Below are 72,089 nucleotides of genomic sequence, written 5' to 3'. Positions count from 1 at the left end.
TTCATGTGTCTCAAGGACATTTTTAGTCATTTCTTCATGAATGCAGGTATACAATTGATTTATATGCTGTGTTTAAAAACGAATTTTGAAATCAATTAAATTTCAGGATATGTACTGTTAGAGCTTCATAGGTTGTTTGGGGTCATATTTAGAAGGCATTTTAGTGTCTTTGATGTTATTTTTCCCTTTTTAAATGGAAAGCGTTCCTCATGGGGCCCTGAGCAGTTCTTAGCCATGTTATTTAATAGGAAGTGGATAACATGGCTAAGAGCATTTGCTGGAAAATGCATGAATATCGCTGACTTTTCAGCGATATTCATGCATTGCAGCCGTTTTTTTTCACATTTGCAAGCACTTCTTAGCCATGTTATCCAATGGGAGGTGGATAACATGGCTAAGAGCATTTGCTTCAAAGGTTGTTTGGGGTTATACACCATTTTTGGGAAATTATTAACATGCCTATCTAACTCCCATAATCAAAATCTAAATTTGCCAACCGCAGGTGGGAGCGTATTTACAATAAATTTGCACCATGAAGAACGTAAAATAGCATACTAGACACTCAAATGCCTTATAAATATGACCCAAAACATCTTATGAAGCACTAGTAGTGCATATTTCCAGAAATGTATTGGTTTTCATTTAATGATTTACTTCATTGGTAGGCCTTCACATGTTTTTTTACCTTGGTTTTTTTCAGTGAAAATGTTATCTGCAACCATGTGTTGGCCTCACCTCAAATAAACAAAACAGGTGATGGACTGAATGTGGATCAATGACACACATTCACCCCAGTCTAAAGATCTGGGCCTAAACAAATCTTTCGATAGGCTACATCTTATCGTCATCCTGAATTAATGATTTAAAATATTAGGGAGTGATTTATGAGTGTTGTATGCCTGTTTTGTACCATTGAGTGTCATTTTTGTGATGCAGTGCTGGTGGAAAACATTTGCTATGTTAAATAATTAGTACGGCATTAAGTTTTAGATGACTGTTATTTATTTACTGTTTGGTAATAGTGGTTAATAACATTTTATATTATATTTTTCCACAGATTCAACTGCAGATTCTTTCATAGTTTGGAAAATGCCTACAAAAAGTAGAATAAGAAAGGCTAGAAAACGTCAAAGACAGCAGGATGATGTTTTATTGCAGCAGTCCTCTTCTCCAAATACTTGTCAAAACAGCAAGAAAGGTCCGGGTAAGAGCACGAAATCATTCTTAAGAAATATTTGTAGTAAAAAAAGTTTTGCTCAAAAAAATGTTTCAGTTCACAAAAAGAAAAGTAATTTAAATGGAAAGGAGAGACCCATCACAAATGTTACTGGTAGAGGAAGAGATAACTCTGTGCATGATAGTAGAAGGAAACAACAGTTTAGGGACATTCGAAATCGAATGTTCCGTAATAGGATATTAGTTAATTTATTGAAAAATATTAAAAAGAAAGGCCAACAGAAAGCGGCATTTTATAAGAAGAAGAAAAATGTAGAGAAAATTATTGATCATGCTTTTGAAATTAAGCGAAAGTTGTTTATTTTGGTAATCAATAGAATTAGGAAACTAAGCAAGGTAATTTCTGATTTCAAAACAAAAAGTAGATGGAAGAGAGTAGTAAATCGTACTAACTTTTGTGAAGTTTTTTCCGGAGAATGGATGCATAGTTCAAGTTCTGAGGCATTTTTTAATGAGGAGACTTATTTTCAGGATAATGATTTGGTGCATGCAGTTGACATCAGTGGTCGAGCTTATGAAGTGAAGGATGGTTGTCCAGTTGAAAAAGAACAACTTGTGACAACAGAGACAGAAGAGGCGCTAAGTGATGAGGTTTTAGGAAGACGTCCTAAGGGTCCTGTGTACATTTGGAAGTGTAGTTCTATTTGCAGTGTGCGACAGGTTTCCATCAATTTGCTTTGTGATTTTATACGGACATTTAATAAGAAAAGTTTGAAGCAGAAAATGAAGTTGTTGCAAGATTTAGATCCTTGCAGAGTGAGACAAATGACAGGTTTGCGTGGTCATTCACTGGCTTGTCTTTCCAGGAGAGTATGCCAGAGTGTTTTTCATCATTTCAGGATGCTAGCAGTGCATCATAATAAAGTGAGAAAATTAGTGAGAATGTTGTATTATGCTAAGAGTCCAGCAATTATGCTTAAACAATTATGTGCTGCTCTTTTGCATGGTTCTGAAATAGATGTGAAGAATATTTGTGAAGAAATTGAGTTTTGTTACTTTGGTAGTAAAGATGAGAATGTTCAAATTGACCCTGAAGTAGAGGGTAATGTGGAAGATAATGTACAGGTTTCCAGTACAGATAATTTTCAGAAGGAAATTGCCACGTTTCAGATGAAATCAAGTGAGAGGCCTAATTTCACTTGTGTATGTTGTTGACGCACTTATTATAAGAATCAGACTAAGGTAGTGGATTTATATGCAAAAAGTGAAAGGGAAAATAATAGTGAATGGAAGGATTTTGCCACATACTTGATGGTAGAAAATTATTTTGATTTGGGATCGGATCAACGTGTGTGTACTTATTGTTGTAATAAATTAAACCAAAACCAGATGCCTGCTAGGGCAGTTCATAATAATCTGGAATTGGTTGAGATTCCTTCTGAATTGAAGGATTTAAATACTTATGAATCTATTTTGATTCAAAGTATCCATCCCTTTCAGGCTATTGTAAGAATGGAGCCAAAGACAGGGAAGTTGCCTCCAGCAGATTTACAGAGAGGATTAAAGGGAAGAGTTGTTTATTTGCCTCTAGATTTGAACAAAAACATTAACACAATTGGAATAGAAAAAGTGGAAGAGGAACCTCTGGTTATCTTGGTTAATGGGGTTCCGACAAAGAATAAGAAAATATGGCAAGATTTAGTGGATGTTAGGAAAGTCAAAAAGGCAACAGTGTATTTGAAGAAAAATAATAAGTACTATAAGAATGTATATGTTGCAGAAGAGGAAGTAAGTGATGAAGACGATAGCGATTTGTGTGCTGGCCAAATTGAGAAAGTAGAGGCCTCTAAAAGTGAAGAAATATATGAACATTATAGTGTTCATCCTTTGCATTCCAAGGAAGTCATGGGGAATGCTATTGAGTTGTTTCAAATGAAACAAGCCAAAGGGAGTCCCATTAGTGTTTGGGAGGAAAGTTTGGAAGCTCGGTGTTTCCCACAGCTATTTCCCACAGGTCAAGGAGGAAGATATGATGAGCGACCTCATCAAATTCCTGCGTCTGAATACCGGACTTTACGATTGTATGCAGAAGATCCTAGGTTTCGGTAATGCATTCCCTATTTGTTTCATCTCCTGTTTGAAAGCGATCTGTCTGGACTGTCATATGCAGTGAACCACATCTTAAAAAGTGGTATACAGATGCGAAACATCTCGGCAAGTGACTTTATGCATAAAGTCAATGTCCAAGACAGTATTTTGGATTCTCACTTAATTAATCTCATGGCGTGTCAGCGTGGTACTAATGAGTACTGGTACCGTCGTCATGGTGATTTAAAATGTATGCTGAGGAACTTAGGAACTCCAACATGGTTCCTCACTCTGAGCTGTGCCGAGTATGGCTGGGAAGACTTACTTGAATTTCTACGAGAGGCAAATGGAAATATTGAAAACATTGAATTCAAGACACCTGGAGAACTGTGTTCTTTGGATCCAGTGAATGTATGCAGGTACTTCAATCATAGATTTGAAGCTATGATGTCTTTCATCACAAATAAAAAGAATCCACCTCTTGGAGAGGTGTTGGATTTCTTCTGGAGAAAGGAGTACCAAGCAAGAGGTGCCCCTCATATACATATGTTGTTGTGGATCAAGGATGCACCTAAATTTGGAACAGATCCGGATGACTAAGTGATGAATTTCATCGAACAGTATTCTACGTGTGCTGTTCCAAACGCAACGGAGAAGAAAAGTCTAAGAGAACAAGTTCTACGTTTCCAAAGCCATCGTTGTGGAAAGTACTGTCGTCGTAAATTCAGAAACAAGGACAAGTTCTACACCAAATGTCGTTTCAACTTTCCACGACCGGTGATTTCTAAAGGAAGAGTGAACAGTTTGATGTCTTCGCTGCGACATAATGTGACGAGGAAATCACCCAAGAATACATACAATTTGAAAAGGAACGAAGAGTCCAAGTACATCAATGACTACAACCCAGTGATTTTGTCCATGTGGAATGCTAACATGGATATACAGTTTGTGGCTGACAACTGTATGGCTGTGGCTCGGTATGTGACATCTTACATCACCAAAAAAGAAAAGACCGAACTGAAGGATATGTGGGAGGACATTTCCCATGAAAAGAGCCTCAGCAAGAAGTTGTACAGTTTCAGTCTGAAGATGTTGTCGCATCGAGAAATCGGAGCTTACGAATGTTCTGATCGATTGTCTTCAGCAAGTCTCTATGCCAAATCCAGGAGTCTCGTTTGGGCGAGTCTTGGTCTTGCTGCAACGCGAAATCGAGTTCTAAAACCTGTCCGGGAAATTGAGTATTTGGCAGAAAAGGAACCAAACAGTACCGACATTTTGAAGACCAACATGTTGGATACATATTATCCAAATCGAAGCAGTCACCTTGAGAATGTTTGTCTATATGAGGTTCTCCAAAATTATATATTCAAGAGGAACATCAAAGAAGATATTGAGAAAGGAGTGTATGCTGTAATTGGAAGTGAGGGATGCCTGGTCAAGCAAAGAAAATGCCAATTAGTAAACCATCGAAAATTGAGTGGTGAATCTCCAGAAAAAAAGGAGTTTTTTTATTTAGCACTTTTGCAACTTTTCAAGCCTTGGCGTGCAGAAGAGGAACTGCTTGGAGATTTCCTCTGTTACGAAGACTCTTTCAATGCAGCCAAGGAGTCCATAGAATGTCCTGCTTTTTCTAAATATCAAGAAATGCTAACTTTGGAAATTGAGCAGGAAGCAACGATTGCAGCCGAGATTGCCAGAGACAGTTCTCAGGACAGTCAGAGTTCTGTTTCATTGAGTCAAGATCCACTTGGAGGACCTATTATCGAAAATGAAGCTGCCACTGCTATGAATGAAGTAGAAAGAGCCATGGCACATGCTCAGGAGGATTCAGTTAACTTAGAAGACTTGGAAAAACAACTCAACGTTGAGCAGAGGAAAATATATGATGAAGTTACCAAGGAAATTGAGCACGGTTAAAGTCATGAGAAGAACAAGTGCTCATGTACATCGTTGAAGCCTGTCCGACTGTATGTGAGTGGAGAAGCGGGAACTGGAAAAAGTTTCCTCATTAAAGCAATCTCTTGTTATTTGCAGGAAAGGAGTGAGTCATCGCTGTCTTGTGTTGTCACCGCTCCTACTGGACTGGCAGCACATAACATTAAAGGTATTACTTTGCATCGTCTACTGATGCTGCCGGTGGAGCATGACAACAAATTACAATACAACAAGTTATCTGGAGATGCTTGCTGTGAAGTTTCAAGAGTCTTGAGGAAAATGAAACTACTTATCATTGACGAAGTAAGCATGGTTTCCAATGTCATGCTTGCCTTTGTGCATTTGAGAATGCAAGAAGTACTTAAAACTGAATATGATGTGTTATTTGGTGGGAAACACATCATTGTTTTCGGAGATCTTCTGCAGCTGACACCAGTAAAAGGTCAACCTGTGTTCAAAATACTCACGCATGAAGATACCAGGAAGTGCCTAGGGAGCATTGGCAACGTCAATATATGGTTAAACTTCAATTATGCAGAACTGCATCAAAATATGCGTCAGGCAAAGGATGAAGATTACAAGAATATTCTACAAGATATTAGAATTGGAAAAGTGACTGAGCATGGGAAAGAAGCTTTAAATGCACGATTACTGTCAAATTTATATCCCAAACAAGAGATTGTGCCTGAGAATATTTTTCAGAAAATTACTGAGAAGAAATCCGGGATATGTCTCATGCCAACTCTTGCAGAATGTGCCATCTTCAACAACAAAATGTTGAATTTAGAAAAGCAAGAGATTGTGAAACTTGAAGCTATCGACAAATTAGAGCATATGGGATCAACAATTATTTTGTCAGACAATTTGAAATCAAAATTGGATTCATTAGAGAAGACTATATCTAAAACAGCGGGTTTTGAAAAGACTTTGAATGTGTGTTTAAATTGCCGAATCATTTTGAGAAGGAATTTACATGTAGAAAGAGGTCTGGTAAATGGATCAATGGGTAATGTTGTTGATTTTGAGAAATACAGAAATAGAGATGGAATAGAATTTTTAAGAATTAAATTTGATGGCATTGAGGAAGTACAGCAAATTGGTCGTTGTTCTGCTAGGTTTTTGCTTGTTAAAGACTTATATGTTCGCCATAAACAGTTTCCTGTTTGCTTGGCATATGCGGTGACAATCCATAAATCGCAAGGTTTAAGTGTAGACTGTGCATTGGTGAATATTGGCAGTTCTGTGTTCAAGGAGGGTATGGCATATGTGGCATTGTCACGAGTTAGAACTTTATCGGGATTGTACTTAATTGACTGTGATGTCACAAACATTTGTGCGGATCTAGATTGTGTTAAGGAATACAATAGGTTAAGAAGAGAGTATGCGCCACATTTGCCTCAATATCCTTTGTTTGAGAAACGTGTGGTAGGCCGCAAACGTAGAAATAGCAGTAATAGTAGGGAGGTTGTTGCAAAAAGACTAAAAGTCAATGAACCGAAAATTGTTAGCAGAAAGAAAGTGGATTCTGTTGAAGATGTTGTCGGTTTTCAATTTGAAAACAGTTCTGGTGTCAACTGCTATGCAAATGTAGTGGTTAATGTTCTCTTTTCACTAGAGAGTTTAAAAGAACAGATTCTGTTGAATTCAGAACAAATTTTATGCTGTTTGTTGAATTCTGTTTTCGAGAAATGTAGCACTTATCGAACAAAAGTAGAAAGTGTGTCTGAAGTTCGTTATCTGTTAGATGAATGTTCAGGTCAAACAGACTTCTCTGAAAATAATCAGCAAGATTGTCAGGAGTTTTTAATGTATATGCTTGATATATTGCAAGATGAGGGTGTAGATGTAGATCAACTGTTTGGGCTTTCTTATCAATGGCAGCATGACTGCGAGAATTGTAGGGTATCAAGTAGTACTAGTGTAGACTCAGAAAGATTTATATATTTAACTTTGCCAGACAGTAAATCAGTCTCCTTTAATAAGCTAGTAAATGCAGCGGATCACAACATGGAGTGTAGCCAATGTAAATCTGAAATGATGTCAACATTACTTATACGTAGATATGGACAGTATGTCATTTTAATGATGCAACGATGTAGGCCTGATGGATCAAAATTGTCAACTTTAAAAAAAAATTTTGTGGCTTCTCAGCTTTCAATATCAGGAAGGACGTTTGTAACTGTAGCAATTATCTATCATGATGGTCCTTCAACAACTTCAGGACATTATACAGCTTATTTAAAGTCTCGAAACGGCTGGTCATTCTGCAATGATTCCGTTGTAAGTTTCAAAAAAAAATTGCCGTTTGACCTTAAAAATTCTTACCTGGTGTTTTTAAAACCAAAATTTTAAAGAAAGAATCTCGAGATTTCCTGTGAAGAATTGGAAAAGGTTCATCAAGTTGAGGGAATGTAAGTCTGCAATGCTGTCTAGATTATTGGTCCAAAACTTTTAATTATAATGTTATTTTGTCAAATCCGACTATATAAACCTGATGCAAGTAAGTCTGCTTCATAGTAAGCAGTATCAGTGTCATAGGAAAAGGAGAACATGAGTGACAAAGAAGGGTAAGATATTAGTAGTCCAGGATTGTGAAAATTATCTTAAATGTTTTCTTTTTGAAAGTTGCGAATATAGAAAATGACGGGATTTGATTGGAAGAATTACAAGACTTGTGAATAGCTGCAACATGATTTGGCCAAGTGGAAACATGTGGTAGAATGTGAGAAGTCTTTTCTTGTATGTAGCATATTTTTCGAATCGTTGGAGGTTTTCTTTCAGAAAGTGGCGGGCTGACAATATTTATAGCACAACACAGTGGACGCTGTTCATAGGACATCCTTCGACGTCATTGAAAGTAAGTTAATTTTAAGGAGTTTTGAATTCAGATTTCTTATGTTGAATGGGTTTTTTAAACACAATCATTTTGATTGTGTTTTTTTTTCCCCGCTGTTACATGATGAATACCTTCAAGTCACTGATTTAAGTGAAATTTGATACATTCTGAGAACAGCAAAAATAAACCATTTAACATGTATAATTAATGTTTTGCTTTTTGTACTTATGATATACATTTAGAAATGTGAAGTAGATATGGAGAAACTGAGTCTTCTGTAAGTGTCAATTTTAATGCTTACAGTGCTGTACTTCTGGGTACTGTTTTTTTAAAAAAAAAAATGAATAGGCCTCACCTCAAAGAAAGCTCTTGAAAGCACACATCTTATTTGCATCCTGAAACAATCATTTAAAATGTTAGACACAATTTTATGATGGCTTTACATCTTTTTTGCGCTGCAATTGCATCACTATTGTGAGACATTAGCAGTGCAAAAAAAGCACCATGTTCCAAAATAGGCCTCAGTTCATCAACATCAAGATACAGTTTCTTTAAAATATATATCTTTAGGATTGTGTAGGGGACGTAGAGCAGCAGAGACTTCTGTAAATGTCAAAGTTGTTGAAAAACTGTTTGTTCTTGAACCTTTTCCCTTGTCTTTTCTAATTTTTAAATACATGTTATAATATTTTTGGAAATGTTTGTTCTCTGTTTTACAGATTGAAAGTATGAAAAAATATTTTAAAAAGGTAACAAGAATTATAAGGTAAATGTTTTCTACTCTTTTTACCCGCAATGCACTGCTGATGATGTCACTGGCACTATCTCTCATTTACTCTCTATAGCTGTCTTTCTTTTTACATTATTCTCTGTTTACTTCCCTTATACTAACTCTTCTTTTTTTAAAAAAAATATTTTTTTGGTTCGCTTCCAGTTCGCGAACCGGTCAGCGAACTTGAAGCGAACCAAAAGAAATAGAGCTTGCCAGAGTGATAAACATTCTAGCAATTTTATTTGAAAGGGGAGGTAGTTCTGAAAAGAACTTTTTTTTGTTGTGTTTGTTGTTTTATTATTATTTTTTTTTTTTTCTGAACATTTTTTGATTTTTTTGTATTTTTAGAACAGTTTTATGTTTTTTTTGTGTTTTTTATGGAGGGGAAACAACAAAAAAACAGGCATTGAAAAGGGCTCAACAGGAGCAAAAAAAAAATTACTGCTTGGGTGCATTAGGGCACTTATGGTTTTCGAACACCATATTAATCAAGTTGACGCTCATGTTCCCATACGACAGCATAGCACCACAATATATACATGTAAACCTCATATGTTTAAAATTTGGCTGAATGTTTGGCACAGTTTCCTGTGCCTCTCTTCCTGTCAAAGACATTGTTGAGGTAGATCTGGCCACAGGAATTGTCGGGGGATTGTCTTGTAGGTCCCTTAACTCAGCCCGGCTGTAGTTTAAGGGATGCCACCTGGTCATATGTCGATGCATAGTATAGTTGCCCATACTATATTTTTTCTCTGTGCCTCTAGACAATCTGTAATCACAGATGAGGCAGGTGGCATATTTAGCATTCACCTTCTTCTCCCCTGGAGGGATGGAAAAAAACTGCCAGATGAAACTTGTTTTTCTCTTAGAAACACGGGGCAACTCCGGGATAAATTCTGGTTGATCTCTATCCTCTTCTTCTTCTTCCTCCTCTTCCTCCTCTCTGTTGGAGGTAAATTGACTTGGTGGTCCTCTCTTCTTATGAGGAGGTGGAGGTGGTGGTGGGGGTGCACCAGCTGCAGCAAGTATGGAAGCCATTGCTGAACTCCAGGAAAATGGTCTTTCTCTCACCAAGATGAAAGTCAGAGTGAGGAAAGAAGGAGGGGTTTACATGATTTGGGAAAAGCAAAAGTTCTGAACCAATGAAAAGTGTTATTTTTAGGTCACATGACCTAGTCATACATCATTTGGAAACCAAAAGTGAAATGAACCAATGAAAAGTTTGATAAACAAGTCACATGACCTGTTCCGCTTACGTTACGCGGTGCGCGCCGCGTCCCGGATCGTTTCCGGTTCGCGGTCCGGAGCACTTCCGGGAGCGCTAACGCAGCGCGTCATTAGACGCATTACGCGACAACGTGATACGTCGCGCTTCCGCGACGCGTCACAGTTCCGCTAACGTAACGTTGACCGGTTCGCGGACTAGGTCGCGGCATCAAGATGAGCTAACGGAAAGCTTCCCGGTTCGCGAACTAGAAGCGAAGAAAAAAAATATAAAAAAAAAATTATTAATAAACATCTAAAATATATTTTAAGATTTAAAGAAGAATACATTTTACAGCTACAGATGTTAGCTTTTAAAAAACCAATGAAATTCACAGAAAAAACCATAGGTTATAGACCATATATAGTTAGGAATTTGCATTTACAAAACCTTGAAAATTCACTGAAAAAACCATAGGTTATAGACCATATATAGTTAGGGATTTGCATTTACAAAACCTTATTTTACTCGCATAAAACCATTGAAATTCCATATATAGTTAGTTGCGCTAACTATATATCGCGCACCCGCAATCCACTGCTGATGATGTCACATATTACATCATTCATGACATGGTCAGTGACATCACTGATGACATCACTGATGACAACATCCAGTGACTGTATGTTTCTGTAAAGTTAAAATATGTCTTACATATTGAAGAATGAGTGGATGTATAAGTGTCTGGATGAAGGATTTAGTAGGTGCATGACTGACTGTATGAGTGAGTGCATGGGTTAGTGACTAAACTGTCTTAATTTGTGCATCATTATGTTTGTTGTTCTGTAAACTGCTGCATGTGTTGATCAGTAGCTATATGAATAACAATATGGGTTATTGATTGGTTGTATGGGAGACTGAGTGTGTGTGTGGGTGGCCGGGAGGTGTATGACTCTATGCATAGATGTGTGAGCAGTTGATTCACTAGATGTATGGTTTCAAAAGTGCATGTGGAAACAGCTGTATGGGCGGTTGACTGTGTGCATGAGTGTATTGGTGAGTGAATGGATATCTCAGAGCAACATGTCAAAGTAAGTACATATGTAAAACACAGTACATGTGAGAGTTGACATATATAAATAACTGTGCATAAGAGCCAGTGAATGTGTGAGTGGCTGTATGGATCATTGTGAACTTGTATCAGGGATTGTATAAGAGAGTAAATATGTGTTAGTATATGTTTGAATAAGTAAAGTTTGTATAACTGTATAGTTGAGGAAATGGAGGTGTGATTGATTCTTTGCATGACTGACTAGGTGTGTGAGTAACTGCATGGATGAGTGACAGTCTGTGAGTGTCTGTTTACACTGATTGTATCTAAGGTTATATTAGAGTCTGAAGAGGTTCATCGTATTATCACATGAATGATATCATCAGTGATGTGATCAGTAATGTCAAATGAGATGTCATCAGTGATGTCATCAGTGATGTCATTTGAGATGTCATCAGTGATGTCATCAGTGATGTCACTGACCATGTCATGAATGATGTAATATGTGACATCATCAGCAGTGGATTGCGGGTGCGCGATATATAGTTAGCGCAACTAACTATATATGGAATTTCAATGGTTTTATGCGAGTAAAATAAGGTTTTGTAAATGCAAATCCCTAACTATATATGGTCTATAACCTATGGTTTTTTCAGTGAATTTTCAAGGTTTTGTAAATGCAAATTCCTAACTATATATGGTCTATAACCTATGTTTTTTTCTGTGAATATATATATATATATATATATATATCCAACGTAAAAGGTCATCCCCTGCAGAAGAGCCCACAAGCAGGTAGGTTTGGATAACGTTTTTATTCAGCAGGTTTTCATCACAGACTGTGATAAGGCAAAGTCCTGTTAAAAATGATGCCTGACGCGTTTCATGCTCTTGCCGAGCATTTCTTCAGAGGCTGCTTTAACCCTGTGTGGAGCCAGAGTCATTTAACCACTAGCACCTGCCCCGATGGGCGTTGACTCCCCCAGAGCCTGCTGGTGCTTTGAGTCCTTTGTTTTGCGCAAGTGCGCTGCTCCCAGAGTTGCGATAATTAAAAGAATGACACCCCAGTGGGCCAGGAAATCTTCTCATTTCAAACTGCGATGCAAATAGCCACCTGCACAAACACCCATCTGCCAAATCTCGCTGCATTCCATTGTGTCTGCAGCTCGAACCACCATCTCCGTGGCAGGGCTCCTCCCCGACCGGGACCGGCCGGAAAAAACATCCAACGTAAAAGGTCATCCCCTGCAGAAGAGCCCACAAGCAGGTAGGTTTGGATAACGTTTTTATTCAGCAGGTTTTCATCACAGACTGTGATAAGGCAAAGTCCTGTTAAAAATGATGCCTGACGCGTTTCATGCTCTTGCCGAGCATTTCTTCAGAGGCTGCTTTAACCCTGTGTGGAGCCAGAGTCATTTAACCACTAGCACCTGCCCCGATGGGCGTTGACTCCCCCAGAGCCTGCTGGTGCTTTGAGTCCTTTGTTTTGCGCAAGTGCGCTGCTCCCAGAGTTGCGATAATTAAAAGAATGACACCCCAGTGGGCCAGGAAATCTTCTCATTTCAAACTGCGATGCAAATAGCCACCTGCACAAACACCCATCTGCCAAATCTCGCTGCATTCCATTGTGTCTGCAGCTCGAACCACCATCTCCGTGGCAGGGCTCCTCCCCGACCGGGACCGGCCGGAAAAAACATCCAACGTAAAAGGTCATCCCCTGCAGAAGAGCCCACAAGCAGGTAGGTTTGGATAACGTTTTTATTCAGCAGGTTTTCATCACAGACTGTGATAAGGCAAAGTCCTGTTAAAAATGATGCCTGACGCGTTTCATGCTCTTGCCGAGCATTTCTTCAGAGGCTGCTTTAACCCTGTGTGGAGCCAGAGTCATTTAACCACTAGCACCTGCCCCGATGGGCGTTGACTCCCCCAGAGCCTGCTGGTGCTTTGAGTCCTTTGTTTTGCGCAAGTGCGCTGCTCCCAGAGTTGCGATAATTAAAAGAATGACACCCCAGTGGGCCAGGAAATCTTCTCATTTCAAACTGCGATGCAAATAGCCACCTGCACAAACACCCATCTGCCAAATCTCGCTGCATTCCATTGTGTCTGCAGCTCGAACCACCATCTCCGTGGCAGGGCTCCTCCCCGACCGGGACCGGCCGGAAAAAACATCCAACGTAAAAGGTCATCCCCTGCAGAAGAGCCCACAAGCAGGTAGGTTTGGATAACGTTTTTATTCAGCAGGTTTTCATCACAGACTGTGATAAGGCAAAGTCCTGTTAAAAATGATGCCTGACGCGTTTCATGCTCTTGCCGAGCATTTCTTCAGAGGCTGCTTTAACCCTGTGTGGAGCCAGAGTCATTTAACCACTAGCACCTGCCCCGATGGGCGTTGACTCCCCCAGAGCCTGCTGGTGCTTTGAGTCCTTTGTTTTGCGCAAGTGCGCTGCTCCCAGAGTTGCGATAATTAAAAGAATGACACCCCAGTGGGCCAGGAAATCTTCTCATTTCAAACTGCGATGCAAATAGCCACCTGCACAAACACCCATCTGCCAAATCTCGCTGCATTCCATTGTGTCTGCAGCTCGAACCACCATCTCCGTGGCAGGGCTCCTCCCCGACCGGGACCGGCCGGAAAAAACATCCAACGTAAAAGGTCATCCCCTGCAGAAGAGCCCACAAGCAGGTAGGTTTGGATAACGTTTTTATTCAGCAGGTTTTCATCACAGACTGTGATAAGGCAAAGTCCTGTTAAAAATGATGCCTGACGCGTTTCATGCTCTTGCCGAGCATTTCTTCAGAGGCTGCTTTAACCCTGTGTGGAGCCAGAGTCATTTAACCACTAGCACCTGCCCCGATGGGCGTTGACTCCCCCAGAGCCTGCTGGTGCTTTGAGTCCTTTGTTTTGCGCAAGTGCGCTGCTCCCAGAGTTGCGATAATTAAAAGAATGACACCCCAGTGGGCCAGGAAATCTTCTCATTTCAAACTGCGATGCAAATAGCCACCTGCACAAACACCCATCTGCCAAATCTCGCTGCATTCCATTGTGTCTGCAGCTCGAACCACCATCTCCGTGGCAGGGCTCCTCCCCGACCGGGACCGGCCGGAAAAAACATCCAACGTAAAAGGTCATCCCCTGCAGAAGAGCCCACAAGCAGGTAGGTTTGGATAACGTTTTTATTCAGCAGGTTTTCATCACAGACTGTGATAAGGCAAAGTCCTGTTAAAAATGATGCCTGACGCGTTTCATGCTCTTGCCGAGCATTTCTTCAGAGGCTGCTTTAACCCTGTGTGGAGCCAGAGTCATTTAACCACTAGCACCTGCCCCGATGGGCGTTGACTCCCCCAGAGCCTGCTGGTGCTTTGAGTCCTTTGTTTTGCGCAAGTGCGCTGCTCCCAGAGTTGCGATAATTAAAAGAATGACACCCCAGTGGGCCAGGAAATCTTCTCATTTCAAACTGCGATGCAAATAGCCACCTGCACAAACACCCATCTGCCAAATCTCGCTGCATTCCATTGTGTCTGCAGCTCGAACCACCATCTCCGTGGCAGGGCTCCTCCCCGACCGGGACCGGCCGGAAAAAACATCCAACGTAAAAGGTCATCCCCTGCAGAAGAGCCCACAAGCAGGTAGGTTTGGATAACGTTTTTATTCAGCAGGTTTTCATCACAGACTGTGATAAGGCAAAGTCCTGTTAAAAATGATGCCGGACGCGTTTCATGCTCTTGCCGAGCATTTCTTCAGAGGCTGCTTTAACCCTGTGTGGAGCCAGAGTCATTTAACCACTAGCACCTGCCCCGATGGGCGTTGACTCCCCCAGAGCCTGCTGGTGCTTTGAGTCCTTTGTTTTGCGCAAGTGAGCTGCTCCCAGAGTTGCGATAATTAAAAGAATGACACCCCAGTGGGCCAGGAAATCTTCTCATTTCAAACTGCGATGCAAATAGCCACCTGCACAAACACCCATCTGCCAAATCTCGCTGCATTCCATTGTGTCTGCAGCTCGAACCACCATCTCCGTGGCAGGGCTCCTCCCCGACCGGGACCGGCCGGAAAAAACATCCAACGTAAAAGGTCATCCCCTGCAGAAGAGCCCACAAGCAGGTAGGTTTGGATAACGTTTTTATTCAGCAGGTTTTCATCACAGACTGTGATAAGGCAAAGTCCTGTTAAAAATGATGCCTGACGCGTTTCATGCTCTTGCCGAGCATTTCTTCAGAGGCTGCTTTAACCCTGTGTGGAGCCAGAGTCATTTAACCACTAGCACCTGCCCCGATGGGCGTTGACTCCCCCAGAGCCTGCTGGTACTTTGAGTCCTTTGTTTTGCGCAAGTGCGCTGCTCCCAGAGTTGCGATAATTAAAAGAATGACACCCCAGTGGGCCAGGAAATGACTCTGGCTCCACACAGGGTTAAAGCAGCCTCTGAAGAAATGCTCGGCAAGAGCATGAAACGCGTCAGGCATCATTTTTAACAGGACTTTGCCTTATCACAGTCTGTGATGAAAACCTGCTGAATAAAAACGTTATCCAAACCTACCTGCTTGTGGGCTCTTCTGCAGGGGATGACCTTTTACGTTGGATGTTTTTTCCGGCCGGTCCCGGTCGGGGAGGAGCCCTGCCACGGAGATGGTGGTTCGAGCTGCAGACACAATGGAATGCAGCGAGATTTGGCAGATGGGTGTTTGTGCAGGTGGCTATTTGCATCGCAGTTTGAAATGAGAAGATTTCCTGGCCCACTGGGGTGTCATTCTTTTAATTATCGCAACTCTGGGAGCAGCGCACTTGCGCAAAACAAAGGACTCAAAGCACCAGCAGGCTCTGGGGGAGTCAACGCCCATCGGGGCAGGTGCTAGTGGTTAAATGACTCTGGCTCCACACAGGGTTAAAGCAGCCTCTGAAGAAATGCTCGGCAAGAGCATGAAACGCGTCAGGCATCATTTTTAACAGGACTTTGCCTTATCACAGTCTGTGATGAAAACCTGCTGAATAAAAACGTTATCCAAACCTACCTGCTTGTGGGCTCTTCTGCAGGGGATGACCTTTTACGTTGGATGTTTTTTCCGGCCGGTCCCGGTCGGGGAGGAGCCCTGCCACGGAGATGGTGGTTCGAGCTGCAGACACAATGGAATGCAGCGAGATTTGGCAGATGGGTGTTTGTGCAGGTGGCTATTTGCATCGCAGTTTGAAATGAGAAGATTTCCTGGCCCACTGGGGTGTCATTCTTTTAATTATCGCAACTCTGGGAGCAGCGCACTTGCGCAAAACAAAGGACTCAAAGCACCAGCAGGCTCTGGGGGAGTCAACGCCCATCGGGGCAGGTGCTAGTGGTTAAATGACTCTGGCTCCACACAGGGTTAAAGCAGCCTCTGAAGAAATGCTCGGCAAGAGCATGAAACGCGTCAGGCATCATTTTTAACAGGACTTTGCCTTATCACAGTCTGTGATGAAAACCTGCTGAATAAAAACGTTATCCAAACCTACCTGCTTGTGGGCTCTTCTGCAGGGGATGACCTTTTACGTTGGATGTTTTTTCCGGCCGGTCCCGGTCGGGGAGGAGCCCTGCCACGGAGATGGTGGTTCGAGCTGCAGACACAATGGAATGCAGCGAGATTTGGCAGATGGGTGTTTGTGCAGGTGGCTATTTGCATCGCAGTTTGAAATGAGAAGATTTCCTGGCCCACTGGGGTGTCATTCTTTTAATTATCGCAACTCTGGGAGCAGCGCACTTGCGCAAAACAAAGGACTCAAAGCACCAGCAGGCTCTGGGGGAGTCAACGCCCATCGGGGCAGGTGCTAGTGGTTAAATGACTCTGGCTCCACACAGGGTTAAAGCAGCCTCTGAAGAAATGCTCGGCAAGAGCATGAAACGCGTCAGGCATCATTTTTAACAGGACTTTGCCTTATCACAGTCTGTGATGAAAACCTGCTGAATAAAAACGTTATCCAAACCTACCTGCTTGTGGGCTCTTCTGCAGGGGATGACCTTTTACGTTGGATGTTTTTTCCGGCCGGTCCCGGTCGGGGAGGAGCCCTGCCACGGAGATGGTGGTTCGAGCTGCAGACACAATGGAATGCAGCGAGATTTGGCAGATGGGTGTTTGTGCAGGTGGCTATTTGCATCGCAGTTTGAAATGAGAAGATTTCCTGGCCCACTGGGGTGTCATTCTTTTAATTATCGCAACTCTGGGAGCAGCGCACTTGCGCAAAACAAAGGACTCAAAGCACCAGCAGGCTCTGGGGGAGTCAACGCCCATCGGGGCAGGTGCTAGTGGTTAAATGACTCTGGCTCCACACAGGGTTAAAGCAGCCTCTGAAGAAATGCTCGGCAAGAGCATGAAACGCGTCAGGCATCATTTTTAACAGGACTTTGCCTTATCACAGTCTGTGATGAAAACCTGCTGAATAAAAACGTTATCCAAACCTACCTGCTTGTGGGCTCTTCTGCAGGGGATGACCTTTTACGTTGGATGTTTTTTCCGGCCGGTCCCGGTCGGGGAGGAGCCCTGCCACGGAGATGGTGGTTCGAGCTGCAGACACAATGGAATGCAGCGAGATTTGGCAGATGGGTGTTTGTGCAGGTGGCTATTTGCATCGCAGTTTGAAATGAGAAGATTTCCTGGCCCACTGGGGTGTCATTCTTTTAATTATCGCAACTCTGGGAGCAGCGCACTTGCGCAAAACAAAGGACTCAAAGCACCAGCAGGCTCTGGGGGAGTCAACGCCCATCGGGGCAGGTGCTAGTGGTTAAATGACTCTGGCTCCACACAGGGTTAAAGCAGCCTCTGAAGAAATGCTCGGCAAGAGCATGAAACGCGTCAGGCATCATTTTTAACAGGACTTTGCCTTATCACAGTCTGTGATGAAAACCTGCTGAATAAAAACGTTATCCAAACCTACCTGCTTGTGGGCTCTTCTGCAGGGGATGACCTTTTACGTTGGATGTTTTTTCCGGCCGGTCCCGGTCGGGGAGGAGCCCTGCCACGGAGATGGTGGTTCGAGCTGCAGACACAATGGAATGCAGCGAGATTTGGCAGATGGGTGTTTGTGCAGGTGGCTATTTGCATCGCAGTTTGAAATGAGAAGATTTCCTGGCCCACTGGGGTGTCATTCTTTTAATTATCGCAACTCTGGGAGCAGCGCACTTGCGCAAAACAAAGGACTCAAAGCACCAGCAGGCTCTGGGGGAGTCAACGCCCATCGGGGCAGGTGCTAGTGGTTAAATGACTCTGGCTCCACACAGGGTTAAAGCAGCCTCTGAAGAAATGCTCGGCAAGAGCATGAAACGCGTCAGGCATCATTTTTAACAGGACTTTGCCTTATCACAGTCTGTGATGAAAACCTGCTGAATAAAAACGTTATCCAAACCTACCTGCTTGTGGGCTCTTCTGCAGGGGATGACCTTTTACGTTGGATATATATATATATATATATATATATATATATATATATATATATATATATATATATATATATATATATATATATATATATATATATATATATATATATATATATATATATATATATATATATATATATATATATATATATATATATATATATATATATTACCTACTGGCGGTCGCCAGTAGGTAGTTATAGTTAGGATTTTTTTCAATGTTAAATCTCAAAATTCTATTTGGAATAACTTTGGCGCCGGTTGACGAATCTGGCTCAAAATCTCCTCAAAATGGCCTCGCGGCGTTCCGGTCCTTCCCTGAAAGTTTGGGAGGGATTCGTCAAGCGGGGGCCAAGATAAAAGGGGGGTCCCAAAACGCGTTTTCCCCATGTTAATTTCCATAGGGCGGTCGATTTCACTTTTAGCCCGAACGGCTGAATGGATTTCCACCAAACTTGGCAAAATTGTAGGGACTGGTAGCCCGATGTGCCTTTGCTATGTCTCAAGATATGTGCTCCACTGGATTTTGAGTAATTAAGGTTCAAAAAAATATATATATCTATAGCCGCGCTCCGGTACGCGCACCGGTACGCGCACCGGGCGCTTACCGCGACTTGCGCGCAGAAAGCTGATTGGCTCTGGGGTGTCTGTAAACATTCTAAACAGTCCGGAGCGGCCGCCATCTTGTGTCTCGGTAGGATCGAGACACGAGAGGTGGCCAAAACAAAGAGGGAAATGACCATAAGGGGGCAGAGTAGACCCCCCTTGACCCCCTAGGTTTGATGTGGGGGCCATAAAAGGGCCCCGCGGAGCAAAAAAAAAATAAAAAAATGTTTTGATTTTCGCGGGGTGAGCGCCCGGTACGCGCACCGGTACGCGCACCGGTAAGCGTACCGGGGAGTGTACCATGGGGAAAAAGAATGACAGTTTTAAAAGTAGCTGTTTAAAAAAAAATGTTTTGTTGTTTTTTTTATACATACACATACATATATATAAATGCATATGCATATATATATATATGCATATATGTGTATATGTGTGCGTGTAGAGAGAGGTAGAGAGGTAGAGGTGTAGAGGTAGAGAGGTAGAGAGGTAGCGGTAGAGAGGTAGAGATTAGTAGAGAGAGAAGAAGAGAGAGGTAGAGAGGTAGAGAGTAGAGAGTGAGTAATAGAGAGTAGAGAGTGAGTAGTAGAGAGTAGTAGAGAGCAGTAGAGAGAGTAGCAGAGAGTGAGTAGTAGAGAGTAGTAGAGTGAATAGTAGAGTGAGTAGTAGAGAGTAGTAAAAGTAATTTACAATCATTCGGAATATCGGTGTTTGGGCAGATATGATCCAGGGACCCCCAGTATGCAAGGGGAATTAGTCCCCCCTCTACAAACGCGCCAATGGCCTGCATTGCAGAGAGGTGTAACAAGGGTGTGGCCTCATTACACTTCTCTGCAATGCAGCTCCCTCGCGCATACTGGAGGCTCCTGGTGGACCAGTTGACCCCAGGGACCCCCAGTATGCAAGGGGAATTAGTTCCCCCTCTGCAAACGCGGCAGTGGGCTGCGTTGCAGAGAGGTGTAACAAGGGGCATAGTCTCATTACACCTCTGCAATGCAGCCCCTGGCGCATACTGGAGGTTCCAGGTGGGCTAATTGGCCCCCAGGGGACCCCAGTATGCAAGGGGAATTAGTTCCCCCTCTTCAAACATGCACGGGGGCTGCGTTGCAGAGAGGTGTAAAAAGGGTTGTGGCTTCATTACACCTCTCTGCAATGCAGTCCCCTGGCGCATACTGGAGATTCCTGGTGGGCTTTCAGGTCTTATATAGTTAGGAATTAGCATTAAAAAAACCTTTGAAATTCACTGAAAAAACCATAGGTTTCACACCAGTTATAGTTAGGAATTAGCATTTAAAAAACCTTTGAAATTCACTGAAAAAAACATAGGTTTCACACCAGTTATAGTTAGGAATTAGCATTTAAAAAACCTATTAAATTCACTGACAAAACCATAGATTTCACACCATTTATAGTTAGCTGGAAATTTTACTGACATAAAACCATTGAAATTCCCACGTTATAGTTAGTTGGACTCACTATAACTTGCGCGCCTGTAATGCACTGCTGATGACGTCACATATTACATCACTCATGACATGGTCAGTGACATCACTCATGACATCACTGATGACACCATCCTTGTGACAGAGTGACAGACCTAATTTCAGTGTAATGTAACGCTTGAAACACATATTCAAAAATAGAAACAAACATTTTCAAAAAAATGGAGATACCCAAACCAGTAACAACAACCAATTCAGTAATTCCACCATCTATATACACATCCACTCATTCACCAACAGTTCTATATAGTCACTCATATATATACTCACTCATCATATGTAGTGATACACCTATACATCCTGTTACACATCAGCAGTCATCCAAAAGTTACTCACACACATACTCACACATGCAAATAAACTATTGAACATCCATTTATTTGCATATACATTTATACACACACTACCACCTTACTTCTAAGGAAACTTACCCATACTTACTCTCTTAAACAATCACTTATAGAAACACATACTTATTTAAACAGGAACTTCTACAATCTCTCACTATATATACTATACTCACTTATATACATCAATACTCACATATACTAGATTAAAACATATGTCGTTACTAATGAAGACACTAGTGAGACAGTAATTCACTCACTAACACACACATATACACACTCATCCACCCATACAGTCCTGCACATATGCTGTCTTCAAAACACATACAAACAGTGAGTCAGTCACCAACCCCTGCAGCCACTTATACACAAAGAGAAACACTGATACAAACATTTAAATATTTAAACAATACTCGCTAATATATGTATTCACTAAGATACACGTAATAAGCCAGTTACCCAACCAATTTTTTTAAAAAAAAACATCCATTTACACACTTATTTAAACATTTATTCTTCCATCGACCTTTACAAATACATATATAAAACAAATTTATTTTTCAGAAAGACACACATTCACTGGATGGTGTCATCAGTGATGTCATGAGTGATGTCACTGACCATGTCATGAGTGATGTAATATGTGACGTCATCAGCAGTGCATTACAGGCGCGCAAGTTATAGTGAGTCCAACTAACTATAACGTGGGAATTTCAATGGTTTTATGTCAGTAAAATTTCCAGCTAACTATAAATGGTGTGAAATCTATGGTTTTGTCAGTGAATTTAATAGGTTTTTTAAATGCTAATTCCTAACTATAACTGGTGTGAAACCTATGGTTATTTCAGTGAATATATATATATATATATTCACTGAAAAAAACATAGGTTTGACACATGTTATAGTTAGCTTGACATTTCACTCATATAAAACCAATGAAATTCCCCGTTATAGTTACTTCAGCTAACTATAACTTGCGCGCCCGCAATGCACTGCTGATGATGTCACACATCACATCACTCATGACATCATCTATTAAATTGGTTAGTTTTGAAAATTACATATATTTTATATATGTAGATCAGAAAGTTGGTTGAAAAAAAATTGTAGTATATAAGTGTATAATCGGTTGCTTTTTGGGTGACAAATAGATCTATAACTGACTGATTAAAAATATCTTAATGAGTACATGTGTTACTAAGTAATATTTAAATATATACCTATCTATGTCTGTCTATCAGTTTCTATTTTAGTGGCTAAATGTGTTGATAAGTAGCTTTATCACTGATACATTATATCTATATAGGTTATTGTTTCTTTATTATTACGAAAAGTATCTCAGTGTCTAAGTGTTAATATGCTACATTAGGAGATTTTACATATTCCATTCATTGAAGAGTCAGTGACATACTATTCCTATATGTTGTAGGCAGCATATGTGACATAGTAGATATTATCAGTGATATCAAGAGTAATGTCACTAACCATGTGATGAGTGATGTAATATGTAACATCATCAGCAGTGCATTGCGGGCGCGCGAGTTATAGTTAGCTGAAGTAACTATAACGGGGAATTTCATTGGTTTTATATGAGTAAAATGTCAAGCTAACTATAACATGTGTCAAACCTATGGTTTTTTCAGTGAATTTCATAGGTTTTTCAAATGCTACTTCCTAACTATAACGTGTGTAAAACCTATGGTTTTTTCAGTGAATTTCATAGGTTTTTCAAATGCTACTTCCTAACTATAACGTGTGTAAAACCTATGTTTTTTTCAGTGAATTTCATAGGTTTTTTGAATGCTAGTTCCTAAGTATGAAGGATACACCTGAAATAAATATCGACATACCAATCTTACATGCACGACCGAGTGCGCACACCCACCTATTTATTTTGTGAAAGCTTTGCAATTTAAACCTAATGAATTTCTTCATAGACCAATGAAAGAACTTATAGTACGTTAAAGATACTGAACCCAGGCTTTTTTTTTTTGTCATATAAACCTTTTACTTAAATGGAGCCGAATTTCTTTTTAATCGTTCCTGCATGACTGGTTGTACACACCTTAATATTTTTTTTAAAAAATATAAAAGGTTTTATAATTTAACAATTGTATACTTAAATCGAGCTCTAAAAATATGTAAAATCCGTATGTGTTTGAATTCACTTCTTTTCACGTTTTCAAACTTCGCTGAAGAACATCGCTACTTCCAAATCACGTTCATAACTAGATAGTGTCACCGCCTACACATCCTGAGAAGCGCATGTGAAGTCATGTGACTTGAAAACAACACTTCCAATTGGTTCTTAGTAGTTTCTATTCTGGAATTTACACGCAGCAGTCCACCCACTTTCCTCACTATCTTTTCTACTCTTAAGAGACAACAACGTTGAACATCTTCCGGAAGACTTTGCTGAAATGGCTGCCGTTCCGCATTCATCTTCCGAATCTGATGGAAATGAGCGACCACCTTTAAGAAGAAAAAAGGAATCTTTCATTTGGCAATTTTTCACTTATCCTGAAGATCAAAAGAAAGTGAATGCGCCAAAAGTAACCTGCACGATATGCAATTCGGAGCGCTCAAGGGGAAATCCAAATAGAAAATATTCCTTTTCTATACATACCATGCAGCGGCATGTTAAACAAAGGCACCCTGAGCATTATGGAAAAGCATCAACAAGAGCCCTGGCCACGCTATTACCATCAGAGGTGGCCAGCACATCTTCTGGTGGACGACCTGTATCTCCATCGAGTGCTGAGATGGACTTGAGACCATATCTTGCGAAGGTGCACATGAAATGCAACGAGTGTGGAGAAATTCTTTTGTACGGAGAGCAGAGCCTCGTACTTATTAAACTCAAAATTGAAAGTCATAAATGCCCCAAGAAAAGATAAATTTCTTCACTTCATTTTGATAGTATGACATACTAAAAAATGTCGTAGCAACTTTAAGAAATCGAAAGCATCATAACACTTGTTTCCCAAAAAAAAAAAAAAAAAAAAGTTCTTTTCAGAACTAACTCTTTTTACCAAAACGAGCTCCAAGAGCATATTATGAAATGTTTTTCGCCGCTTTCTTTTAGTGCACGACCGGGTACGCACACCCACCTATCGCGTACAGGACCTGAGATTTGCATGTGAAGTCATGTGACTTCAAAACAACACTTCCAATTGGTTCTTAGTAGTTTCTATTCTGGAATTTACACGCAGCACTCCACCCACTTCCGTCACTTTCTTTTCTACTCTCAAGAGAGAACAACGTCGAACATCTTCCCGAAGACTTTGCTGAAATGGCTGCCGTTCCGCATTCATCTTCCGAATCTGAAGGAAATGAACGACCACCTTTGACAAGAAAAAAGGAAGGCACACTATTACCATCAGAAGTGTGCAGCACATCTTCTGCAGGATGACCTGTATCTCCATCGAGTGCTGAGATGGACTTGAGACCATATCTTGCGAACGTGCACATGAAATGCAAGGACTGTGGAAAACTTCTTCTATACGGAGAGCAAAGCCTTATTCTAATTAAACTCAAAATTGAGAGTCATAAATGCTCTGAGAAAAGATAAATTTCTTCACTTTATTTTGATAGTATGACATACTAAAAAATATCGTAGCAACTTTAAGAAATCAAAAGCATCATAACACTTGTTTCCAAAAAAAAAAATAATTATTATTTTCTGAACTAACTCTTTGTACCAAAACGAGCTCCAAGAGCATATTATGAGATGTTTTATCGCCGCTTTCTTTTAGTGCGCGACCGGGTGTGCGCACCCACCTATCGCGTACGGACATCGAGACGCGCATGTGAAGTCATGTGACTTCAAAACAACACTTCCAATTGGTTCTGAGTAGTTTCTATTCTCCAATTTACACGGAACACTCCACCCACTTCCCTGGAGAAAAAGTTTATCGAAAAACTTTTAAACCCTCCTCTTATCAAACATTCGACATCGTTCACATAGCAGTGTAGTAAATAACACTAGATGCACTCCGTCCCTTAATTGCAAGGGACATATTGCTATGTGAAAACAACTTTTGTTTTCACGCGATAATATGAAATACTGAGCCTGTTACAGAATTTTCTTTCACATATATGTTACCATTCTCCTTCAAGCACTAACACCGTAGAAAATACCACCGATAGCGGTGATATTTTTTACACCGAGAACGGGCGATTTGTATCGCTTAGAGCCCTTGCTATTATAAAGTTTTATTTCCTAAGTCTCTGATCTCCAACTGTGCAACGCGGCTCCCCTGTGTGTCGTAATGAGGTGCTAAGAGCACCACGCACACTCTACTGTGACTAAGCATCCATAAATTCCACGGACATCTCTACCCTGCTATCTGCAATTGTAAACATCAAAAGGAGCTACGCTGCGCCCCTTGGAGATGCCTCACTCTCACTCCTACAACGGCTTGGCAGTCGCCAACATCCACAAGAAGACCGTCTCGGATCCATTCAACTTCTGTGACGGTCTCAATGAAAATATGCACTGTAGAATATTCAAGTATGTAGTAGTACTCCTGCTACAGCATACAGAATGCATTCTGTTAGATATAAAGAAAGGAAACACGCACGCCACAATCTTGCAACATTATATATCTACATAGAATAACAGAATAAAAACATAACACTGCAAAGGCCGACATCTCTACTAAATGCAGATTTGTAACATAAAGAACACATTTATGTTAACTACTTCATACCCAGATATCCACCAGTTAATGTACACCACAGTATGCTGTTGCTCTGTAACCCATGGTGTGCCACATTTAAAATGAGGCGCACCATGGCAGAAAGACAGCATACATGTGTAATATTACAACACTACTGAATGGGTTTGCTTAAATTGAGCCGAACATCTTAGATTGTTAAGCCAAGTATAAACGTGACATTAGGTCGTAAAGCACTTGCAACTGCGGCGAGGGTGCTGAAGGTATATGACACCTACCCACCAAGGTGTCGTTTCGTCCCAGGATCAAAAAGAACTTGGGTCATACATACAAAAATAGAATACCTCAGCACACCCTTCTCATTATTTCTAATATCAGTAGTATGAGTATTACTTAACACAGTCTTAGTAATCTCAATGCCCTATGTAATTCAGTCCAAGAAAAATTAAAGTCTCAGGAGGTAATGATAGAATGGTCCAAACAGGTCTCCGTTTATTTTCATATATCACAGGAAGAGAACAGCCGACGCGCGTTTCGCCCACAGGGCTTTTTCAAGGCTGGTAGTTATGTTCCTTCTAGTGACTAAAGTCCACAGATTTTCTTGTTGCACCCAATTAGAATGGAAGGAGAGGATATTCCCAATATTTATGTGATTGAATCCCGTCAGTCACAGATTACGTATTTAGGTCTGCTTCTATCATTCACTCTATGTTGGAGTGAGAAAAATTCCAATTTAAGGGAATGTATTTGTTTCCTTTCCAAAAGAATAATCGAGAACCCAGATTAAATATCATCCAAACCCATGGTATGGGTTTATTTCCAAGAATCTTGATAAATCCAAGGATATATCTATTTCGGAGCACCGAAGGGCAGTGTATCGCGCCCAAATGATTCCAATATTCACACGTGTGTTCTTGGAAATAAACCCATACCATGGGTTTGGATGATATTTAATCTGGGTTCTCGATTATTCTTTTGGAAAGGAAACAAATACATTCCCTTAAATTGGAATTTTTCTCACTCCAACATAGAGTGAATGATAGAAGCAGACCGAAATACGTAATCTGTGACTGACGGGATTCAATCACATAAATATTGGGAATATCCTCTCCTTCCATTCTAATTGGGTGCAACAAGAAAATCTGTGGACTTTCGTCACTAGAAGGAACATAACTACCAGCCTTGAAAAAGCCCTGTGGGCGAAACGCGCGTCAGCTGTTCTCTTCCTGTGATATATGAAAATAAACGGAGACCTGTTTGGACCATTCTATCATTACCTCCTGAGACTTTAATTTTTCTTGGACTGAATTACATAGGGCACTGAGATTACTAAGACTGTGTTAAGCAATACTCATACTACTGATATTAGAAATAATGAGAAGGGTGTGCTGAGGTATTCTATTTTTATATACATGTGTAATATATCTGTACAGAAAAAGCAATACATTAGTAGAGTTGTATGGCAAATGTAATGCAGCTACAACAAGGCTCACCAGTGCACTTTGGGGCATATTATCAAGCAATAGCGAAATTATCTCTATTGCTTGGTTATAGACTAAAAATTTACCGCACCGCTGCGGCGATTTTTACCGCAAAAAAACCTTGGTATTGACAAGGTTTAACGGAAATGCGGTAAAAATCGTTCCAAGCATGAATATCGCAGAAAAGTCAGCATTATTCATGCAATACCGACCTAATGCTATTAGCCATGTTATCCACCTCCCATTGGATAAGAAGGCTAAGAACTGCTCAGGGCAGGTGTTACCTTTTAGAGATATTCCCACTTAGCGCAAATATCTCCAAAAGCTAGTAATAGGAAATAGCAAGGTTAGAGACTATTTTCAGTTGCTGACATCTTGGCACGCCCACTTTGCATCTTATTAGATATAAATATAACTGACATGCAAAGTGGGGCCCAAAATGGTCGCTATCTCCTACGAGCTGTCGCTAACTGGTGTTAGCGGCAGCTAGGTAATAGAGAGATAATTTTATCTCTGCTTTCTTGGCTTTTAAAGCCAAAAAACACAGATAAACCCCCTTTAAAATATACCCCTATATTCAAATTGCTGCGTCAAGACCTACGCCTGGTTCAAGCACATGCACAGTTTTGAAACAGCATGGGCCTGAAAGTGACTGAGTAAAATCTCATAAATTACTGTCAGCCACTTTCAAGACGCATTACTTCAGAGGAACACTTCTTTATGATACAAGGCTTTAGAATGACACATATCTCCTCTTTATAGAGACCCCTCAGGTTTTTTTAACAGCTGTTAAATCCTTCCATACTCATCACAAAGCCGCTCCATCACAAGCATTGCCTCAGCTGTCCTCAGGACGGACAACATTTGTGATGAACTTGCCGCTGTGCTTGCACAACACTAACATTGCGCTTCCGTGACACGTTCTATTCACTAAGCAGAAGCATGACAGAACCACTCTATCATAAACACACCTCAACCATGGCTCAGAAAGGAGTAGCTCTATCATGACCATACAAATACCACTAAGCCTCCCAGCCCCCTAATCTTGATGCAGGATTAGCACTGCAACACAGGATTTTAAGCCCTGCAAAGAACACCATGTAACATTTCATATCATATCCACCATTGTTTTCATATATCAGTATTGCTAAACTCACTGAGTGAAATGTCACTCATTTTATTAAATCACTTTTAAAGCATGCCTTCTAACAATGCACCCAATCCTATGTGGAAGTGTTTAATATAAAAGATGACATTGCTTTAAGGAGGATAGACAAAGAAATAACACAATGATGTAAAAGTTTCTTTATTATATATACTTACCTAAAAAAAAAAAAAAGTAAAATTCTTTTTAAAACGTAGCACCTGTGGAAGAAAATTAAAAATAAGATTATAAAGTATATTTATTAAAAAAAACATTAGGAGACAATAAGAGAGATGCAGAGAAAACTCTCAGATATTATTAATTGAACTTACCTGATGAATATAATATCTGTGGAGGAGAGTAAAAAAAATCTGTTATAATACATATTTCTGAATGCAATGTAACAAAATAAGTGAAACAACATATTAAATGGTTTATTTTTGCTGTCCTCAGAATACATTGATTTTCACTATCAAGAGTGATTTCAATATTAATCATCATATAACAGCGGGGAAAAAAAACACAATCAAAATGATTGTGTTTAAAAAACCCATACAAAATCTTCATACATATTATAAATACCTGAAAAAAACATGTCTTAAATGTTTTCCTCAAATTCGCAATTTCTTGAGTAAGCACACTACATCTTCCACAGTTACAAACTAATGAAAGAATACCACTTATTTTTCAAGATATCTCAACAAAGCCCCGTGCAGGTATCTCCTATAAAAAATCTTTTTGAAAGACACAGTTTCTTCTCTTATACCTTTCCGCGTGGCCAAATTGTATAAGCTAACTCATTATCTTTTAAATACCTCTCCCAAAAACTTGCGTCCATATAAGTTTTACAATAATTTTCAAAAGTACTAATTTTCTTCTCTCATAGTTTTCCACGTGGCCAAATACTATGAGTTAAGTAGTTTTTTTCTGAAATTATTTAATCTTAGTCTTATCTATTATTTTCTGAACCTTCACAATTAAAATTTGTAACATGTTTTATACCATCAAACATTAAGTAAATTTGTACCTGATGTTATCACTATGCCAAACACAAATTTCATTTATAGATTTGTACACCCTCATTTACATGATATTTGTAAACTAGTATGTTTCAGATCTTTACAGTATACATCTTCCTACAGCAAGTCATTCTACTGAAATTTGGGTTCCAAAAATAACAAATAAGAGTTACTTAAGGCAAAAGGCAAACGTTTTTTAAAAGTCAATTGGGTATCATTGCAAAGCGTCCAGCCACTAGCACACTTCAAATAAGCTGTATAATGTCCTGATAAAGTAGAAGGCCCTTCATGAAAAATGATGGCTACAGTTACAAATGTTCTTCTAGAAATAGAAACCTGTGAAGCCACAAAATTTTTAATTAAAGTTGACAATTTACTCCCATCAGCTCTGCATCGTTGAAACATTAAAATTACATATTGTCCGTATCTATGGATAAATAAAGTTGATAACATTTCAGAGTTGCATTGAGAACAGACCATGTTCTGATGCGCATCTTTAACTAGTTTATTAAAAGGCACTTCTTTGCAGTCGGGTAATGTCAAATTTAAAAATCTTTCACTGGGTATCTCAGTACTACTTAAAAATGAGCAATTATCACACTTATGTTCCCATTTATAAGAAAGGCCAAAAAGACTATCAATATCTACACCTTCATCTTCCAAAACTGTAAACATATACATGATAAATTCCTGACAATCTTGCTGAATATTCTGAGAAAATTGATTTACTTCTGCACATATGTCTAAAACATTCCTTAGTTCTGAAACACTTGCTACTTCACTATCACCACTACTACACATTTCAAATATAGAATTTAAAGAATAGCAAAATGTATGCTCCTGATTTTCTATAATCTGTTCCTTAACATTTTTCAAAAAGAAAACAACATTAACTACTACATTTGCATAGCAGTTGACACCACACCTATTTTCAAACTTAAATCCAACAATCTCTTCAATACTAACAGTTTTGCTACGGCTACCAACAACAGCTACATCTTTTTTTCGTCGTTTCTCGACTACTTCAGCACATTTGTCCTCATTTTTCCTTTTCTGACCAACTATACGCCTTTCAATTAAAGGATATTGAGGTAAACTTGGAGCATATTCTCTTCTTAACCTATTATACTCCTTCACACAATTTAAATCTGCACTAATCTTTGTCTCATCATAATCAATTAGATAAAGCCCACATAAAGTTCTAACTCGCGATAGAGCAACATACGCTATACCCTCTTTGAATACAGTGCTTCCAATATTTACCAAAGCACAATCTACACTTAAACCTTGAGATTTATGTATAGTCACCGCATATGCCAAACAAATTGGAAATTGCTTACGACGGACATATAAGTCTTTCACAAGCAAAAAACGAGTTGAACATCGACTAATTAGTTGAACTTCCTCAATCCCATCAAATTTTATCCTCAAAAATTCAATCTCATCTCTATTTGTATAATTGACAAAACCAACAACATTACCCATTGCTCCATTTACCAATCCTCTTTCTACATGTAAATTTCTCCTTAAGATTATCCGACAATTTAAACATACATACAGATTTTTCTCTAAACCAGCAGTTTTAGATATAGTTTTTTGAAGAGAATCCAATTTTAATTTCAACTTTTCAGACAAAACAATAGTACTACCTTCATGCTCTATTCTATCTTTAGCTTCCAGTTTCTTAATTTCTTGATTTTCTAAATTCAACATTTTCTCATTAAAAACTGAACATTCTTTCAGAGTTGGCATCAAACATATCACTGACTTATCTGCTACCTCTTTACTATAAATTTTCTCAGGTACATTATCTTCATTAGGAAACAGCTTGGAAAGTAATCGGGTTCGTAGAGTGTGTTTCGCATCTTCAGTTAATTTTCCAATCCTAATATCGTGAAGAATACTTCCATATTTAGTATCCTTTGCCTGTCGCATATTTTGAATCAGTTCAGTATATTTGAAATGTGACCATATATTTACATTTCCAATACTGCCCAGGCACTTTCTGGTCTCCTCATGTGTAACAGTTTCAAATACAGGTTGTCCTTTCACAGGAGTTAGCTGCAGTAGATCTCCAAAAACTATGACATGTTTACCTCCAAATAACACATCATACTCTGTCTTAAGTGTCTGTTGTATTCTTAAATGCACAAAAGCAAGCATTAAATTGGATACCATGCTTACTTCATCAATAATAAGAAGATTCATTCTTTTAAGGACTCTAGAAACTTCAAAACAAGCTTCTCCAGATAGCTTCTGATATTGTAATTTATTTTCATGTTCAACTGGCAGCATCAGTAAACGATGTAAAGTAACACCTTTAATATTATGTGCTGCCAATCCAGTTGGAACAGTAACAACACACGACAGTGTTGACTGAGTTGTTTGCTGTAAATATGTAGTAATTCCTTTAATTAGGAAACTTTTACCAGTCCCAGCTTCTCCACTTACATATAATCGAATAGGTTCAAATGACATACATGAGCAATCTTTTCTCTCATGACGAAAGCCATGCTCAATGTGCTCTGTCACTTCATCATATATCTGTCTTTGCTCAACAATAAACTGCTTCTTTAATTCTTCTTTTTTTTTTTTTATTTTTTATTAATGTGCAGGAAGACAATAATAAAGCGACAAACAGCAAAAGTTCATAAACAAGTACATAAAAAAAAGGTACATATTGAAAACCAATAAATTATAATTGCAAGAAACAAAGTAATTATAAGATAAAACACAGTAAAAAAGAAATTCCCTTTGTAGAATTAAACCAAGGAGACTTAAGAATCATACAAAATTATAACAATGTAAAGTTTTTAATCTAGAAAAGTACCCCAAATTCTATTAAACTTAATCAGTGAACGTGTTCCCCTGAGATTTGCTAATGCTAACTCCATAGCGTATATTTCTGTTACTAAGCTCCACCACTTCCAAACCGTCGGTGGTTCTGGGTCTATCCAAGCTCTAGCCAGAGTAAGTTTAGCGCATGAAAATAGTATGGTAATTAAAGATGAATGTGGGGATAAAGAGGTGTTAAGGTCTAGTAGGACCGAAGCGGCCGTAATGTTGGGATACGCAATATTTTTTAATCTCAGTAGTTTCAATATATCGCCCCGAAAGTTCTTAAGTTTGGGGCAGAAGTACAAAATATGAGCTAAATTAGCTGCTTCCAGCGAACACTTAGGGCATTTAGTGCGGCTACTAAAAGAGGGGTTAGAAGACCATTTAGTGATTCTTTCCGGTGTGTAATATAACATGCATGTCGTTCTGTATTGTTGTAGCCGTAGGCTGGATGACCGTACAAGATTATTTATATTGATAAGAGAATGCTCTATCTGGTTAGGAGTAATATTTAAGGTTAACTGGGTACTCCATTTTGCCGCCAGTTTATCACTGTCATTAGTTCTAAAAAGACTAAGTATTTTATAAGATTCGCTAATAACTGATTTATTCTTCTTTGAATATAGGCATGTCCAAATATCGCAGTCGGAGATATTTTGTATCTTTTTATTGTTGATCAAATAGTTATGGATCTACATGTATTTAAACCTAGAAGTTTCCGGTAGATCATATAGCTGCTTAAGTGTGTTAAATTCTAAAAACCCCTGCGAGCCGTATAGATCCTCCAGAGTCTTAATCCCAAAAGATGACCAGCTATTGATGATAGAATCTGTAAAGATAGCCGGAAGACCTGGGTTACCCCAAAGAGGAAGTTTTGGATGGTAAAAGTTTGTTTTGCAGAATTTTAGTATATTATTCCAAATCCTAACAATATCTCTGGCGGTCTTGAATTTTACCCTTTTGTAGTATTTCGGATCGTTAATTCTGAACAAAAAAAGCAGAGAATCTTGTTTCAGCATAAAAGAGTGGAAAAAAAGGGTTCTGTCTCCGTGTAGTAGTGAGCGTATACGAGTAAAGAATGAGGACTAGAAATATAGTTTGAAATCTGGGACATTCAGTCCTACTTTATTTAAATTGTTTTTCATTATTTTTAATGGCCTTCTGGCCCTTTTATAGCCCCATATAAAGCTGCTCAGGAGCCCGTCTAGATGTTGGAAAAATTTGTTATTTAATGCCAGCGGAATGGAGCGGAATAAGTATACATATTTTGGTAGGACTTTCATTTTTATAAGGTTGATTCTGCTAATCATATTTAAGGGCAGTTTGTTCCATTTTTTCAGAATAAGGGTGTTTTTTTTAGTCAAGTCATTGTAGTTTATATTATTAATGTTTTGTAGTCTAGCTGTTAGTTTAACCCCTAGGTATGTGGCCTCTGTGCAAATCTCGGGTATAGGGACAATTGGGGAGTAGTTCGACAATACTTGCATCTTCTGGGTGTTAAGCTTATAGCCTGACACCTTCCCAAAATTTCTCAGCTTCGAGGTAAATTCCTTTTAGTGCTTTGACGACGTCCATAGAATATACGGCAATGTCGTCAGCGTAAGCTGTCATTTTCAACTCCTGTGAGCTGAAACTAAATGGAATAATCAAATTCTGAAGGTGGAGGGCAAGTAGAAAAGGTTCAAGTGAGAGGGCAAATAAAAGGGGAGAAAGAGGACAACCTTGCCGGGTCCCACGCATAATAGGGACTTCTGATGAGGTCAAGCCCCCGTTACTGATGCAAGCAGTGGGTTTGTCATAAAGTGCCTTTATACCCTTCAGGAAATTTCCCCCAATTCCCATTTTAGATAGTGCACACCAGAGATAAGTCCACCCCACTCGGTCGAAAGCCTTTTCGGCGTCTAGTAGTATCATGCCGAGTGGGATGGATTTAACCTCCGCGATGTCGAATGCTGTGATTGCCATGTTAACGTGCGCTGTTGTATCTCGCCCAGAAATAAAACCATGTTGTTGCGGGTTGACAATTTTGGGCATAAATGGGGCTAATCTATTTGCCATGATTTTGGCGAATATTTTTGCGTCAGTATTTATCAGAGAGATGGGTCGGTATGACCCTCTCTCTTCCTTGGGTTTTCCTTTCTTTAAAAAAAAAATTATTTTTGTCCTGTTCCATGATTTAGGAGCCACACCGTTTGGTCCAATCGATTGTATTACTTCCAATAATAACTGTTCTAATTCTAGGCTGCAAATTTTATAAAGTTCCAAAGGTATTGTGTCCTCTCCTGCCGCTTTCCCTGTTGGTAACGAGTTGATAGCGAGTTGTAGTTCGTTCAGTAATATGACATTAGAGAGTACACCCAAGCCTGAAAGGTTCCCTGTACTCAGTGGATGTTCTTCAACATATTCCTCGATTAGATCTATATCGGCGGAATTTTCTGGGGTGTATAAGTTTTGATAATATTCAGCAAATTGATTGAGTATGTCTTGTGGCTGATTATATATTTTGTTCCCTTGTCCTCGAATTTTAGAAATTAGAGTATCTGCTCTGTCTTCTGCTACTTTGTAGGCTAGGACTTTACCGATTTTGTCTCCACCCTCGTATTGAGCTATTTTAAATTTGTGGATCCTGGCACTGTTTTTCCTAATAAAGTTGGTTTTGACGTTCGTTTTCAATGTATTAAGTTTTAAGTTAATTTCCATAACTGCTATGGGGTTGTGCTGTAGTGCTTTGACGAGTGAATCTTACAGTTTGGTAATACTATCTAGTAATGTGAACTTATGTTGCTTCTGTTCTGCATTTTGCCTAAAAACATAGGCTTGAGTGAACCCTCTAATACTTGCCTTGCAAGAGTCCCATACCATGCAGCACCCAGTTGTGTTTCTATTAAAGGTTATAAATTCATTGAGATGAGTTTTGAGTTGTGTCACAAAGTTTGAATCTGAGAGTAAATGTCTTGGGAAAGAAAAAGGCCTAGGTGGTGTCCGCATGCTTCGTGTATCGAATGTTATTATGAGTGCGTTGTGGTCAGATGTTATCCGGGGGGTAAGAATCATAGAGCTGACCTGCAATAATTTATCATTAATTAAAGCCAAATCTATTCTAGTGCACGTCTTGTGGGGTGCAGAATAGTATGTGAAGCCAGGCACTGAAGGGTGCAAGTATCTCCAAGCATCTTTAATATTATGTATCCGACATATATCTAATATGGACGATCTGATTTTGTGCATCCTTTGATGAGCATTCGGCTTAGTAGTGTCAATTTTGTAATTCATAATGCAGTTAAAATCCCCCATTATGATGATTTCCCCCTCTCAGCCCAAAAGTTTCACATTTAATTCATCGAAGGGTTTTGGATCATCTACATTTGGGCCGTAGACTACGCATAGAACATACTTAGTATTAGCATATTTAATTTGCACTATGGCCCATCTGCCATCCTTGTCATGGGCAGTTTGAAGTACATCTGCCCTAAGTCGTTTATCCTTAAGGATGGCCACTCCTCTTGTAGGATTCTCAAAAGTGGAACAAACCAAAACCTCATACCCCAATTGACTTCAAATTTTCCTGTCTTTCCATATGATATGGGTTTCTGATAAGAAGCAAAAATGGGGATTATGTAATTTCAATTCTTCTGATACTAGGGATCTTTTGTTTTTACTATTAAGTCCTGCCACGTTCCAAGCTAGACATTTAATTAAATGCATTTAACTGTCAATTGATATACTGCACCCCTTTTCATGTGTCCGAATAATAAAGCTTCTGTTCTTGAGTCTTTAAGAGCAAACAATAATACCTCAAAAAAAGAACAATAAATTATGAACTTTATCAGATAGTTTCCCCTTGCCTTCCTGCACATAAATTTTACTAAAGTGCCCCCCCCCAACTCCCCTTGCCCCCATCTTGCGGAGAAGCAGTCCCTCCCCCCTCCACCCCCCCCTGGCTCTCGCCCCAGCCGGGGAAGAACCACCCCCCAGTGAATGCTGCCGGTAGTGGGGCAGCACGTGTGGTAACACACCCTGTGTCGCTCTCACCCCCCTCTCCACCCCCTCCCCCCTCCTAAAGCAGATTTCATTATATGTGCTACAAAAAGTGTCGTAAGTCTCTTTCCCTTGTCTTTCCTCATTTTGAAATTCCCCCCCCCCTCTGGTTTCGTGGTTTATAGCATTGTGCCCCCCGACTTCTGTAGGTTAGCTTAGTTAGCTTAGTTAGCTTAGTTAGGCAGTCTCGTTCTAATATTCTGTTCTGATGTTCTGAAATCAGTCTTCATTCTGATGTTAAATTATTTCTTTGCCTCGCTCTGGCTAGGAATAATGCTGGAAAGATAATTCTCTGCTTCCTTAACATCATTAAAAGTATGAGTTCGCCCATTTCTTATAACCTTTAGCCGAGCAGGTTCTTGGAGGAATACTTGCCCCCCATGGGCCTTAATTGGATCCATCAGTTTACGAAACTGCCATCTCTTGTCCATAGTTTCTCTGCTGAGATCAGAGCGTGCAAAAAACGAAAACTCTCCTACAGCTACTGGAGAGTTGGGGCGAGCTCTTTGCCAAACCGCTTGGCGTAAAAGAAAGTTACCAAAATAAATTAGAAAGGGACGCGGGAATTGGTTTTCTCTATTTATCTGAAACATAGGCAGGCGATGAGCCCTTTGAATTTGCGAGTCCCAATCCCAATCCGACAAATCCGGAAAGGCCTTCTGAAGGACCCCTACAATGTAGGCTCTAGGGTCTGAGCCCTCTGATCTCTCGGGAATGCCAAAAAGTCTTAGGTTAGAGCGCCTTTGGCGATTCTCCAAATCCTCAACCTTTAGCCTTAGTAGCTTCAGCTGGTCATCATGTTTTTCCATTGTTCCTACCATTTTGGTGTTTGTCTCCTCCACTTGTACCACCCGCTCCTGTAACTCGATAGTTTCTTGAGAGACCCCTCCAATTTTAGCAGTGAGATCTTGTAGGACAGATTGCATCTTGCTATTGTCTTCTCTAAGTTGGAGAAAGTATTCCTGCGCTTCTGTCCGTTGATTACTCAATTGGTTGCTCAGAATCATGAGTATCTCATCTAGGGGGGAAATATTAGCTTCCGCACTTCTTATGCCCTTTACAGGAGAAACTGGAGCAGAGCCCAAGGATGTCACCATTATAGAAGACGAGCTTGCTATTGCCTGGGAGGGAGGTTGGCTGGCTAATGGCAAATTATTAGCTTCATCTAATAATGTTAGCTCCAAGCTGCTAGAGGACCCATTAGCCTGCTCTTGAGGTTGTAGCTCTTCCAGATCGTCCCCCAAGGATACGATACTTTTCTCCGGGGAGATCGTGGTGGGTAGAGGATCAGTAGGGTCAGTAGGGCTTCCACCTGATAGCCTCAATGTCATAGTTTTGACCAAGCCTTTTGCTACGATCCAGTTTCTAAGCGGGCTTTTCTCTAAGACATGCTTCTTCAGAGGCAGGTTATTGCTTATCTTTTGTTTAGGTCTTTTGGAGATAGCGCCAGCCTTGCTGCTTTTCTTCGCTTTTAGTTTGCTTTTAATTTTATTCTTAAAAGCGCACCCCCCTGTTAATATATCGGCTGACCTACCCTCTTCTGTCTCTGATTCAGCCTCGTAGTCCTCATAGGAATCCAACTCAGCATCAGCCGGGGTCAGCGTGCTTGCTATATTCTCTGTTAATCCCCCGATCTTATCACCCGGATCTTCTGGTATCACCTCTAAGTTGCCTATGAAGAGATCGTCAGAAGTTGGGTTGGGTGGTTTGGGTAGGTTAGATAGATCCAATTGAGGCTGGGGGAGCATCTGCGCTGCTTTACCCATATTCAATTCTGGTGCCTCTAGTGTTAAGGTATTCACGGTGTGCAGAGGGCCGGTATTAGTGAGTGTTTTTTTGGGATCTGGAACAGACTCTTCGGCCACCCCCCCTGCTTTTGCCTGAATTTTTGTCCCAGTTTTATCCATTTTAGAGGTTAAGCTCTTAGTCTGTGACCCGGTAAATATTGGTGGCCTCATTACCTGTTTGGCTGTAGATTTCCCTTCTGCTGTTAAGGTCGGTGCTGCTGGGGCAGAACCTGAGGCAGGGGTCTCACTGTTTCCCGGTAGGTGGGTCTCAGAGGTCTCAGAGGTCTCACCCGTTTGCAGAGAAGCGGCGGTTGCAGTTGCGGTAAAGATTGCCGTTGTAGAAACAATGGAATCAGCAGTTGATGAAATTGACAAAGGAGCAGCTGCCGAGATCGAGGCGGTCACTGCTGTAGCCGCTATCGTAGTCACAGCCGCTACCGCTGCTACCGCCTGCTTACTGTTCCGAGTCTGGCGCGGCGGCGGCATCTGTGAGGGGTTCTTCGGGGACATCCTTCGGGTCCCGCGCACGCCAGCAATCACTTGCCGGCCGATGAACAGACCAGAGCAGCTGATCCCGGGGTTGCTGATCCGCGCTCCAAACAGCTGCCGTAACAGCCAGGCAGCTTCGAGAAGTAACAGCATCGGTTTGTTGGGTCAGGAAGCCGCCGCAGTGAGCCAACTCTTGTATCCTCAGTGATTTACATTTATTCCATATTTAGTTGAGATCCTCGTTCCGTGCAAGGTCTTGGGAGGAGAGAGTGGAGAGCGGAGCACACAGGTGAGTCAGCCGGCACGGACCCTCACTCCGCCATTTTGGACCCAGAAAACACGCTTCTTTAATTCTTCTAAGTCGATTACTTCCTCTTCACCTTGCTGCATTGCTCTTTCCACCTCATCCATGGCAGTGGCTGCTTCATTTTGAATAATTGGTTGTCCCAGTGGATCTTGACTTAATGAAGCCGAACTTTGACTACCTTGTGAACTATCTCTAGCAATCTCTGCTGCAATTGTCGCTTCTTGCTCTATTTCATCATTCAACATTTGGAGATAATTACTAAAAACAGGACATTCAATACTACTTTTAGATGCGTTGAATGAATCTTCATAACTATCAAAGTCTCCAAGTAGTTCCTCTTCTCTACGCCATGGTTTAAAGAGTTGCAAAAGAGCAAAATAGTAAAATTCTCTTTTATCAGGTGTTTCGCAACTCAGTTTCCGATGATTTATCATGTGTCCTTTTCTTTGTTTTACCAGACATCCTTCATGTCCAATTACAGCATGTACACCTTTATCAATGTTCTCCGTAACATTTATTTTAAAAGTATAATTTTGAAGTATTTCATACAGACAAATGTTTTCAAGCAGAGTACTTCTATTTGGATAGTATGTATCCAACATATTTGTTTTTAAAATGTCTGTACTGTTTGGTTCTTTCTGAGCTAAATACTCAATTTCTTGCACAGGTTTCAGAACACGGTTTCGTGTTTCTGCTAGGCCCAAACTCACCCAGAGAATAGTCCTTGATTTCGCATAAAGACTTGCTGATGATAATCTGTCACAACATTCATATGCTCCAATTTCTCGATGAGACAGCATCTTCAAACTGTACGTATACAATTTCTTGCTCAGGCTCTTTTCATGAGAAATGTCTTCCCACATCTCCTTCAGTTCCGTCTTTTCAGATTTCGTGATGTAAGACGTTACATATCGAGCCACAGCAATAGAGTTGTCTGCAACATATTGTATGTCCATGTTAGCATTCCACATGGACAAAATGACTGGGTTATAGTCATTAATATATTTGGATTCTTCACCTCTTCTTAAATTGTACGTATTTTTAGGTGACCTCCTTCTGATATTATGTCGCAAACATGACATCAAATTGTTGACTCTTCCTTTTGAAAGTACCGGTCAGGCAAATCCAAAGCGACATTTGGTGTAAAATTTGCTTTTAGATTTGAATTTTCGCCGACAATATTTTCCACAGCGATGACTTTGAAAACGTAACACTTTTCCTCTTAAGTCCTTATCAGTTGTACTATTAGGTATGTCACAAGTGGCATACTGTTCAATAAAAGACAGTACAGTCTCATCCGAGTCTATTCCAAATTTAGGAGCATCCTTGAACTATAGCAGCATATGAATATGAGGAGCACCTCTTGCTTGATATTCTTTTCTCCAAAAGAAAATCCAGTGCTCACCAAGAGGCGGATTTTTCTTGGTAGTAATGAAAGACATCATAGCTTCAAATCTATGATTAAAATATCTGCAAACATTAACTGGATCTAATGAACACAGTTCTCCAGGTGTCTTGTAGTTTATGTTTTCTATGTTTGCATTCGCCTCCCGAAGAAATTCAATTAAATCTTCCCAAGCATACTCTGCACAGCTTAGAGTTAAAAACCATGTTGGTGCTCCTAAGTTTCTAAGCAAGCACTTCAAATCTCCATGACGACGGTACCAATACTCATTAGTACCCCGCTGACAAGCCATTAAATTAATTAGATGTGAATCCAAAACACTATCTTTCTGTTGCACTTTATCCATAAATTCCTTTGCTGAAATATTTTGCAGATGTACACCACTTTTTAAGATATGATTTACTGCATAAGACAGACCAGATAAGTCACTCTCAAACAGAAGATGAAACAAATATGGAATGCATTGGCGAAACCTTGGATCTTCTGCATATAATCTTGTTGTCCGGTACTCAGATGCAGGAATCTGCATAGGTCGATCATCATATCGTGTACCTTCACCTGTAGGAAATAACTGTGGAAAACAATGACCTTCCAAACTTTCTTCCCACACACTAATAGGATTTCCTTTCGCCTTTTTCATCTGAAATAATTCAATAGCATTCCCTATTGCTTCTTTGGAATGCAGTGGATGAACACTGTAATGTTCATAAATTTCCTCAGATCTGGATACATCAACTTTTTCAATTTGTCCACTAGACAAATCACTATCCTCTTCTTCACTTACATCTTCTTGTTCTACATATACATCTTTGTAATACTTATTATTTTGCACTAAATACAATGTTGCCTTTTTTTACTTTCCTAACATCCACTAAATCTTGCCAGATTTTCTTACTCTTTGTAGGTACACCATTAACTAGAATAACTAGAGGTTCCTCTTCTACATTTTCAACACCAATTGTTTCCATATTTTTTTTTAAATCAAGAGGCAAATACACAACTCTACCCTTTAATCCTCTTAGTAAATCTGAAGGATTTAATTTACCAGTCTTAGGCTCCATTCGAACAATAGCCTGAAAAGGATGTACACATTGAATCAGAATCGTCTCATAAGTATTTAAATCCATCAATTCTGATGGAATATTTACCAACTCTAGATTATTATTGAACAGCTCTAGCAGGCATTTTATTTTCATTTAATTTATTATAACAATATTTACAAACACGTTGCTCAAAACCCAAATCAAAATAGTTTTCCACCAACAAATAAGTTGCAAAATCTTTCCATTGACCATTACTTTCATCTTCACTTTTTAAATATAAATCAACTAACCTAGTTTGACTTTTGTAATGAATGCGTCGACAACAGACACAATAAAAATTTGGTTTCTCACCTGCAATTACCTTAAACTTTATTATTTCCTGTTCAAAATTTTCAATATTTACATTTCCAACATTTTCTAACATATTTCCTTCTATAATTATATCAGTTTCTGCATTATCTTCATCTCGACCAAAATAACTTACCTCAATTTCTGCACAAATCTTCTTAACATCTAATACACATCCATACAAAAGAGCACTATTTAACTGTTTAAGTTTAAGTGCTGGACTTTTTGCATAGTACAACTTTCTCACTAATTTTCTCATTTTAGTATGATGCACTGCTAACATCCGGAAGTGATGAAAGACACTCTGGCATATTTTTTTAGAAAGACAAGCCAGAGAATGGCCTTGCAGACATATTTTCTCTCGCACTCTGCATTGATCTAATTCTTGCAACATTTAAATTTTTTTTGTAGACTTTCTTTAGTGTACTTACGTAAGAAATTGCGAAAGAAGTCAATTGAATCCTGTCGTACACTACAAATGCTACTACAATTCCAACTGTAAACAGGAGCATTAGGACGCCCCTCTAAAGCTTCTCTAACCATAACATCTTCTGCATTTCTAACCACAATTTTCTCTTTCTCAATAACACAACCATCCTTCACCTCATACGCTCGACCAGTGGTGTCTACTGCATGCAACAGATCGTTACTTTGAAAGTAACTCTCTTCATTAAAAAATGGCTCAGAAGTTGAAGTATGCATCCACTTCCCAGAAAACACTTTACAAAAATTACTCCTATTTATGTGTCTCTTCCATTTACTTTTACCTTTGAAAACTCGAGTCGCCTTATTTAAAATATTTATTCTATTAAGTATTAAAATAAATAATTTTCTTTTTGTCTCAAATGGGCGCTCAACGATACCCTCTATATATTGTTTCTTCTTAAAAAAAGCAGATCTTCTTTTAGAAACTTTCTCCTTTTGTAATAAATTCGAAACGACTCTGTTGTAAAACATACGCTTCCTGATTTGGCTGAATTGATTACTCCGGGTTTTACTGTACAGACTTTCATCTCTCCTAATTCCAGACATTTTTTTATCTTTCATTCCATATCTCCTTTTAGATAGTGATATCGTTTTCTCCTTCTGAACTTCAATATTTACATTTTTCCTTCCCAAAATTCTTTTAAAAAACTTTTTAGTTTGCTTACCAGGAGCACTCTTCTTTGTATCCGTCCTCTCCTTCTTTGAAAATAATTCTATACTTTTCTTCTTCAAACTGTAAGTCCGTTTGTAGAGTTTCTTTTTTTCAATTCTGGTCGGCATCTTAATTTAAAATTTTGATGAAATTGTGAATCTGTAAAACACAAAAATAACAAATATTATAGTTCACTACTAGCATATACTGTACAAATTAAAACCACACATTCATTTTCTAATGAAATACAGATAATAACAGAAAATCTCTGAACAAAGTAGTAAATCCTGTAGTGAATGTTTCTTGTAAATTTATCACACTCTATATTTGTTTTAACTTTATAGACAATTTTAAAAATTTTTTTTTAAAGCATACAAAGAGTACACTTTTTTCAAGAACTATCGGTCATCATAAGTGTTTTAATCTTTTTTTCTACGATCTCTTTTACACTTCATGAGAACATATCTTATCACTCTCATGAAGCACTTCATCGACGAATATATCAAGAAAACTGTCATCACGAATGCTTTGCTATCATTTTTTTTTTATTTATTCAAAACTTCATAATTTAAAAGAACTTCCAACATTAATTCATCAGGGACTTCTTCAAGTCCATTGTCCTCATCTTCTTCTATCAGCTCTAAATAGGCTGAATCTAAGGATAAGTCCATAAAATAATAATTTTCATCAGCTTCCTCTTGAACAACCGCGTCTAAAATTTCCTCCATCAGTTCATTAATGATGTCAATAGAATTTCATTCTCTTCTGACCAATTCTCCATAGTTATTTTGATTAAATTCTTCTTTATCCTTTTAAAAAAATATAGAGACTAAATTATATCTTTTTCCATAAGTGTATAACTGAAAACTACCTTTACTAATTTTTAAACTACATATAATTTTATTATCTCTAACTTATTAACTCTATATATTGTAAGATACCACATTCCTCTTGTTTTGAAAAAGAAATTGGCAATATAACTCTAAACATTGACACTGAGCTTTTTTTTCCATTAAATAATTACTGTTGATAAAAGATATTTCACTGTAAAATTTATTTTAAGATTTTCTAGATATTTGAAATATTTATTACCTGTACAATAATTTTTAGAGACCCATTTTTTTATTTCATCACTACAAAGTGCAATATAAATGTATGCACTCTGAAGAAAAGGATCACACTATACAAACCATTTAATTCACTTAACAGATTACTACTTCCCACAGAGACAGTTCCATTTATGTTACAACAGCATACTCACCATGTCAATTCCTTAGCATATGCAAAATGTCATACTAACCATGAACAACCACCTCATAATAAAGCTCTACATTAATATGTAAAAAAAGTGCCTATACATAGTATATTCACAGATATGCAGGAAACATGAGCATTACATTTAGATCCATATCATAATACCTCTCTGTAAATAAAGGTGAAACACTGCCAAACATAATACAACAAGATTTCAAAAATAATGAGCACTTCACAAGTATTAATTAAAAGAAACCTCAAAGAATTATACTCCAATGATTTCTAAATCTGAACTCCTTGCAAAAGAACACATGTACCAAGCTCATTAAAAGATAATTTGAACTGTCAATGGAGAACATCTCAAAAAACATATGTAGTATAAGCAGATAGAACCACATGTGAAAAATTTAAGATACAATCATGTTCTAAACATTTCAAAAAATATTCTTTATTATTTTCATCACCACCCACAGAAATTGCCAAAGCAAAAAAAGGAACTCACCTGAAAAAAAGAATATATACTCTCAATTTATCAATTCAAATGGCAGGTTGTTCCTTTCAGGCACCAAACACTCTAAAAATGGAAATAATACCATTTTATTAACTTATTACAAACTTATTTCCTACACAATATACAATCATTATAGCATTCAACAAGCATAACTAATAAGTTCCCCAAAATCCTCTCCATTAAAAATAAATACAACATTTCTCATTTATAAAAGCATTGTGCCACAGATATGTCACTTTTCCCCATGTTAAAATTCATGCACCTACAACAGTAGGCTTTCATAACTAAAAGGCCAAGTCACAAAAAAAACAAAAGCCTTATTTATGAAAATCTTGCGCCGCCAGTGCGTCACTTTTAGCATGGGAAAAGAAACGCACGGGTGGCGCAAGGCCGTCATAAATAAGGCCCCATGTCCATAGACAAAAACTACAGGGCCAGCATTATACACATGCAAGCAGTACACTTGCACAGAACCACAAAACTCCAAGGGCCACCATGTTAATATATATCCTTAATATAATAAACCTCTGAGAATGGATACATATTTGCGTGGCAGCCCATAACAGAAATTTTGCGTTTTCTGACTCTGATCCACTACCAAACACCCTAACCCCCCCCCCTCCCTCTTCACTAAACTCCGCACTCCACCCCACCCGGACCCCCTATTACAAACCCCCTCCCTGCCCAAGACCACCATGAGCCTCGAACCGCCCCTGGTAAAGTTATAAGACATAGCATTACTAAAACTCATCATTATAGCATTGAACAAGCATAACTAATAAGTTCCCCAAAATCCTCTCCATTAAAAATAAATACAACATTTCTCATTTATAAAAGCATTGTGCCACAGATATGTCACTTTTCCCCATGTTAAAATTCATGCACCTACAACAGTAGGCTTTCATAACTAAAAGGCCAAGTCACAAAAAAACAAAAGCCTTATTTATGAAAACCTTGCGCTGCCAGTGCGTCACTTTTAGCATGGGAAAAGTGACGCACAGGTGGCGCAAGGCCGTCATAAATAAGGCCCCATGTCCATAGACAAAAACTACAGGGCCAGCATTATACACATGCAAGCAGTACACTTGCACAGAACCACAAAACCCAAAGGGCCACCATGTTAATATATATCCTTAATATAATAAACCTCTGAGAATGGATACATATTTGCGTGGCAGCCCATAACAGAAATTTGGCGTTTTCTGACTCTGATCCACTACCAAACACCCTAACCCCCCCCTCCCTCTTCACTAAACTCCGCACTCCACCCCACCCGGACCCCCTATTACAAACCCCCTACCTACCCTCCCTGCCCAAGGCCACCATGAGCCTCGAATCGCCCCTGGTAAAGTTATAAGACACAGCATTACTAAAACTCAAAGAATAGGCAACAGGCAGACAAACTAAATAGTACATAAAGACACATATTTTTTACATAATACTTTTGAAAAACATGTAGTATTTTTTTTAAATCTATCATGCAACTGGCCCTCTAGAACCGCTTTCAAAACGCCAACTATAAACCTTTACATTTCATTTTTAAACCATACACTTTCAATTACATTATTTATTTATTTACAATTCATGTAATGTTACACACCTTTTCTAAAATACACCAGTCCCTGTTATTTATAAGGATTTATTTTCATTCTTCATCAGTGATACTTTCTTAACAAATAATGAAAATCACTGTAACGTTTCAAACAACAATGCTAACGCGGTAAAAATAACTCTCCATTTGCTTTCCTTTAAGAATGTAGATTATCTACCCCACGCATGCGATTCATGATACTTGCATTTGGCAGCGAATACCGACCTTGAATCGGAAGACATGAACAAGAGCTCCATTGTCACATTTAAAACTGAACTTAGCATCTGCTCACACACATATCTTTCACTTAGCTAACATTCACAGAAAACAGCATTGGTGTAAATAAAAAGTGACCTTCCTTTACAATTTGCTCAAATGACTCCCTTATCTTTTAACGCATCCTCCACTTCAAGACAGGCTATTTTTTTGATAACTACTAACCAATATTTAAGTGACTAGACTGCTAGAAAATTTATCAAGTCATTCTGCTCCTATCCACTGCATAGCCGGCGACCTATTTCTGTGGAGTTGCTATAGAACCGGCAGTGCTGCGCCGTTTCCTTTACCATCTTGGTAAATTCAAAATGGATGTCCCTCCTGCCTTCGCAAACGAGCCGGACCACTTAGAACTATTTCGACAGAAAATGCTTCTCTACTACGGCACCTTAGCACTCTCAACTTTGAATACTTCATATTGATTATCATTTCGATATTCGTATTTCACCTGTGTGCAGCCTGTATTTCATTGCCTGAGCTGTGATTTCATGTGGGCCCTGGACTTATGTCTCTGCAACTTGGCACCTCATGAATCCGTTAATTGATCATGAACAGCTTTGTTACAACGGAGGGTTTATGGCCTTTGCAGCGATACAAGGAGTTCTGGGTCATTGGAATATATTCGCAGCGGCGCAAGATTTTCTAACAGAGAGCTACATCGAAAACCCACCGAGCTGTCCTCTGATGGTAAAAGAGCCTCCGATAATGACAGATCATGAATGCTCCTTTCCTCTTCTCAATTGGATGGCTGACATGTTTTCAGATGATAACAGTGATTTCCTGTTAGAAGCACTTGCTGCCTACTTTGCCTACACAATGGACGATTAACTCTTTCCTAACAGAGAGCTACATCGAAAACCCACCGAGCTGTCCTCTGATGGTAAAAGAAGCTCCGATAATAACAGATCATGAATACTGCTTTACTCTTTTCCATTGGATAGCTGACATACTTTCAAATGATAACAATGATTTCCTGTTAGAAGCAGAAGCTACCTACTTTGCCTAAACAATGCTTCGATAACTCTTATGCAAGCCATTGACGTTCTCATTTCCTTTTGCTTCCCTATATTCTTCACGTTCTTTTCCATATTTTCTTATGAAGAACAGACCTATTGGCTTTACTAACAGTGGACATTATAATTTCGTGCTGGTTAAATTTTGAACTTTTATGTGGACTACATTTTTTTCTTCAGTTACTCGATTTTCAACTTTATTTTTTTACACTCTAATCTCAACAATTCTATTGCATATCTTATCTTATGTTATTTCAAACGTACTCGATGCAAAACTCGCTAATATATGCTACATGTGCCCTAATTAATGTGTAAATTTTAAACGAGTTTTTTATAACTGTAAACGCCATTTCGCCTCTCAACTGCTTATATCCGCCTCACACGCCTCTGCTCCTTTAATTTTCGATAAAATTATGTTTTTTTAAATACTTTACAGAAAAATATGTTCTTTCAACAATATTTCCATTGCTACTTGTGCTGTATTTCAAATGCAATACTGCAACCTTCAAAAGATATCTCAATACAGTAGTTCTCCTCAATAGTGATTTGCGCACCATCCAACAGATTACATACATGCACCTCTCACCATTTTGTCACTTTTGGCGCCTTTTTTTCCCTCACACAGTAACATAACAAAAACTTGATAGTGCTTCGCATATAGACAGCTGATTGATAAACTGATGATGTATAACCACTAGCATTTTCATATATAGTTCCTAAACTGAAAGGCCAGAGACCTTCTTCCATTTATTAAAATATAATATACTTCCTTATAAGAGTGTACAATTTTTTTTCCAAACTATATTCATTTTTCTTCAACTATAGCGTTTGTATTCCATGTACTACTGACAATACCAATTACTGTGTTTTTTGCAATTTCTGTACTCATATTACATAATGATTGCCTTCAAAACAGTGCATTTCTGAATAAACATTACAAATATTCACGTTCTCTCTTTTAATCCATAATCTCCACTGAAATGATAATATATTGAAAAACTATTCATGTGTTCCACGTAACCTCAACTGTACTAATTGAGAACCTTATTTATGAAGATCTTGCGCCGCCGGTGCGTTATTTTTTAAAATGGGAAAAAGTAACGCACCGGTGGCGCAAGGCCTTCATAAATAAAGCCGTGAATGTTTTCTTTTCTCGACCTCACTTACTAATACTAGAACCTGCAAGCCAATTACGGCCCGTGAACTCTTTCTTAGTAGGTCGCGCACCGTACAGACAGTTGTACCTCTGTTAAAAAAAATGTATTACTGTTACCAAGCACCGCCACAGTTCCGCTTCACTCAGAGTTAATCACTGCTCCCACGCTTCTACAGGCCAAACGCTATGTCGTATTTCTCTCCTTATCACCCTTTCATCTCCACAATAACAAACAGTTCTCCGTCAGCCACCAGAGAACACAGTCAGATGCAGAGGCACTAACTAGTGAAATACGACATACCCTCCGCTCTGTGAAAGCAACCAAGCGGTAATTGTGAAAGAAAACATTCACTAGCGCTTCAAAAAAGCAATACAATTATATAATTATTTTTTAGAAAACGTTCCAACTACTTTGATAGGACTATCTGTGTGTGCCTCCACAGCAAACTTCCTCAGCCCGGACTGAAGGCAGACACAGACAGACACACACACAATAAGATAACACAGAGCAACGGAGACGGAATGCAGAAGGGAGATTAAGATGCAATCAAACAGCAGGAGTCAGAGAGATATTTTTATACTCCGTTTGGTACCTCAATTTACGAAAACATTTACTGCACAAATCTGTGTACAACCTCATGGTCAAAACTTTTCATTTTATTTTACTCGACCACCTCCCCTTCTCACCCCACCAGTGCAAGCCGCGGCCAGAAACCGCACTATAATTTTGTCGTCTAACAGAAACTTTGTGAATACCTTAATCATTACCACTTTGGCCCACTTCCCCTCCCTCTCGCCCCACCCCCACCAGTGCAGGCCACGGCCACCAACCACACTGTAATTTTGTCGTCTGACAGAAACTTTAAGAATTCATTAAGCATTACCACTTTTTCAAGACGGTATCACAAGTAATATACCAACTTTTCATTTTATTTCACTCAACCACCTGCCCCTCTCAAACTACGCCCACCAATGCAGGCCGCGTCCAGAAACCGCCCTGTAATTTTGTCGTCTGACAGAACGTTTACGAATTCATTAACCATTAGCATTTTTTGACGACGGTATCACATGTAATTTACCATTTCTCTCTCTATCTGCATTATCTGTCTCTCTGCTAATATCATTTTTTCACTTCATGAACAACTTCTCTCATTATATATAAAGGCTTCAAAATCTCACAAATAATTACTCTCTATATTAAACATATTTTATACTGCATATTTCACATTTAAATGAAAAAATTAGTTTTAGAAATACAACACATTATGACAGACAAAAATTAGTTTTCTTTCAGACTACTAGGAAAATCAATCAATGTTTGTGACTGAACCATATTTTACGGTACATGACAAAACAAACTGTTACAGACTTACCTTTACCAATGCTTTGTACGATGTACAACAGTGACAGTCACAAAACAGATATTCGTTTGACGGAACTCTCTATTAAGCTTCTATCACTGCAACCAAAATTCAATGGCACAGATATCCAGTCAATACACACTCATATAACTCTCTAGGGTTCTATTTACCACAACAACTTGCGTTACCACATGCAAGACGTATATAGGAGAGACGGTGTTCATTTCACGAATGAGGGAAACAGAATTTTCCTCTGCAACATCAGGCTCTGCATCGGTACTTACTTATAAATGCAGAAAACACTCAATTAACACAAGGGCTCTTTTCAGAGCCACCTTATATCTAAGCACTCAAACTTCTGATTTATCTCCATTTTCACACTCTTGTAAATAGGTGTGCGCGACCGGGTGCGCGCACCCCGCAACTTTAAAAAAAAAATATATATATATATCTTTTCGCATTTAAGGGCCTTACTGCACACCCCGAGAAAACCTACGCAGCAAGACTATCTCTACCTTCTCCCCTTTCCATGTTTCAACACTTTGAAATGAACAATATATTTATTCGCAGTGACAAAATGGCGGTCAACACTTCCTGATTTCTTTCGAATCGAACGTTAACAGACGTCACGCAGCAGAAAAAAATTCCGCTCACGCGCAGCCGCTTGGGTGCGCGCACCCGTGCGTGCGTATAGATATATAATTGACTTTAACTTTAATTTTCTCAGCAACTACTGAACGGATTTACACCATTCCAAAAAAAGCGTAATCTGCGAACCGTACTCTACAGTTTTGCCAATTTTCTTATAAATCCATTCAGCCGTTCGACCTGTAGCCGAGTCTAAAGGTCCTATGGAAAATAACATGGAGAAAACATGTTTTGGGACCCCCTTTTATCTCAGCCCCCACTTGACCAATCCCCCCCAAACTTTCAGGGAAGGAGCGCAGCGGACCGAGCCATCTTCTTTGAGAAATTCGCTAAGATTCTTCAACCAGGGCCAAAGTTATTCCAAATAGAATGTTGAGGATTTCCTATGGAAACTAGGTCCTAACTATAACTACCTACTGGCGACCGCCAGTAGGTAATATATATATATATATATATTATATATATACACATATATATCCAAAGAATTCACTCTCCCGTCCTAAGTTTCAAGGACAGTATGAAGTACGGACTCCAAACGGCGTATTTCAAAAGTTCATTTATTTAGCGTTTTTTGAGTAGCAAAACATCAGTCACTCAACGCGTTTCGGGGCTCCTCCCCTTAGTCACGAGTCAGTAAATGCTCATTGGTATAAACATTATATAGTCATAGTCACATGGTTATGAATGAAAATAAAAAAAATACTTATCGTGCTGCAAGCATAAACAAAATATCACCCTTCAGAATGGACGATATAAATTTCATTAGATAACTATAAGAGAAAAATCATACTTTCTCTCTTGACCCGTTTTTGAACAATATAAATCAGCGAGTATTAAACTCATGGGTTGCGTTTCATCATTGTTGGCCATAAAAATAAATAAGGGACTCATTGCATTCTCATGTCGTCGGACTATCCCGTATTGTGTACATGAACCGAATCATCTTAAATCACGCCCCAGTGGGCAAATCAATCTTGTAATGCATTGCAATTCATTAAATAAAATAAATAATAGAATTAGGTAAAAATAGTGATAAAGGCGGCAACATAGTGATACAATCCAGAGAAAACTATGCGGCAGAAGGTCTGAGACAATTATGAGATGTGAACCGCTATTGTAGAAGCAATCGTATCGCAATCGTATGGAATATTGAAACGCAACCCATGAGTTTAATACTCGCTGATTTATATTGTTCAAAAACGGCCGAGAAAAAAGGGGGATCCCAAAACGTGTTTTCCCCATGCAACTTCCCATAGGACCTTTAGCCACTGCTTCAGCCCGAACGGCTGAACGGAATTACACCAAATTTTAGTAGAGAGGTAGTCTTCAGTTCAGACTCCTGCCTTTTGCTTATTTGGTGTAAATCTGTTCAGTAGTTTCTGAGAAAATGACATTTAAAAGTACATAAATATCTATGGGCGCGGTAAATCCAAGGATTATGCATCGTAGTATAAGCGCACCATCCCGATCACACGCTCAATGCTAATTGGCTGTCAAGCGGTTGTAAACATTCAAAACCAGGAACTGTTGGCAGCCATTTTGTGCCTCGGTAGAAGCGAGGCTGAGGAAGTTAGTGGAATATGTGTTCAAAATGGAGAAAAGGGGCAGGGTAGAAATAATTTTACCCTCTAGACCTGCATAGGGGGTCCCAGAAGGAACCCCAGGGCCCACTTTTTTTTTTTAAACCGGGATACGTGTAGAGTGCATAGACTGTGCCGTAAAATAAAGTTAGAAAAGGAGGTTTTTTTTAATAATTCGTCTCCGGGGGTTAAATACCGGGGGCAAAATTATTACATTTTATGTGGGACCCGGAGGGGCCCCCAAGCCTTGGGGATCATCAGCGCCCAGGGCTAAAAAGAAAAAAATGGTAGGGGGAGGGGTCGAAGGCCCTGAAAGCCGGGGGGACCATCACCCGTCGAGGGTGTTTGTATTGAGGGAGGGGGACTACTTGGCTGCCTCCCTGGAGCACTCGAGGGCCCCGTTACCCACCAGGGCTAAAAAGAAAATACGGCTAGGGAGGGGGCGCTGTAAGGTCTCCAAAGCCCTGGAGACCACCACTCCCCGGGGCTTTACGTATTGTGGAAGGGCCGGTTCCTGCAGTGTTCCGGGGTGTCCATCCCGCCCTCCCATAGCAAAGAAATCCGTTCTCTCTTTCAAAATCTAAATCAGATAGCTTTTGCACATGGGGAGTTGTTTATTAGTAGCTTGTGATCTGGAAAAGTAATGCTGACTCCCAAACGCGTAGAGGTTGTGCATCAAAGGTGCTGGAGTGGCACTCCATACAGATTATGATTCGTGCATCCAGCGCGTGCACACCAGGGGGCCGCACTGAGCGCTGTATTTGGTGCACGACTTGTAATTTTACCGTAAAAAAAATAGCCCCTTTCAGTAATTTCTAATATCTCCGGGGACCCTATCCCCCGGGTCTTATAAAAAATGTTGGGGACCATGAGGGGAGCTAAAATGCCCCCACGGTCCCGCCGACTTAGCGCGTTCATCAGGAGTCTGCATTGCTTTTCCGCAAGGGGAGATGCTAACTTGTATGTAGAAATGCAATCTGCTTTTTATTTTGAAAGTGAGAACAGATTTCTCTGCTCTGTATTTCAAAATGCAAACTAAGTTTGCTATGGGAGGGCGGGAGCCGTGAGACTGCCGCCCTCTCAAAGCAAACAGCAGTGTCCCGGGGGTAGGGACCCCGGGACACTGCATGAGCCGGCCGTCTGGCGTTGCGGTCTCCAGGGCTCTCATAGGCTCTAGGCATAGGGTCACGCAGTCTGTCTCTCACAATACACACATTTCTGGGGGTGATGCTTCCCGGGGCTTGAGGGGGGCTGTTGAGGCCCACACACTTCTAATTTTTGTTGAGGGGGCCTTGGACGGGAAAGTGGTACAAGGGGGTTATAAATCTGGTACACAGTGTTTTGTTTTACTTTGCTTTCCTTTTTGGTCTTGTAGAAGATCCAGGGTTTATATAACTGTTTATGTACAGCCAGTACCTTTCAACTCTACCCCCAACCAGCTTTCTGCCTGTTACTATAGTAACAGTTCATCGAACACTTAAATGAGCACAGAGGTTAGAAGTTCACCACACAATGTTGGTAATGGAAAAAAATAACTGTGCTGGAGTTTTTAAACTTTTCCATAAGAACCGTTAGTCGTAGGTATAGACTCTGGTAAAGATCTGGTAAAGAGTTAGCCTCTGAATTATACTTCAAATTATAAATATCATTTATATTAGGGACCGCTACCCCCTCCAAAAAAAAGACGTATATACTTTTTTTTTATGAACTTTTATTAAAGCAATAAATAACTGGAAACGTAACTTAAAGAAAACAATATAATAAATAACTAGGAACATAACTTTAACAAAACAATATAATAAAATGTGATATGGACTATTGAAGCATGGTAGGCAATCTGCAAAACAAAAAAGAAAATTAGTGTTTAAAATTAAATCGATGTGACTAAATGAAGTCAAACATTACAAGTCAAATTAACAGTTGAAGATATTTCCTTCTTTTAACGTGTGCCTAATACATTTCACTTGTCTTATGGCTTGTTTTCAAGCGGTGTCTGTATGGAAGTGCCTACTGCGTCAGATTTACATTACAGATCAACAGGTCTTTCAAATAATTCAGAGATGAGACAGAATTAGGTAAGAGATCAAGTTATTATGCAGGACAATATTGTTTAGGGCTTATTTACAAGACTCTTGCACAGATTTTGTGTTTTTTTTATCATGTGAAAGTGACGCAGGGGGCTTGTAAATAAGGTCTTTTATTTGTAATGCATTTAATCGGAGGCATTGTATATCTAGGTCGCTCTGCTTACCTTGTGTAAACACTGTGACCAACAGAGTTCACAACTTGAACTCAGCTTTTGTTCTACACGTCAGATTGCACAGCAGCGTCCATAACTTTACATATTCACATATTACATCATTCTTGATATGGTCAGTGACATCATCAGCAGTGGATTGCGAGTAACAGTATCTTTTGTTTACTTCCTATAGCTGTCTTTCTTGTAACATAACTGTCTGTTTCCTACCCTTATACTTACTGTTCTTGTTTTAAAAAAAATGTTGAGATCATTCAGAAACAGTAACATTAATGGAGACAGAATGAGTGAATAAGAATGAAGAAGTATGAGAAGAGAGGGACTGAGAAAAATACTGGAAGGAGTAGAATAATTAAGTAATAGAGAAAGGAATGAGGGAAGTAGCAAACGCAGGAAAGTAAGGATTAAAAAAATGAAGCAGTAGAACTAATAGATGTTAAATGTGATAGATTAAATGATTGATTCAGGATGACGATAAGGTGTGTCCTCTCCAAAAGTTTGTTTAAGGTGAGGCCTACTCAGGGTTGCATATCAAATTTATGCTTGTTGAAGAATACAGAGGAGATAATACATGTGAAGGCCTACCATTGAAGTAAAACATGTCCACTTCACTCTTGAACAACGGCCAGACCTCTTCAGTGTCCTTAGACAGACCTAAACTTCATCTGCACAATGTCATTCGTAAACTTAGAAAACACAAGTAATGTAATTGAAAAACGTGGAGTTTCTTTTGCTCATTTCACAATCACATCACCTGTGTTGCCTTTGCTTAGGTATCTCATGGTGCAGATGTAGTCCAGCATATGAAACACTACGTAGAAGTGCAGCAGTGTATGCATTAATACATGTGAAGGCCTACCAATGAAGTAAGTCATGTCCACTTATTACATCATTCATGTCAGTGACATCATCAGCAGTGGATTGCGGGTAAAAAGAGTAGAAAACATTTACCTTATACTTCTTGTTAACTTTTTCAAATATTTTTTCATACTTTCAATCTGTAAAAGAGAGAACAAACATTTCAAAAATATTAAAACATGTATTTAAAAATTTGAAAAGACAAGGGAAAAGGTTCAAGAAGAAACAGTTTTTCAACAACTTTGACATTTACAGAAGCCTCTGCTGCTCTACGTCCCCTACACAATCCTAAAAATATATATTTTAAACAAACAGTATCTTGATGCTGAAAAACTGAGGCCTATTTTGGAACATGGTGCATCTTTTGCACTGCTGATGTCTCACAATAGTGATGCAATAGCAGCGCAAAAAAGATGTAAAGCCATCATAAAATTGTGTCTAACATTTTAAATGATTGTTTCAGGATGCAAATAAGATGTGTCCTTTCAAGAGGTTTCTTTAAGGTGAGGCCTATTCAGTTTTCAAAAAAAACAGTACCCAGAAGTGCAGCACTGTAAGCATTAACTTTGACACTTACAGAAGCCTCAGTTTCTCCATATCTACCTCACATTTCTAAATGTATATCATAAGTACAAAAAGTAGAACATTAATTATACATGTTAAATGGTTTATGTTTGCTGTTCTCAGAATCTATCAAATTTCACTTAAATCAGTGACTTGAAAGTATTCATCATGTAACAGCGGGGAAAAAAAACACAATCAAAATGATTGTGTTTAAAAAACCCATACAACCTAAGAAATCTGAATTCAAAACTCCTTAAAATTAACTTACTTTCCATAACGTCGAAGGATGTCCTATGAACAGCGTACACTCTGTTGTGCTATAAATATTTTCAGCCCGCCACTTTCTGAAAGAAAACCTCCATCGTTTTAAAAAATATGTTACATACAATAAAAGACTTCTCACATTCTACCACATGTTTCCACTTGGCCAAATCATGTTGCAGCGTTTTTCAACTCTTGTAATTCTTATAATGAAATCCCGTCATTTTCTATTTTCGCAACTTTCAAAAAGAAAACATTTAAGATTACTTTCACAATCCTGGACTACTAATATCTTACCCTTCTTTCTCACTCATGTTCTCCTTTTCCTATGACACTGATACTGCTTACTATGAAGCAGACTTACTTGCATCAGGTTTATATAGTTGGATTTTTAAATTGACATTATAATTAAAAGTTTTGGACCAATAATCTAGACAGCATTGCAGACTTACATTCCCTCTACTTCATGAACCTTTTGCAATTCCTCAGAGGAAATCCCGAGATTCTTTCCTTAAAATTTTGGTTTTAAAAACACCAGGTAAGAATTTTTAAGGTCAAACGGCAATTTTTTTTGAAAGTTACAACAGAATCGGTGCAGAATGACCAGCCGTTTCTAGACTTTAAATAAGCTGTGTAATGTCCTGATGTTGTTGAAGGACCATCGTGATAGATAATTGCTACAGTTCCAAAAGTCCTTCCTGATATTGACAGCTGAGAAGCAACAACTTTTTTTATTAAAGTTGACAATTTTGATCCATCAGGCCTACATCGTTGGATCATTAAAATGACATACTGGCCATATCTTCGTATAAATAATGTTGACATCATTTCAGATTTACATTGGCTACACTCCATGTTGTGATCAGCTGCATTTACTAGCTTATTAAAGGAGACTGATTTACTGTCTGGCAAAGTTAAATATATAAATCTTTCTGAGTCTACACTAGTAGTACTTGATACCATACAGTTCTCGCAGTCATGCTGCCATTGATAAGAAAGCCCAAACAGGTCATCTACATCTACACCCTCATCTTGCAATACATCAAGCATATACATTAAAAACTCCTGACAATCCTGCTGATTATTTTCAGAGAAGTCTGTTTGACCTGAACATTCATCTAACAGATAACGAACTTCAGACACACTTTCTACTTTTGTTCGATCAGTGCTACATTTCTCTAACACAGAATTCAACAAACAGCATAAACTTTGTTCCGAATTGAACCCAATCTGTTCTTTTAAAGTCTCTAGTGAAAAGAGAACATTAACCACTACATTTGCATAGCAGTTGACACCAGAACTGTTTTCAAATTGAAAACCGACAACATCTTCAACAGAATCCACTTTCTTTCTGCTTACAATTTTCGGTTCATCGACTTTTGGGCTTTTTGCTACAACCTCCTTACTATTACTGATATTTCTTCGTTTCCGGCCTACCACACGTTTCTCAAACAAAGGATATTGAGGCAAATGTGGCGCATACTCTCTTCTTAACCTATTGTATTCCTTAACACAATCTAGATCCGCACAAATGTTTGTGACATCACAGTCAATCAAGTACAATCCCGATAAAGTTCTAACTCGTGACAATGCCACATATGCCATACCCTCCTTGAACACAGAACTGCCAATATTCACCAATGCACTATCTACACTTAAACCTTGCGATTTATGGATTGTCACCGCATATGCCAAGCAAACAGGAAACTGTTTACGGCGAACATATAAGTCTTTAACAAGCAAAAACCTAGCAGAACAACAACCAATTAGCTGTATTTCCTCAATGCCATCAAATTTAATTTTTAAAAATTCAATTCCATCTCTATTTCTGTATTTCTCAAAATCAACAACATTACCCATAGATCCATTTACCAGACCTCTTTCAACATGTAAATTCCTTCTCAAAATGATTCGGCAATTTAAACACACATTCAAAGTCTTTTCAAAACCCGCTGTTTTAGATATAGTCTTCTCTAATGAATCCAATTTTGATTTCAAATTCTCAGACAAAATAATTGTTGATCCCATATGTTCTTTTCTGTCAATAGCTTCAAGTTTCACAATCTCTTGCTTTTCTAAATTCAACATTTTGTTGTTGAAGATGGCACATTCTGCAAGAGTTGGCATCAAACATATTCCGGATTTCTTCTCAGTAATTTTCTGAAAAATATTCTCAGGCACAATGTCTTGTTCGGGATATAAATTTGACAGTAATCGTGCATTTAAAGCTTCTTTCCCATGCTCGGTCACTTTTCCAATTCTAATATCTTGTAGAATATTCTTGTAATCTTCATCCTTCGCCTGACGCATATTTTCATGCAGTTCAGCATAATTGAAATTTAACCATATATTGACGTTGCCAATGCTCCCTAGGCACTTCCTGGTATCTTCATGCGTGAGTATTTTGAACACAGGTTGTCCTTTTACTGGTGTCAGCTGCAGAAGATCTCCGAAAACAATGATGTGTTTGCCACCAAATAACATATCATACTCAGTTTTAAGAACTTCTTGCATTCTCAAATGCACAAAGGCAAGCATGACATTGGAAACCATGCTTACTTCGTCAATGATAAGAAGTTTCATTTTCCTCAAGACTCTTGAAACTTCACAACAAGCATCCCCAGATAACTTGTGGTATTGTAATTTGTTGTCATGCTCCACTGGCAGCATCAGTAGACGATGCAAAGTAATACCTTTAATGTTATGTGCTGCCAGTCCAGTAGGAGCGGTAACAACACAAGACAACGATGTCTCAGTCCTTTCCTGCAAATAACAAGAAATTGCTTTAATAAGGAAACTTTTTCCAGTTCCCGCTTCTCCACTCACGTACAGTCGGACAGGCTTCAACGATGTACATGAGCACTCTTTCTTCTCATGACTTAATCCATGCTCAATTTGCTTGGTAACTTCATCATATATTTTCCTCTGCTCAACGTTGAGTTGTTTTTCCAAGTCTTCTAAGTTAACTGCATCCTCCTGAGCATGTGCCATGGCTCTTTCCACTTCATTCATAGCAGTGGCAGCTTCATTTTCGATAATAGGTCCTCCTAGTGGATCCTGACTCAATGAAACAGAACTCTGACTGTCCTGAGAACTGTCTCTGGCAATCACGGCTGCAATCGTTGCTTCCTGCTCAATTTCCAAAGTCAACATTTCTTGATATTTGGGAAAAGCAGGACATTCTATGGTCTCCTTAGCAGCAGTGAAAGAGTCTTCGTAACAGAGGAAATCTCCAAGCAGTTCCTCTTCTGCACGCCAAGGCTTGAAAAGTTGCAAAAGTGCTAAATAAAAAAACTCCTTTTTTTCTGGAGATTCGCCACTCAATTTTCGATGGTTTACTAATTGGCATTTTCTTTGCTTGACCAGACATCCCTCACTTCCAATTACAGCATACACTCCTTTCTCAATATCTTCTTTGATGTTCCTCTTGAATATATAATTTTGTAGAACCTCATATAGACAAACATTCTCAAAGTGACTGCTTCGATTTGGATAATATGTATCCAACATGTTTGTCTTCAAAATGTCGGTACTGTTTGGTTCCTTTTCTGCCAAATACTCAATTTCCCGGACAGGTTTTAGAACTCGATTTCGCGTTGCAGCAAGACCAAGACTCGCCCAAACGATACTCCTGGATTTGGCATAGAGACTTGCTGAAGACAACCGGTCAGAACATTCGTAAGCTCCGATTTCTCGATGCGACAACATCTTCAGACTGAAACTGTACAACTTCTTGCTGAGGCTCTTTTCATGGGAAATGTCCTCCCACATATCCTTCAATTCAGTCTTTTCTTTTTTGGTGATGTAAGATGTCACATACCGAGCCACAGCCATACAGTTGTCAGCCACAAACTGTATATCCATGTTAGCATTCCACATGGACAAAATCACTGGGTTGTAGTCGTTGATGTACTTGGACTCTTCGTTCCTTTTCAAATTGTATGTATTTTTGGGTGATTTCCTCTTCACATTATGTCGCAGCGAAGACATCAAACTGTTCACTCTTCCTTTAGAAATCACCGGTCGTGGAAAGTTGAAACGACATTTGGTGTAGAACTTGTCCTTGTTTCTGAATTTACGACGACAGTACTTTCCACAACGATGGCTTTGGAAATGTAGAACTTGTTCTCTTAGGCTTTTCTTCTCCGTTGCGTTTGGAACAGCACACGTAGAATACTGTTCTATGAAATTCATCACTAAGTCATCCGGATCTGTTCCAAATTTAGGTGCATCCTTGATCCACAACAACATATGTATATGAGGAGCACCTCTTGATTGGTACTCCTTTCTCCAGAAGAAATCCAACACCTCTCCAAGAGGTGGATTCTTCTTATTTGTGATGAAAGACATCATAGCTTCAAATCTATGATTGAAGTACCTGCATACATTCACTGGATCCAAAGAACACAGTTCTCCAGGTGTCTTGAATTCAATGTTTTCAATATTTCCATTTGCCTCTCGTAGAAATTCAAGTAAGTCTTCCCAGCCATACTCGGCACAGCTCAGAGTAAGGAACCATGTTGGAGTTCCTAAGTTCCTCAGCATACATTTTAAATCACCATGACGACGGTACCAGTACTCATTAGTACCACGCTGACACGCCATGAGATTAATTAGGTGAGAATCCAAAATACTGTCTTGGACATTGACTTTATGCATAAAGTCACTTGCCGAGATGTTTCGCATCTGTATACCACTTTTTAAGATGTGGTTCACTGCATATGACAGTCCAGACAGATCGCTTTCAAACAGGAGATGAAACAAATAGGGAATGCATTGACGAAACCTAGGATCTTCTGCATACAATCGTAAAGTCCGGTATTCAGACGCAGGAATTTGATGAGGTCGCTCATCATATCTTCCTCCTTGACCTGTTGGAAATAGTTGTGGGAAACACCGAGCTTCCAAACTTTCCTCCCAAACACTAATGGGACTCCCTTTGGCTTGTTTCATTTGAAACAACTCAATTGCATTCCCCATGACTTCCTTGGAATGCAAAAGATGAACACTATAATGTTCATATATTTCTTCGCTTTTAGAGGCCTCTACTTTCTCAATTTGGCCAGCACACAAATCGCTATCCTCTTCATCACTTACTTCCTCTTCTGCAACATATACATTCATATAGTACTTATTATTTGTCTTCAAATACAATGTTGCCTTTTTGACTTTCCTAACATCCACTAAATCTTGCCATATTTTCTTATTTTTTTGTCGGAACCCCATTAACCAAGATAACCAGAGGTTCCTCTTCCACTTTTTCTACTCCAATTGTGTTAATGTTTTTGTTCAAATCTAGAGGCAAATAAACAACTCTTCCCTTTAATCCTCTCTGTAAATCTGATGGAGGCAACTTCCCTGTCTTTGGCTCCATTCTTACAATAGCCTGAAAGGGATGGATACTTTGAATCAAAATAGATTCATAAGTATTTAAATCCTTCAATTCAGAAGGAACCTCAACCAATTCCAGATTATTATGAACCGCCCTAGCAGGCATCTGGTTTTGGTTTAATTTGTTACAACAATAAGTACATACACGTTGATCCGATCCCAAATCAAAATAATTTTCTACCATCAAGTATGTGGCAAAATCCTTCCATTCACTATTATTTTCCCTTTCACTTTTTGCATATAAATCCACTAACTTAGTCTGATTCTCATAATAAGTGCGTCGACAACACACACAAGTGAAATTAGGCCTCTCACTTGATTTCATCTGAAACGTGGCAATTTCCTTCTGAAATTTATCAAAAATTCTTGACATCTATTTCAGAACCATGCAAAAGAGCAGCACATAATTGTTTAAGCATAATTGCTGGACTCTTAGCATAATACAACATTCTCACTCATTTTCTGACTTTATTATGATGCACTGCTAGCATCCTGAAATGATGAAAAACACTCTGGCATACTCTCCTGGAAAGACAAGCCAGTGAATGACCACGCAAACCTGTCATTTGACTCACTCTGCAAGGATCTAATTCTTGCAACAACTTCATTTTCTGCTTCAAACTTTTCTTATTAAATGTCCGTATAAAATCACAAAGCAAATTGATGGAATCCTGTTTCACACTGCAAATAGAACTACACTTCCAAATGTACACAGGACCCTTAGGACGTCTTCCTAAAACCTCATTACCTAACACCTCGTCTGTCTCTGTTGTCACAAGTTTTTCTTTTTCAACTGGACAACCATCCTTCACTTCATAAGCTCGACCACTGGTGTCAACTGCAAACACCAAATCATTATCCTGAAAATAACTCTCCTCATTAAAAAATGCCTCACAACTTGAACTATGCATCCATTCTCCGGAAAAAACTTCACAAAAGTTACTACGATTTACTACTCTCTTCCATCTACTATTTGATTTGAAATCAGAAATTACCTTGTTTAGTTTCCTAATTCTATTGATTACCAAAATAAACAACTTTCGCTTAATTTCAAAAGCATGATCAATAATTTTCTCTACATTTTTCTTCTTCTTATAAAATGCCACTTTCTGTTGGCCTTTCTTAATATTTTTTAATAAATTAACTATTATCCTGTTGCGGAACATTCGTTTTCGAATGTCCCTAAACTGTTGTTTCCTTCTACTATCATGCACAGAGTTATCTCTTGCTCTACCAGTAACATTTTTGATTGGTCTTTCCTTTCCATTTAAATTGCTTTTCTTTTTCTGGACTGAAACATTTTTTGGAGAAATACTTTTTTTACTACAAATATTTCTTAAGAATGATTTCGTGCTCTTACCCGGAGCTTTCTTGGTGATTTCACAAGTATTTTGGGGAGAGGACTGCTGCAATAATAGATGATCTTGCTGTCTTTGACGTTTTCTAGCCTTTCTTATTCGATTCTTAGTTGGCATTTTTCAAATTTTGTAATGATCTGCAGTTGAATCTGTGGAAAAATATAATAAAAAATGTTATTAACCACTATTACCAAACAGTAAATGAATAACAGTCATCAAAAACTTAACACCCTACTTATTATTTAACATAGCAAATCTTTTGCACCACCACTGCATCACAAAAATGACACACAGTGGTACAAAACAGGCATACACCTATCATAAATCTCTCCCTAACATTTTAAATGATTGATTCAGGTTGACGATAAGGTGCGGCCTATCTAGAGGTTTGTTTGGGCCCAGATCTTTGGACTGGGGTGAATGTGTGTCATTGATCCACATTCGGTCCATCACCTGTTTTGTTTGTTTGAGGTGAGGCCAACACATGGTTGCAGATGAGATTTTCACTTGTTGAAGAAAACAAAGGAGATAATACATGTGAAGGCCTAGCAATGAAGTAAGTCATGTCCACTTCACTCTTGAACAAAGGGCAGACCTCTTTTGAATCTGTGGTCACACCTAAACTTCATCTGCACAATGTCATTCATAAACTTAGGAAACACTAGTGATGTAATTGAAAAATGTGAAGTTTCTTTTCCTCATTTCAGAATTACATCACCTGTGTTTCCTCATTGACTTAAAATGTCCTTAATGCACATGAAAGCGTGTTTTAGATTGCCCTTGCACCATTTTTGGGACATTTTTAACATGACTATGTAACTCCCATAATCAAAATCTAAATTTGCCAAGCACAGGTGGGAGCGTATTTACAAGAAACTTGCCCCATGAAGAACGCTTTCCATTTAAAAAGGGCAAAATAACATCATAGACACTCAAATGCTTTATAAATATGACCCAAACAACCTATGAAGCTCTAGCAGTACATATCCAGAAATGTAATTGATTTCAAAAAATCGTTTTTAAACACAGCATATAAATCAATTGTATACCTACATTCAAGAGGAAATGACTAAAAATGTCCTTGAGACACATGAAAGCGTTTTTTTTAATTCCCCTGCACCATTTTTGGGACATTATTAACATGGCTATTTAACTCCCATAATCAAAATCTAAATTTGCCAAGCACAGGTGGGAGCGTATTTACAAGAAACTTGCCCCATGAGGAACGCTTTCCATTTAAAAAGGGAAAAATAACATCATAGACACTCAAATGCCTTATAAATATGACCCAAAACAGCCTATGAAGCTCTAGCAGTACATATCCAGAAATGTAATTGATTTCAAAAAATCGTTTTTAAACACAGCATATAAATCAATTGTATACCTACATTCAAGAGGAAATGACTGAAAATGTCCTTGAGACACATGAAAGCGTTTTTTTGAATGCCCTTGCACCATTTTTGGGACATTATTAACATGGCTATGTAACTCCCATAATCAAAATCTAAATTTGCCAAGCACAGGTGGGAGCGTATTTACAAGAAACTTGCCCCATGAAGAACGCTTTCCATTTAAAAAGGGAAAAATAACATCATAGACACTCAAATGCCTTATAAATATGACCCAAACAACCTATGAAGCTCTAGCAGTACATATCCAGAAATATAATTGTTTTCAAAAATCGTTTTTAAACACAACATATCTGTTTCAGCTTACATGAGAGACCATGGAATGGGCTCCATGTACAACAATAACTTGTGTTACTGCATGCCAGAATGCTACACCGAATATGCAATTACAATTTCTCAAAAAACAAAATCTATTTGTATATCACTTGAGACAAAGCCACATTTTAAAAACACAGCTTTCTTCATAATTTTCTCCTTAAATCATACTATTCTCTATCTAAATTAAATAAATCTTTTCTCACCTTAGCAAATACTTTTTCAGTTTCAAAACAGTCTCAGAAATACTCCAAATTGTCTTCAGCAGAACAAAGAGGATGCACTCCAGAGGCTGCAGCTATAGAAAGCACAGAAATACTGATATTCTTTACACATATCTCTCATATTAGCCAATCATAACTCTTCCCTCACTTTTTTCAAATCAAAACCCTTCCCCCCTCTGCCCTCTCTGCCTTTTTTGCTTAGCAACCACCTCCTGAAAGACCTCTCATGTTTGCAAATTCACACAACAATGTTTCAATTGAACTCTGAACTCTCAGTGCACCTGCGTATCCAGTGCAATCTTTCATTAAATGTTTCTTCCTTGACCATTCAAATTACATCTTTCAAAGAACACATCCATGCACCCTAACTTTCTGTTTTCAGAAATGAAAATACACCAATCACTGCTAATGAATCATTAGGACTGGAAATCCACAGTTTTTTTTCTTTACAAACTCCTACTGTTTCAACTGCCCTTTCATTACCACACTTCATCTGACTGCAGCCCAACCTTCTCTCACCATGTTTAATGTCTGGATTGTTGGACATAGTTACATCTACTGGGCTCAAAGGTATGCTGAGAACAGAAATTTACCTAACCTCAATTTACAAGATGTGGAAATTAAGTGGTTGGGCCAAAGAGGATTAAAATGTTACCAATTGATACCGTTGGTGAAAACCTTTATGCATTTGCCAAAACCTGACCTGTTAATAGTGCACTGTGGAGGTAATGATTTGGGCACTTTGACTGGGGTAGGTCTGGAAATGCTTTTAAAGGACACCTTTGAGCAATTAATGGCACTTTTTCCTCAAACTGCCTTGGTATATTCCAATATATGCCAAAGACAGAAATGGAGGTGGTCCAACCAATTTTGTCCACAAATTGAGAAAGCGAGGAAGCATGTAAATAAATCTGTTTCAGCTTACATGAGAGACCATGGAATGGGCTCCTTGTACAACAATAACTTGCGTTACTACATGCAAGATATCTACAGAGGAGATGGAGTTCACTTCTCAGATGAGGGCAACAGAATTTTCATTTTGAATTTAAGACTGTGCATTGGTACCTACTTATAAGTACCAAAATGTACCATAAACCCAAAAGCTCTTCTCAGAGCTACCCTACATCTGATCACTCACAATTATTTTTTTTCTCTAACTTTTTTCTGTAATTTTCAACAAACTACGCTCAAAGAGCGCTACCCGGTACGCGAACTGGAAGCTAACCGCGCAAAATTTAAAAAAAAAAAGTTTTTTCCCCGCACATATGGTCCTCCTCAGCCACCCTCAGAAAACCTAGGGGGTCAAAATACTTGTACCGTGCCCCCTTCTACCCATTCTGAACATTATTTGCCCTCCATCTTGTATCTTAATTCGACCGAAACACAAAATGGTGGACTCCCGTTACGCTCCTGGTTCGCGGACCGGACCGCTTCCCGGGAAGCGGTCCAAAAAAAAAGGTGGGAAAGTAATTCACAGAAAAACGACTGGAGACACTCTTACCAAATATACATTAGCTCATACTACATAACAATCCCTTTCATTTACACAAATTTGATTGAAATTCCATTTAGCCATTAAGCCTGTAGACCTCTCTAAATACCGTGAGGTAAATTACTTCACAAAACACATCTGAAGTGTTGGAATTGACAACCAATGAAAATGTTACTTTCATTTTCTACTTTTATTACCTGACATTTGATTGGTTATATACCTGAATATATATAAAGGAAGAGAAGAAAACACAGCCATTTTGACTGCTACTTCTTGTTGTACATTACATTTGATTAGCTACTAAACACTTCAACTTGTTTGTGAAGGTAAGTTGTTATTTTTAAAACTGAAGTATATTGTGCACTATAACTTAATATGGTAGACTTTTTCTGATAGATATATACTATCCCTCTGTAGTAGTTATGGATTTAGATAGACTTCTCTGTTATAGTTATGAATGGAGTTAGGCTTGTCTTGGTTAAATCACATACACTTTTTTATAGTCCTATTTCCACTCTGATACTATACACTGCCAAAAGATAAATTCACTGATAAAAACTGCCTATCTAAAATTAATCCCAACAGTGCCCTATCTCTACTAATATATATTTTTTTAATCCAAATTTCAGGCAAAATGGAAGGCGAGCAGCAAGTTCAATTTAAAATTGTACTGCAAGAGAGCAGCCAAGGAAACATTGATGAAAATCAAAATGAATTTATGGATCAAAGTAGAGACCAGGAACTACTACAATGTGTTGAAGCAGTGGATAACCTGCTTAAAAATGAGGACATGTTACACCCTCATAGAATACAAAATATATTCAATGACAATTTTGAAATTTCTGACAATTAAATGTTAGAAAGTTTAATGAATTATGAAACACAATCAAAATAAAAAAAAATACTTAAAAAATAAAGAAAACAAAAAAAAATCAACAAAAACAACAAACAATTAACATACAGTATTAGAAAAGTCTATCATTCTTTTATCCTTATAGTACGCTGCCCAGAACGCTTTCCGGTTCGCGTACTAGGCGCTCACCACGCAAAAAAAAAAAAAAAAATTTTTTTTGCCCTGCTGGGACCTTTTAAAACCTCCACATAAAACCTAGGGGGTCAACGAGGATCTACTATGCCCCCTTATGGTAATTTCCCCCTTTGTTTTGGCCTCCTCTTGTCTCTCGATCCTACCAAGAGACAAGATGGCGGCCGCTCCGGACTGTTTAGAATGTTGACAGACACCGAAGAGCCAATCAGCTTTCTGCGCGCAAAGTTCCGTTACGCGAAAAGTACGCGAACCGGAGCGCTACCCGGAGCGCTGTTACAGATATATATCTTATTTTGAACGTTAATTTCTCAAAATCCACTGGAGCACATATATTGAGACCTAGCAAAGGCACATCGGGCTAACAGTCCCTACAATTTTGCCAAGTTTCGTGCAAATCCATTCAGCCGTTCGGGCTAAAAGTGAGGCCAACCGCCCTATGGAAATTAACATGGGAAAAACGCGTTTTGGGACCCCCCTTTTTTCTCGGCCCCCCCTTGCCGAACACCCCCCAAATTTTCAGGGGCTGCTCAGAAACAAAATGTGCCATTTTCCTGACATTTTCAGCCAATTCCGTACACAAACGCCAAAGTTATTAGACATAGAATTTTCAGAAATCCCATAGGGAAAAAATCCTAACTATATATACCTACTGGCGACCGCCAGTAGGTAATATATATCTATATATATATATATATATATATATATATATATATATATATATTCTCTCGAACTTCCTGCACAGCGCCGTGAGGAAATGACAAGCCGCACCAGCCGGGTCGGTTTAAAGGTATTCTTTATTGGGCACAAAGAAGACGCGTTTCGAGCACACAGGCTCTTGGTCACAACTATATATATATATATTCACTTAAAAAACCATAGGTTTCAGGCCTTATATAGTTAGGAATTAGCATTTAAAAAACCATTGAAATTGCTCCAATATAGTTAGTTGTACTAACTATATTTTGCGCACCCGCAATCCACTGCTGATGATGTCACATATTACATCATTCATGACATGGTCAGTGACATCACTGATGACATCACTGATGACATCTCAAATGACATTACTGATGACATCACTGATGACATCTCATTTGACATCACTGATCACATCACTGATGATATCATTCATGTGATAATACGATGCACCTCCTCACACTCTAATATAACCTTTGATACACCCACTGTTAAATACAGACTACCATTCTGTATTGGTCGCCAGTAGGTAGTTATAGTTAGGATTTTTTTCAATGCAAAATCTCAACATTCTATTGGGAATAACTTTGGCGCCGGTTGAGGAATCTGCCTGAAAATTTCCTCAAATTTGCCTCGCGGCGCTCTGGTCCTTCCCTGAAAGTTTGGGGGGGATTCGTCAAGCGGGGGCCAAGATAAAAGGGGGGTCTCAAAACGTGTTTTCCCCATGTTAATTTCCATAGGGCGGTCGACCTCACTTTTAGCCCGAACGGCTGAATGGATTTCCATAAAACTTGGCAAAATTGTAGGGACTGGTAGCCCGATGTGCCTTTGCTATGTCTCAAGATATGTGCTCCAGTGGTTTTTGATAATTTAGGTTCAAAAAAATATATATATCTATAAGCGCGCCCCGGTACGCGAGTTTGCGAGCGGAAAGCTGATTGGCTCTCGGGTGTCTGTAAACATTCGAAACAGTCCAGAGCGGCTGCCATCTTGTGTCTCACTAAGATTGAGACACAAGAGGTGGCAAAAACAAAGGGGGAAATGACCATAAGGGGGCAGAGTAGACCCCCCCTGACCCCCTAGGTTTGATGTGGGGGCTATAAAAGGGCTCCGCGGAGAAAAAATAAAAATAAAACATTTTTAGATTTTCGCGGGGGGAGCGCCCGGTATGCGCACCGGTGAGCATACCGGGGAGCGTACCATGGGGAAAAAAGAATGACAGTTTTTAAAAAAAAGTAGCTGTTTTAAAAAAATATTCTTTTTGTTGTTTTTTTATTTTTTATTTAAGTACCTACATGTAGGTACCAATGTAGAGACTTAAATTTAATGTACACCATTTCCTCTGTAGATATCTTGCATGTTGTTATAGAAGTTATTGTGGTATATGGAATCCATAACATAGTCTGTCAGGAAAGCAGAAACATATCCTTTAAGCCCTCCCTGAGAAGTCCTAGGGGATCATGGGTAGTCTATCCTGCTCCCTTATGATGTAAAAGAGATGTAAAATACACATGGAGATAATATAGTGGGAGAAAAGTAGTAACTATGAGTAAACTTACTATGTAACACAAAAAAGTTGCACAGTATACTATAAGTCTCATTTTATAATATAATCATTTTGGTACTACTTCATGAATTACATATAAAAATGAATATTGTCTCAAACAATTTTTAATTATTAAATATAAATTTATTCTTCTGATTCTTTTTCAAAATTTGATAAAACTTCTAACATACTATTGTCCGGAATTTCCTCATAATTATTAGTACATGATTCTATTTGTTCCAAACATTCTATTAACTGTTGGTCCAAAGATTCATTTATGAAATCAAGTTAATCTGTTTGTTCTTCTGGATTTTCCACCTTTATTTCGAAAGAAATAACAGTTGATTGTTTTTCTCCTTCCATTTTCTTTCTGAAAATTGCATAAACATTAACTATATTAGTAGAGTTAGGGTACTCTTGGGTTTAAGTTCAGACAGGTACTTCTGAGTTTTTAACACTGAAGTAATTTTTGGGCAGTGTATGGTTTCAGGCAGGAAGTAGAACTATTAAAAAGTGCATGTGATGAAGCCTAAGTAAATTCATAATTATACCAGAGAAGCCTAACTCAATCCATAATTATAACAGAGAAGTCTATCTCAATCTCTAACTCTTACAGAGGGACAGTATATAACTATCAGAAAACGTTTTCCCAAATTAACTTAAAGTGCACAACATAGTTCCCCTTCCAAATTAACAACTTAGCTTTTTCAAAGTAGTTGAAGTTTTCTGTCAAAATTCTTTCAAAATGTACCTCAGGTAGTATTATTCAAAATGGCTGTGTTTCCCTCTCATTTTTCATATATATTCATGTACTTAATCAATCAAATGTCAGCACATAAAAGTACAAAATGTAAGTAACATTTTAATTGGTTGTAAATTCCAACAGTTTCATATGTGTTTTTGTCATGTAATTTACCTCAGGATATTTAGACAGGGCTACAGCCTAAACGGCTCAATGGAATTCCATCAAATGTGGGAAAATGGTAGGGACTGCAATGTAGTAGGGACTATTCTATATTTGGTGAAAGTGTGTCCTGTGGTTTTTATGTAAATTGAGTTCCCACATTTTTTGGGAGCGCTTACCGGTGCGCGCTCCGGTACGCACACCGGGAGCGCTACGGGAGTCCACCATTTTGTGTTTCGGTACAATTAAGACACAAGATGGAGGACGAACAACGTTGGGAATGGGTAGAAGGGGGCACAGTAGACAGACAGGGACCCCCTAGGTTTTCTGAGGGGGGCTTAGGAGCGCTATATAGGTCCAAAAATATATTTTTTTCAAGATTTTTGCGGGGGGAGCGCCCGGTACGCGCCCCGGGGAGCGCACCGGGGAGCGCACCGGGGAGCGTACCGGGGAGCGTACTTTGGTGAGAAATAGTGAAAAAAGTTAGAGTAAAATAATCATTTTGAGTGATCAGAGGTAGGGTAGCCCTGAAAAGAGCTTTTGGGTTTTGTGTGTGATTTAGGTACCTACTAATATTCTATTCCCCTCATCTGAGAAGTGCACACCATCTCCTCTGTAGATATCTTGCATGTTGTAATGCAAGTTATTGTTGTATATTGAACCCATTCCATAGTCTCTCATGTAAGCAGAAACAGATTTATTCACATGTTTCCGTGCTTTCTCAAATTGTAGAAAAAATTGGTTGGACCAGTTCCATTTCTGTCTTTGACATATATTGGAATATACCAAGGCAGTTTGTGGAAAAAGTGTCATCAATTGAGCAAAGGTGTCCTTCAAAAGCATTTCCAGACCTACCCCAGTCAAAGTGCCCAAGTCATTTCCTCCACAGTGCACTATTAAGAGGACAGGGTTTGGCAGATGCAAAAAGGTTTTCACCAATGGTATCAATTGGTGACATCTCAATCCTCTCTGGCCAATCCACTTGATTTCCACATTTGTTAAATCAAGGTTGTGAAAATTCCTGCTAGCTGCATACCTTTGAGCCCAGTGGATCTAGCTATGTCCAATAATCCAGACAGAATACATGGTGAGAGAAGGTTCTGGTGCAGTCAGATGAAATGTGGGAATGAAATGGCAGTTGGAACAGTAGGAGTTTACACAAAAGAAATTGTGGCCTTTCACTGCTCTTGAATCACAAGCAATGATTGGTGGATTCAGATAGTTGAAAACTAAATGTTAGGGTGCATGGTTGTGTTTTGTGAAAGAAGCAATTTGAATGGTTAAGAAAAAGTCAATTAAAGAAAGATTGCATCGGATAAGCTGGTGTATTGAGAGGTCAAACATCCTTGCTGATTTCATTTGCAACATTGTAGAATAAACTTTTGAACCTGAGAGTTAAGTAAGGAGGGAGTTGCTATGGTAACAGATAGAAAGGGCTGAGGGGGGAAGGGTGTTGGTTTGAAAATAGTGAGGGAAGAGTTTTGATTGGTTGAAATGAGGCATATCTGTGTAGAATTAGAGGTTTTCTGTGCCAGTCATGGTTGCAGTGTCTGGAGTGCATACCTTTTGCTCTGCTAAAGAAAAATTGGTGTGTGTGTCTGACATTGTTCTCTATCTCCCAAAGCATTTGAAAAGGTAAGAAATGATACATTTAATTTAGATAGAGACTTGTATGCTCTATGGAGAAGATTTGAAAGCAGATTGTTTTTTTTAATGTTGTTTTGTGTCATGTTTTTTGATAATGCTTGGTTA

This window comes from Lissotriton vulgaris, chromosome 4_1, assembly GCF_964263255.1.
Source record: "Lissotriton vulgaris chromosome 4_1, aLisVul1.2, whole genome shotgun sequence".
NCBI classification, from domain to species: domain Eukaryota; kingdom Metazoa; phylum Chordata; class Amphibia; order Caudata; family Salamandridae; genus Lissotriton; species Lissotriton vulgaris.
Note: the sequence above shows the minus strand (reverse complement) of the source record.